At 39.9% G+C, this 72,089-nt stretch overlaps 3 protein-coding genes and 3 non-coding genes across 6 annotated transcripts in view; 5 read left to right on the top strand and 1 right to left on the bottom strand.

The window, feature by feature from the left end:
• Positions 1-9,808, top strand: part of parm1 (prostate androgen-regulated mucin-like protein 1) — a 10,899-nt gene extending 1,091 nt beyond the window's left edge. Inside the window, exons 2-4 of the mRNA XM_056402786.1 lie at positions 1,055-1,951; positions 5,381-5,459; positions 6,148-9,808. Of these exons, the coding sequence (XP_056258761.1) occupies positions 1,055-1,951; positions 5,381-5,459; positions 6,148-6,226 (1,055 nt within the window). The 3' untranslated portion in view covers positions 6,227-9,808. The remainder of the gene's footprint in view (positions 1-1,054; positions 1,952-5,380; positions 5,460-6,147) is intronic.
• A 14,060-nt stretch (positions 9,809-23,868) lies between these two features.
• On the top strand, positions 23,869-23,940 carry trnap-agg (transfer RNA proline (anticodon AGG)). Its single transcript has one exon. It is a non-coding gene; the product is annotated as a tRNA-Pro (tRNA).
• Positions 23,941-24,770: 830 nt separating this feature from the next.
• On the top strand, positions 24,771-24,842 carry trnap-ugg (transfer RNA proline (anticodon UGG)). The gene has a single exon. It is a non-coding gene; the product is annotated as a tRNA-Pro (tRNA).
• A 517-nt stretch (positions 24,843-25,359) lies between these two features.
• On the top strand, positions 25,360-25,431 carry trnap-cgg (transfer RNA proline (anticodon CGG)). The gene has a single exon. It is a non-coding gene; the product is annotated as a tRNA-Pro (tRNA).
• Positions 25,432-28,268: 2,837 nt separating this feature from the next.
• LOC130186528 (ubiquitin carboxyl-terminal hydrolase 36-like) lies at positions 28,269-30,478 on the top strand. Its single transcript, XM_056403713.1, has 3 exons — positions 28,269-28,450; positions 28,693-28,764; positions 29,403-30,478. Exons 2-3 carry the CDS (start codon positions 28,705-28,707, stop codon positions 29,940-29,942), a joined length of 600 nt encoding a protein of 199 aa, XP_056259688.1. The 5' UTR covers positions 28,269-28,450; positions 28,693-28,704; the 3' UTR covers positions 29,943-30,478.
• Positions 30,479-38,870: 8,392 nt separating this feature from the next.
• On the bottom strand, positions 38,871-46,569 carry spp1 (secreted phosphoprotein 1). The gene is made up of 8 exons (XM_056403842.1): positions 46,446-46,569; positions 42,806-42,877; positions 42,595-42,639; positions 42,418-42,474; positions 41,845-41,904; positions 41,641-41,730; positions 40,741-41,073; positions 38,871-40,133 (listed from the first exon to the last, which is right to left on the bottom strand). Exons 2-8 carry the CDS (start codon positions 42,857-42,859, stop codon positions 39,711-39,713), a joined length of 1,062 nt encoding a protein of 353 aa, XP_056259817.1. The 5' UTR covers positions 42,860-42,877; positions 46,446-46,569; the 3' UTR covers positions 38,871-39,710.
• Positions 46,570-72,089: the final 25,520 nt, after the last annotated feature.

Below are 72,089 nucleotides of genomic sequence, written 5' to 3'. Positions count from 1 at the left end.
CCACAGCATGTAATTCTGTTGTCATTGTTAAATGCGAGGCCCTTTTATTTGTTCTAAGACTGATCACAGCAATGAAGTGATGAAAACGAGTGTGATCAAAAACTGGTGAAGCTGTGTTTAAAGTTTCAGCTGCTGAAATTCCCTGACAGGATAAGGTTCTCTTTATGTTTTGTATTTTTCTTGTTATCAACAAAGACTGAAACCAACAATGTGTTAGTCCATCTCTCAGAACTATATGACTGTTTCTGGCACTTAGCCTCAAGCCCAGTTGTTCCTGTGAGATGCATATTTTTAAAAACAGAAAAGTGAGCAGGATCAAATCATTAATGGTTCTTGTCTTTTTGTGAGATTGGTTACTATATGAAAAATATTGAATAATCGCCAGTCAAAAGTACATTTAAGAATTTAAGAGAATTTGAAGCCTGCTGTAAGCAACTTTGAAGGTTGCTTGAAGTCTCCTGCAATAATAGCATTGTTTTTACATGTGCTTTTGTTACGTGCACATGACTATACTGCCTGTAGTACTTCACAAGGTCAAAACACTGTGGATACCTGAGCATTATGCATGTATCTGATTGCTAAGTATAGGCATTAATATTTATAATATCCTCCAATATTCAGGCTGCAAGTTCCACTCAGTTATGTTAGCCTGGTTTGTTTTTAGCAATGAAGACATTTTAACATTGTCTGCTTGCTTGTTTAACCCATTTGTTACTCTGCCTAATACTGTGATCACTGTTGTGTAATTACTGGTGAATTACTTTTTGCCCAGTTAAGGGTTGTTCTGCCACTGGTTGTCTGTGACTTCTGGACCTGACGTAACTGCTGCTAGCTTAGCATTGGTTGGTTTTAGCTAGGGGGCAGAGTTTTACACATTAAAAAAAGGTGCATACTCAAGATTTCATATGCAAATTTGTGTTGGTCTATTATTTTTTTCAAAAATGTACAGCTGAAAAATGATTCCACATGGTGTCCTAGACTGGGAAAAGGGTTGATCAGAGCTTTGAGAATGACTGCTGTTTACTCAAGCAACAAACTTTGTCTTGAATTCCAGGTCTACTGCTGAGCCATGCAGTAACAATGTCATCCACCATCACCAATAAGAGCACTCCCCAAATCCCCACTAGCAAAATCTTCATTAGCTCACCTAGCACCACCAGCCTGTCACCTAACACCAGCAACACCACCAGTCCATCAGCTAACACCAGCGACACCACCAGTCCATCAGCTAACACCAGCAACACCACCAGTCCATCACCTAACACCAGCGACACCACCAGTCCATCAGCTAACACCACCGGCAGCAACACCATCAGTCCATCACCTAACACCAGCAACACCACCAGTCCATCACCTAACACCAGCGACACCACCAGTCCATCACCTAACACCACCGGCAGCAACACCATCAGTCCATCACCTAACACCACCGGCAGCAACACCACCAGTCCATCACCTAACACCAGCAACACCATCAGTCCATCACCTAACACCAGCGACACCACCAGTCCATCACCTAACACCAGCGACACCACCAGTCCATCACCTAACACCACCGGCAGCAACACCACCAGTCCATCACCTAACACCAGCAACACCACCAGTCCATCACCTAGCACCACCACAAGCAACACCACCAGTCCCTTGCCTAACACCAGCAACACCATCAGTCCATCACCTAACACCAGCAACACCACCAGTCCATCACCTAACACCAGCAACACCACCAGTCCATCACCTAACACCAGCAACACCACCAGTCCATCACCTAACACCAGCAACACCACCAGTCCATCACCTAACACCAGCAAGACCACCAGTCCATCACCTAGCACTGCCACCAGCAACACTATGAGTACCACCACCAGCACCACCTCCAGAACCACCACCAGCCCAACCCAAAGCACAACACTGGAACAGGAGGGACACAAGTCTGAAGCTCTGAGCTCAGGTACATAGCACCCTATTGATTCTTTTTTTATTATTTTGTTTTAATTTTTAATATTTGCACTAGTAAAAGTGTAAACACAATATAAAATTTATTATATGGCAACTTTATGTACAAAGTAATTTATTGCTCATTAAAGCTTTATTTTACACTCAGAACACAATGAGGGATAATAGCGCTTGCTACATTCAAGTGCTTTGCGCTTAATTCTCACATCAGCATGCTAACATGCTCACAATTTCAAAGCTGATGTTCAGCTGGTATATTTACTCCGTTCACCATCTTAGTTTAGCATGTTAGGAGCAAATATTTGCTAATGGAGCTGAGGTGTCATAGTTTTTTAGTTTTGCAATCTGCTCATAAATTAAATTGAAGTTTACACCAGATGATGGCGTTAGATGGAAGGTGAGGGGATAAATTACAAGCTTCTGAGGACAAATGTCTTAATTAATATCATGACAATCTAATAATTTTTTTTTTTTTTTTTTGATGAAACCCACTGTGCAAACGCAGTGATCTCATTGAAATGAATGGACCTAGAGCTAATGTCTGAATGCAGACTTACTTTTTATCACTGAACTAAAATTTACAATCCCACACAAGCTGCTTGTCACTTATAGCCTGTGATGTGCAGCTACTCATAACCATTTATAAAAGCGGTCAGAATATACTGCCAGCAAATGTGTGTTATCTAACATAACCTTCTATTGTACCACCCATACTTCTTTTATATGTGCCCTACTTAACAAGACACGGAAGAACCAGCAACTCCAGGTATTAGAGTTTGAACTCTGTCCCTTGTGTGCCAATGCCATAAAGAGTTTCCTTCCTGTTATTAGTAACCTTTCCATGTGATAATCTGACTGAGAATTTTTATGGCAGTGGTTTATGAACTTTTCTATCTCGAGGCAAGATGTACTGTTAATACTTTTTAGAACTACGTGTGGAATTGTTGACCAAAAAGCCTCAGAAACTAAAGTCAGGAACACAATTGGGAATATTTTTCTGAAGTTAAACACTTAGCAGACTATCAGGAGGCCAGGAGCTATAATTAGACCCTGGTTGCATGTTTGAAATCCAGTAGAAAAGTGCTGCAAGTATGCTTAAAGGTCACACCTTTTTTTTTTTGTTCTCAAAGTTTTTGTCTTTGCAGCTGGAAATATGTGCTGGCCACAAAATATCACATTTTTAGGATTTTCATTCAGTATTTGGGGAACTCCCTCAACCCTTTAGAAATAATTCCATTCTTAAGAGGTTTTGCTTATTCCTTGCATACCCTTAATATTGAGCTTTCTAGCTTTTGGCCAGTAACTTGGCACTAGGGATGGCAGTGTTGATTGGTTAATCACTTTAGTCCAGACCAAATTATCTCCACACAACTTTTGTACAAAGTTGAAGTTTAGTGCTATAATCAGCACATGTTAGCATGCTAACACAGTAAAGTAAAATGGTTGACACTGTAAACATTCTATCTGCTAAACATTAGTATGCTAGCCTTGTCATTGTGTTTGAGCATGTTAGCTTGCTGACGTTAGCATTTAGTTCCAAGACCCACTGCGCTGAACAGCTTCACAGCTTCACAGCTTCACAGCTTCACAGATCAGCTAGCATGGTTTTAGACTTTTAGTCTTGTTTATACAAAGAGGGCTCCTCATATTTTAGTCACATGAGAAACTTTCCACGCAGACGGGGTTCAACAGGGACTCAAATCTGGCACCCCTGGCTACTGGACTCATTACAGACCTGTGATGAATAACTCATCAAAAATGACCCACCTGCAATGGCCCAATGGCCTTTATTTGTCAATGACAGAAGAGAGAAGACAGGAAATGAAGAACACAGAGATGCGTTGCAGCATCCCCTTTAACTGGTTTAACTCATTAAATTTAAGCTGGTCAGAGCAGGTCTTGCGTTGGTTTGTTGTTGCCTCCAAAAGACTAAAAATGTCCAACTTTCCATCCTGATGTAGGTTTGCAAGTTAAATTTTTTATTACATAACTTTTTCATTACTTTTAGCCTACTGCCTTCAATACAATTTAAGTCAGCAGTTGTTTCTGTATCATCTGGAATTTTCAGTCTCAATCTATTCAGTGTGTAGCATAAACCTTGATCTTGAGTCCAAAGATCAGACAGCTGGTTCCATGATGAGCTCTTGATTGACAATAAACAGGTCATTTGTTTAAGATAAGGTCCCACATTTTGTTAGAGCATCCAGCTGTAAAGTCCCCAGATTCTTAAAATGCCCTTCCAGCATCCTGCTAAAGTTATCTGTTGCTTAACAGTCAGCCAGCTGAGTGACCTTAACTATGAACTCAGAAGGAAGTTTTATTGTTCAAAGGGATATTTATCGATTGAATTCTTCTCTAGATAAAGGGAGTGATGTGGAGTGTGACACCTATCCCAACATTTTACTGGACCTGAGTCACACACACATAACCAAACAGCAGTGTGTTGTTCCAGTTCCACAAAGAGATTACTAATTAATGCTAAAGCACAAAGGTCAGTGTGGTCTGCAGCGGAAGAAGTTATCTTAAGGTAAATGGTACATTGTGTGGAAAGGCAGCCATCAAGTCTTACCTGAAACAGAGTTAGAGATTTACCAGGAAAATAAGATTAAAGTCGAGAAGTATAGAGGACGTATAATCAGCCTTGACACGTACTGTAAGGGTCAGACCAATCAGGGAACTATGAGGTGTGCTTAGATGATGTCATGACTTGCATCCTCATGAAATCCCTGGAGGTCATTAAGACATTTTTAGACACTGTAACACTAAAATAATGACCCAGTGAAGTTTTGTGAATGCTGTAGTCTTTTATTGATTCTGGCTCTAACTATATTTTGCCACTGCATTTTGTTGCCTGTTGTTTTACAATAGAGTTAATTTTTTTCTGTGGCTTTTGTGGTCTTTTTCAAATAATATGAAGATATGAAATAAGTTATGCTAAACGTAAGCATCTCTCTTTATTATTAATTATACTTATTTTTCAGTTGATATCATCTCATCAATATGCATCTAAATCGTAATCCAGACCCAGACAGTCAGTCAGTCAATACTGACTCTCTTCAAGAGAGAGGAGCTGAGATCTGTCCAAAAAGTCACAGGATTTGTCGCTATGTGATTTTATGAAAGAGTAAAAGTCACTAAAAGAATCTTAAAAGTCACCAAATCTATTGAGAAAGTCAGGGAAAAGTGATTCATGATCATTCCAAAGGTAAATGAGATACACAAGCCGGAGATATATAGTTTAAGTTGGTAAGCATTGTGTATAAGAATGAAATGACACAGGGAAGAATGGACTAAATGAAGTAAGAAATGTAGGAGGGAAGTGGTTGGAAACACCTTGGACTAAAACATACTTTTAACCAACCATGGATAAATGGATATTTTGAGACTCAATGTATCTTTGCTTTTTCTCTCTCTCTCTCTCTAGGAAGTGTTGCAGCCATCGTTATTCTGTTCATTGTAATTGTCATCGTAGTGTTAGGTGGGCTGTACTACTTCAAGATCCGGTGAGTGCAGAGTTCAAACAAACATACAAATGTATCAACATGCAACAACATGTTACAATATGTTACAATGTTACAATATCTGTCCCCTCAAAAAATTGGGAAAAAGACCTTCAAATCACCCAAATATACAACTCATACAAGACCATCCATAGAGTACACTGGGGCTGCCACGTCCCACTGTCCCCCTCATTGTGCCTACTAAGATACATATCTAACAATACATTGAGTAAAATACTCTCCATAGCCCTAACCATCACCAAGAAAACCACACTAACATTATGCTTACACTTGTCCTCACTCAAATCAGAGAAAAACTATTCTTTAACTGCAGATAGTTTGGGTTTTATTTATATATTTATTTATTTATTTATTTATTTATTCATTCATTCATTCATTCATTCATTTTTGTTTTTGTTTGAAATGTCTACCTGTCTACCATTAGTAAAGCTCACAGCATTGACGAATCAACCATGTCCCAGTGACTGAGGAATGAATATAACCTAATTTAATTCGATCAATGAGCAGTCCTTTAGCTACTTTATTTTTCCTTTTATTCTTTGTGAATGAGTCTACTGTCATCTAATCTTTGTTAGAGAATATATTTGATACCTGTCATATTGGTCAACTGAAGTAAATGTAGAGGACTCACCCTTTATTTCTTAACTTTTTCTCTGCTTTGTGATATCAGACGTAGATCCTACGGCCCTCTACTGGACACCGACTTCAACACTTTCGAAAACTTCAGCAACCCCATGTATGACCCCTGAATCTCCGACACTGGAGGTGACCCCACAAAGTCCTCAGTCTGATCAGTGTTCTTATATGTGTGTGTGTGTAATGATTTCAGGACAATCACATTTTATTACTGTGATATGCGGCTTGGTATCTTGATTACACTCAATTGCGAAACAAATGTGACGTTTCTCTTGATCTTTGGTCAAGTAGCCTCAATTTTAATTCACTGGTAAACATGAGAGAGCTCTGGCTGCATAGACACAGAGCATAGTCATATCAGAATAACTGAAGTGACAAAACAACCCTGTTTATCAAAGGTAACGTGATTCTCACAGGATATTTGTACATATTGGATGAAAAACATATTTTTGTACAAAGAGAGGTGGATTACTGTATCTGAACTCAAACAGGATGTTGAGTAAAACTGAAGAAGACCTGACAATGAAGCATAAAAATTTACACAGTCTGGAAACAACGATGGAAAAACTAGAACAACTAATTGAGCTGATACTGCAGCAAAGTGCAAATCATGCACAGTAGATACATCATGACTTTTTTCATCATTAATTGTTCCTGCTGAGATACTTGCTCCTGATTTAAACTATGGAATGATGATTTTCCTGTCAGAAAAGCAGATGTTCAGTTATTCAAGTTTTCAGTCATCAACTTAAATGTACCCGGTGAGACAAAACCCGAGGCTTAGAGAAAACTCATCAAATTTCCTTTTAGCTTTCACAGATCAGGAGGAGGTAGAGTTATGTTGTTGAAGGAAACTGAAAAAAAGAGCTGAAAAGGTTGGCGAGGACAGTGTCCTTGAGCAAAACAATGAATCCCCTGCTGGTTAAAGTGCTGATCAGCTCCTGACTATTTAAAGTTGCGTTGTCAGTATTGAATGTTTAATTGAATGTTGTTGAATGTTGCTTTGCAGCTCATCAAGGCTGCATTTCTGATTGTAATTTTCATTTCTTTAGTACTTAACACAGTATTGTTTGACTGTATTTAGATAGAAGAATAATGTGACAGTATTTTGACATTGTATTGTATTGTATTTTGTACATTTAAGTGATAAAACAATGATGTGAGTGACTGTGATGGTCATAAGAGAAACTTTAAGGTTGGTGCTGTATATGCGCACTGATATGAGTGATATGAGATGAATGGCACACACAAGCATTTATGTGACCTTTAGGGATGAATTTGTATGTTGGTCAGCTGGTCCACCATGAAATATGCCAACAACTAGAGGATGGATTCCCATGAAAATGCATACTGACTTTCATTGTGCCCATAGGGTTCATCCTTATGATTCTGATGAACCCCTGACTTTTCCTGTAGCACTACCATGACGTTCATGTGGCTCTGTGACTTGTCTCCACCTGGAGCAGCCATTTATGATCCCGGGAGAATCACTTGCTTGTACTTTTGTGACTGTAATAATTGTAATAACTATGGAGATCCTCCTCCACTTTTCATCTAGTGCCAAAATTTCACTTTGTCCAAAAACTTTAATAATATATGTTAATGATTAATAACGTTAGCATGCTGACACACTAAACTAAGATGGTTAACATAGTTGACATTATACAAGCTTATTGTTAGCACAATAGCACTGTCATTGTGAGCATGTTAGCTCAAGTTAGCATTTAGCTAAGCACAGCTGTTCCTAAGTACAGCCATATGGAGCTGCTAGCTCTATACTCAGTTTTCTTGTGTTTGGGCTCATGTGGGTTTGTTTGTTGGATTTTGATAACAAGAACAAAAGTCCAAAGCTCTGTTAGCGGCTTTTGTGCGGCTGCACAAAAAAATCTATAAATAAAAATCTCACATTCCAAAGTTACTTACTCAGTAGTAAATGTCATGTCAAGTACATTACTCAAATGCCAAATCCTCCACACCCACAGATGGCATATTTTGTATTTAACACATCTACATATAGAAAATAAGATATTGCAGTTCAACAATTAGGAGGGATTTACTGACCATCCCAGAACTAGCTTAGCCTTGGTAACTGCACGCAGCTCTCCAGAAGTCCCAACCTCAGCAGCACAGTGACACACCCTCCAACTCTGAACAAAACTAGTTGACTCCTGAATGTACGTACACCTGTGGCCAACGTTTACATTAATTGTTGGCCACTTAGGGACAGTGCAACCAGTTGCAAATACAACTTTGACATATTTCATTTTAAAGGGTAATTTTAACCAAGCCAAGCAACACAGAATTTGAAATTTAAAGTACCCATATTGTATAAAAGCGGGATATCCATGTCTTGTTTGATACTGTTGCACTATTAGTATAGAACCTAGACCTGCTTTATAATGAAAGCACTCAGTGCACAGAGAAACACACACAGCCGTCAGGCCTACTGTAACCCACCTGGACCCACAGTCCAACCTCAAAGAATTTGTTTTTCCTGAAATCTGCTATATTTTGTGTTTGATCACTTAGAAAACAGTCGGTCACCGTTGTTACTAGCTCCAGAGAGAAGTCTGAGAGAGGAAATGTAAAACTACATAGAGATATATTTTCTTATGGATATCAAAACACTGGAAAAATTTAAAATATGGGATCTTTAAAGACCTGGAGTTGCATTACTATTGACTACTGACCACACTGTCGCTCAATCATATCCCAGACCAGTCTGTCCACTATACACAGATACAAATCAGATATCAACCCTCCACCAAACTCCCAGTCAAGCAGCATACAAGCAGACCCCCAAATGTCAAAGTCACAAGGCGTTGACTGCTATGACTGGGAACGGTCATATAATTATTGAAGTTCAAATTGTAATTCCTTAAACTATTCATTGCTGGAAAAAGGGGATCATATTACTTTTACTTTTCACTAAGTAATGTATTACTGCACAACGCTGCTGATAGTAGGGTAGGAACCAAAAATCAGAGCTCACCATAAACGTCAGACTTTCTCCGCTGGGGACCATAGCTACGTATATACAAGTGATGAAATGAGAATCCTGCTATTAGTTTTCAAGATATTTTGCCTTGAATCAAAGTCGCAATGAAAGAGTTGGTGCAAGTTTTGTTTTTAGACTTTTGTTAAGCAAAACACCAAACATTCTCTGTTTACAGCTTCATTAATATGAGCTTTGTTGCTTTTCTCTGTTTGATATCATTGTCCATCAAATATCTCTATACCACTCTAGACATAAAGTGGTGGACTGACAGCACATGTATCAACCAGCATCACCACCCGTATATACTGCTAGCAAAGTTTAAGAACTAATACATTTTATTTATCATATCTATATATATCTATATATTTAGAGCTCCCTCCATTCTTGTCACAGCAGAATATAACATTTTATACAACAGTTAGTACTGACCAAGTAATTTGATTGGACAAGACTCATTCCATGAGTGCTGATAAAGAGTATAACTGAATTTGAATTATTTGAATTAAATGATGTCTGGTTGTCAGAAGAGGATGAAGGGAAGAAACCTGGATACTTCAGCGCACACCTGAGGTAACGTCTAGACAAAGTAGCAAGCTAATGTGTACTGCGCACAACAGGAAAATGTTTATGTGTTGCTTAGCAACAGTCCAGTACCAGTCCAGTTGTGGAACTATTTGTGTTGGCGTAGCCAAATAAATGATGAAATAAACAAACACATCATAATCTGTTGTTGCTTATTTAACTTATATGGTGCTCGTAGAACTGTTGTAAAAAAGTAATATCACAGGAGAGGGATAAAGGCCATAGGCCCCGTACCTGCGACCGAATCGCAGCTGATATTCAGTAGCCTACAACATCACTCCCTCTTGTATGATATTGCTTAAATATAACACACACATTTTACAAAACAACCATATGATAACTTTTAGAATGTAAAAGAGGTGTTAGAGGACAGACACATGAAACCAATACAATTATATGACAACACAGTATGTGTATAAAACACACATAGATACTGGGGTTCATCACGTTGTCTTCATCTCTGCTCAACAGGCTGCAGAGTGTTTATTAGTGGAAGCTTTAATAACAGTCCTGTCATCGCTTCCCCCCATCCTAACATCCTAATTCTTCCTTTTTCTCAAATGCTTTCCCATGATGCCCTCCTCTCCTGTCTACGCTCTCCATTTCTCTTCCTACTTTACCCCATTACAGCTCCCCCGTGTAATTTTTCTAACCCCCGTCTTATTTCCTCATCTGCATTCTAAAAGAACTCTAATCGATTCTAAAAATGTCAACTCCCACTTTGTGATAAAATTAATGTATTTTATTGCAATAAAACTATTTATCTTTTGTTTCATGTCTTGTTGTATTAGCTCAACATCCAAATAAGTATTCCCTAATTACAGCTGAAAATAATATACATTTGGGTAGTTTACATCAATGCATCTTAAAAAATAGTTTGAATTTACAATTTTATTTAAAATAAAAAATAATGAAATAAAAAAAGAAAAACATTTAAAACAAACAAATCAAAACAAAACATAACAAAATAAATAAACAAAAATAACAAAAAATAAAATGAAGCTTTCAAACAAGTCTATGTGACTTCCACTGAGCAGCGTAGCCTTGAAACAAAAACCCATCAGTGAGCTCATGTTTATTCACTCTCGAGTTTGATATGATGTTTGATATGATGTTTGATATGATGTTTGATATGATGTTTGATATGATGTTTGATATGATGTTTGATATGATGTTTGATATGATGTTTGATATGATGTTTGATATGATGACTGACAGAGGAGCAGAGTTAAAGAATTTTCCTCAACAAGCAAGATGGCTGCCACTGATATGGAGAGGTCTGTTAAATTTGCTATAACAACAGCATTAAAAGAACCGCTATATTTTCTCTTAAAAAAAGAACAAACAACTGAACTTAAAACATTTGTTGATAACAAACATGTGTTTGCCGTACTACTGACAGGATGTGGTAAAACTTTAATTTACAAACTGGCCCTGCTCTGGTCTATGCCACAGGATTAGTGACTATGACTGGTTTTAGGTCTATCCAGTTGCATCCAGAGACATGTTGGTATATGGCCGCTGATAATTCCCCTTGGAAATCATAACTGAACTAAGAGGTTCCATACCCTCTGGTGACGCCAGGCTCTGAACCAGCAGCTGCTGTGGCCACAAGTGATGAGATTTTCTTAGATTTCATGAGTTACTTGTTTTATTCTGATAATACTTTATTTATCATACTGACTGTTTATATGTGACATGTTAAAACATGGTGTAACAGTGGCTCTGGTAGATAACAGTCAGTAATATTACACATCAATAGCAAAAGTGTTCTAACATAAGGCACCATTAGCTACTGGTCATAACAGACATTACATTACATAACATGATATGATATGAAATCTCAATCTTCAATGTTACAAGTGACTATAACTGCAAATATGGGTTGAAGTAGAAATATAAAGTGAGATGAAATAGAAATACTGAATAAATAAGCAATAAATGCACATAGTTACTTAGCACCACTGGTACACAACCTCTCTATTTATCGTCATTACTGGGCAGCAGAAGTAATAATAGAGGGAGCAGATTCTCATGCTACACTGTTATTATCAGGCCCTAAATACTCTATGCAGTGTGTGTGTGTGTGTGTGTGTGTGTGTGTGTGTGTGTGTGTGTGTGTGTGTGTGTGTGTGTGTACATAATTACACTGAGGGAAGGGCGGGATCTTTTTCTTTTTTTTACATGAGAAACATCTGGACAGTAAAATTCCAACATGATATACTGCACAACGACTTTTACTTTTAAATTCACCATCTGACAATTAAATGATGTAACAAATACAGTCCTTAGCCTGAGCCACCGATTAAAGATTTGACAATTAAAAAAAGGTACAAACTCTGCAGTAAGAGTCAAAAAAACTGGGATAACATGAAGAGTCAGGTCAACTATGCTCTCTATTTTTTATGGATTGGATAACAGAAGAAGTAGTAGGAAAAAAAGAAGAGAAGGAGTAAGAGTAGAAAAAAACTGCACTGTCTGTGTGAAATTTGATGCATTGTCAGGTGGTTTTCCTTTAGGTCAGTCACTGCCCCCATTTCAGATATGGTGTCACACTGTTCACGTTATGAGAAACAGGAAGACGCTTTTTCCTTTCTCACTCAAAGCTCACAACAGTTTGAAACCACAGACTGATGAATGCAGTATGAAAACAGATGAGGATGTTCAGCGTTTGAGACTACGCCTTCTCCTCCTTTACAAGATTTAGACTTAGGTTCTTTTAAGGTGCTGTAGCAGCTGTAGTAATGATGGGAGCAAAGAAGGAAGTCGGGTAATGTTGTTACAAAGCAGGAGCAGGATGGATGGATCAACAAAAATCTGACTTTAACCTGGTAGATTACCGTTACCGTTTTACATTTCCTGCGGCACAACACTATTCTATAGTTTAACAAAAAATAGAGTATTTTAATCTATCTTTAGTAGGTTATGTTCACAAGGTATTATGAAAAAAATAATAGTAATAAAAAGATTTGATCCAATTGTTGGGATGAATGTCAGTGGATCACCAAAGTCAGTAGGATTCATCATCTGGGGAAAACTGTTGCCAAAACTTGAAAAGATAAATTTACAACAGAGATTTTCAAAATAAATGATAAAAACTGATATAAACCGAAAGGTTTATCAGTTGGTTCAATACAGGCAGCATTTGTGAAGGGCAATACATTTCAAATCATTTCTGACACTGTTAAAACTGCTCACCTACATACACACACACACACACACACACACACACACACACACACACACACACACACACACACACACACACACAGCAGACTGTGCCGACACAGGTCTACTAACAGAACGGAAGTCGTTGTCTGAATTGCAGTTTCATATCAGTGGAAAACAGGTCACACTTTTCACTTTCTGCCTCACAGAGACTCCTGCCCACTGAAGCTTCACTACCTCTGGTTTCCTCTCGTTTTGACATGTTTTCACTTTATGGTTAAAAGCTTTTGTAGAATTTTAAAACACTTGTATTCATAAAACTTTTTATGGCCCGGTTGATGCACCGTGGTGAAGCTTGGAAAAAGACAGAAGCTGAATGAAGTTTTGTCGTTTTATCATATGAAGCGTGAACTTTTTTTTAAAACAAGCAAACCACTGAAACCTCATTCCAAAACAATATGCGGGAGGTCTGGAGAGGCATGAAGAACATCACTGGTTTCAGACCAACTGGTAACAGAGGAGTTGAAGGCAGTGTGGACTGGGCCAACGAGCTGAATATGTCCTTCAGCATAGTGGACACAGAGACCCCTGCTCATCCCTCCATTCACTCATCTGTTATCTGTCTCCAGCCACCTCCTAGTCCACTGCCACCTCCTCCCCCACCTTAAAACCCCCATCATCTGGTGAAAGGCCTATACTTGCTCCCCCTCCGGTAACCTCCAACACAACTGGACATTTGAGAAGACAGCTGATGAGACTCCAGTCAAGCAAGGCTGCAGGCCCTGATGGTGTCAGCCCCAGGGTGCTCAAAGCCTGTGCCCCCCAAATTTGTGGAACGCGTCACCAGGTCTTCATCATGAGCCTGAGTCTTCAAAGGCTTCCTGTGCTGTGGAAGACATCCTGCCTCGTCCCTGTGCCAAAGAGCTGCGTCCCGGTGGTTCCAAGGACTACAGACCAGTGGCACTGACATCCCACAGCATGAAGACTCTGGAGAGACTTGTCCTGGAGCAGCTCTGTCCCGTGGTCAAGTCACACTTGGGCCCCCTCCAGTTTGCCTATCAGCCACATCTGGGAGTTGATGATGCCACCATCTACTTGCTTAGCCGCATCTATGCCCACCTGGACAAGCCAGCGAGCTCTGTGAGGGTTATTGTTTTATGACTTCTCCAGTGCTTTTAACACCATCCGGCCTGCCCTGCTGGGTGGGAACCTGACAGCGATGCAGGGGCAGTCAGTGTAGTCGCTGGAGGACTACAAGTACCTGGGGGTCCACATAGACAGTAAACTAGACTGGGCAAAGAACACTGAAGTCCTCTATAAAAAGGGCCAAAAACATCTCTACATTCTGAGGAGGCTGAGGTCCTTCAACATCTGCAAGAAAATGCTGAGGATGTTCCATGAGTCTGTGTTGGCCAACGCTATCCTGCTTACTGCTGTGTGCTGGGGCAGCAGGTCGAAGGGGACAGACACCAAGAGACTCAGCAAACTGATCCGGAAAAACCGGTAGCATTCTCGTGATGGATACTCTCTGGCGGTGGTGTGAGACAGGAGGATGCTATCTAAGCTACTGACCAACCTGGACAACACTTCCCACCCACCCCACGGTGTCAGGCACCGGAGCACCTTCAGCAACAGACTAATCCAGCCACGATACAACACAGAGCGCCACAGGAAGTCATTCCTGCCTGTGGCTATCAAACAGTACAACTCTTCCCTCTGAGGGTCAGTTCGACCTCATAATTTGTACTTTTCATAATTTATACACTACTAAGAAAGTGCAATTTTAATACTCATATAAGCTACTTACACATTTCTTTACATATTTCTATTTATCTTATGTACATCGATGTATATATTTATCTTTTTTTAATCTTGATCATATTTTTCTACTTCATATTCTCTATTATTTGCTAAGGAACAACTGTTGCGCAAACTAATTTCCCCCCTGGGGATCAATAAAGTATTCTGATTCTAATCCCTGTTCAATTTTCCAGATTGAACCAAATAGACCTCAGTCAGTGGTGATGTGGTGGCAACTAAAAAGACGAAACTGCAACATAAAGTACATTTGGGGATTTTTTTTAAAAATCAACTGAAACTCTTCTGGCACTGGTCACAACAACAAGTAAAACTCAATATGAGAAACACATGCACAGCACCTGCACACACTACATCTACTGCCACTGACTTCATAAATCCATAGGAGGTGGACGGAACGACAGGAACAGCTTTAGATTTATTGACCAACTCTGTTCCAGTCTTTTAGAGTTGGTACAATGTTCCTCTTTACTGAAACACTTTCCTGTGTCTGACAGACATCCTCATGGTCTTTGAGACTTTCCCCCTCTTGCCAGATTAATAGTTTTGCAATCGTTTGTGACAGATGTGGCAGGTTTTTCAGAAAGTGACTCATTCATACCCTCTCTTCACTAAAGCTATTGGTTGTAGATATAAATAGCTTCTGCCAAGAAATTATACATGTACCATGATGTTCTTGGTATTCTGTCTCAATGATAACCTGTAACTATATAACCTCATACTCAATGCGTCACATCATGTATGTTTTTGGATGCCTAAACTAGCAAAACTTGGGGAAAAGGTCTGTGGGTGTGTAAGGAACCCAACAATACTGGGGGTGATAATAAATCTGAGCTCTTAGAGCATGATGAGACATCGGCAGGCAAATATTCATCCAGTCACACTCATACACTCCAATATCCTTAGTTGGCATGTAGGAGATAGGAATGTTATCACATATAATAATACTCATGATATGCTCATAATACATATCGTGTATAGAAAAGAAGAAAAATCACTTGTGCCTGTATAACTTCAACAATGACAACTATGTGACAGTTGATGACTGAGCATATGAGACATATGGAGGTTTCATCTCTTGGCAACAGCTGATCTGTGTTGGTGTCAGCTGAGGCCTGTCACGACCAGACTAAAACGCAGGACGCAGATGCAGGGTTTTCAGGTTCTTCAATAAAAAGTCTTTGAGGGATACAGGTTCTGAACTTCGAGACAGAGTAAACAAAGCAGGTTATGACATTTTTCTTCTGATGCACTTCTTACAAAATGGAAGATGTGTGGCTGCAAAACTACCAAAATAATAATCGCTCCACTAAAAAGGAGGAAACCCAAAAGACTATATAAAACGTTAACAGTAACAGAAAATCACTCCCGCTACGGAGGAAAAAGAAGTAGCAAAATGAGGTAGAGACAACAGAAAACTCCTGAAAACTGGAGGCACTAATCTATGAAGATATGAAACTTACAACTCAAAATCTCATTCTAGGAGGAATAAGAACAAAATCAATGAAAGGACTATGGTCAAGACTGTGGAAAGGCTGGGGTGAACGCACGTAGACAAGGACGAAGACGAACACACTGGCAACAAGACAAAGGGAGACGCAGACTATTTGAACACATGGAGGTAACGGGGAACAGGTGGACACAATCGGGAATCAGGGAAGACAATCAGACCGGTGACACGTGAGGAAGGGCAAGTGACCTGAAACGAGAGGAGAGTTACTTAATAAAACAGGAAATGACAAGACAAAACATGGAGACGGGACAAAAACGGCTAAGTTTATTTGAATTTGTTAAAACTAATCTATGTAATAAGCAGGTTGCTCTCCTGAGATACTTTAAGTGCACCTGGATGAGCAAGGTTTTGAAAACATAACACCTCGCCAAACCTCTCAGTTTAGTAACAATAACACCTTGGCTGTGTTATTGTGATGTGATAAGGTTTAGGAAGGGAGCGGAGGAGACTGAGCAAAATATAATCATTCTTTGTATTGAAACCATGTGGCCTTAGCAACAGTCCCAAAGATGCACCCCCAAAATCAGTATATAAGGAGAGGTTTTTCAATGAAGAGTTTTTCCACATCTTGCAAATGCATTTCCGCTTCACAAGTATGACCCCCTTTCAGTTTCAGACAATTCAGTTAATGAGTGTGATTTATGTTATGTGTTTGCAAAGGAATATTTATGACCACCAACATCCTGGCTACCATGTTGTAAGGGTGTGCACAGAAATAGTTGCTCCCATTTGAAACAGTCAATGATGAGTTGAATGTGTGTGAATAACTTTATGTTCGATGAGTTGAATATTAGTATTTCCACTCATAAAAGCGTTACTATACTTGGTTCAGAAATTTAGATGTTGGCAAGAGGTTCTGTTAATCTGTCCATCCTCTGAACATGCAGTTACTGTAAAGTTAGTTAAGGTTGCACCAGAGTTTTATTACCACTAGAGGTCACTTATCATCAGGGTTTGTAACACACAAGATTAGGAGACATTTGAAGTATTTTACACATCCTCCAACTAAATGGAGATGTTTGCTGCATTTCCCAAACAACATATGACCCTCATTATGTACTCTGTTTATCTTTCAGTTTACTTTCTTTAGCAATACTTGAACAATACGTGAACAATCCAGACATTTAACTTTCTCATTAAGGCAAAAAACAACAACAAATAGATGCATGTTTAAACCCAGTGATAAACAATTACTGTAAAAGATTAAAAAATAAAAAAAAACAGCTTTTCTTCTAAATAAAAAGTTATGGTATCACCAAAAAAAGTGAAGATTGTTACCAGGTTTTGTGTGTAATGGATTTAAAATTAGTCTTTAAAACAGTCAATTGTTTTTTTTTAACAAACACTAAGATTACACTGGAGACATTGTGATTCAGAATGTTGACTCTTTCTAGAGGGTAAGACTCCTAAACATGATTCTATGTTTAAATTGTAGTGGAGAAGATTAACTTTTTTTTAAGTTTAGATTTTTGATTGAAGAGTTTACAGTTTTTCTCTGTCACTTTGGTTCGTTTCTCAGATCAGAATTGAAATTCTCAAAACTACTTGTTCAATCTTCACATCATTGTGTCACTTGTGCAAATCAAAAAAGCAGTTTCTCATTTCTTTGAACAAGTTGCAAATGCTTTGGTTCATCATGCAAATGATTATGTAGAATTCTCTGCTGTTTCCTAGATTATCAATTGCTTATGTCATATTGATCAAAATGTATTATAATGGGTCTCTGTGAATAGTCTCACCCCCCACAACATTTAGGCATTAGTTCATCGCATAAGTCTTTACATGCAAAATGGTTGAACAAGTTGTCATAATATGTCAAACATATGTCTATACATTTCCATTAGACTTTTTTTTCTAAATCTGTCCTGAATTGGTAAATTGCTCCCAGGTGAATCTTGACTTTCTCTAACGAGGGCAAATGTGTGAAGCATTAGATCAACGAATGATCAACCAGTTTTCTGAGATAGCTCAAAGGTGCATCTCATGAACCATCAACTGGCAAGTATATATATATATATATATATATATATATATATATATATATATATATATATATATATATAGCCGGAGCACAACACAATGTTACAATGTCTGACAATGGAAGAACAAGGAATTGGACGGGGTCAACAGCCAGAGAGAAGAAGAAGAGGAAGAGGAGTGAGGCTGCGTGGAGGAGGAGTTGGGAGGCAAAACAGAGGAAGAGGCAGACGAGGCCTTTCTGTATCACAATGACATGGTCTGTCAACAAATTACAGTACAAGCAGTAAAAGCGTAAATGTGAATCTTGTCCAGTCTCTTGCAATCAATACACTAAGGTGTAACTTACAATTTACAATAATTATCATCAAAACTTTAGCCATAGTTTACATCAGAACATCCCTCCAGAGACACTGTTATATTGACAACACGACTAAGCAATTTGACTGTCTTATCCGTACACAATAACACAAGGACTTGTCATCTGATGGCAGTGACATGTTCATTGACACAGATATTTACTTTTGAGAGATGAACTAAGGATTTTGAGCAAGAGACTGGCTTTTGCAGGTAATCCATGGTGTTTTGCTATTTGTATGAATTGTTTTGAGAAATTCACTAACTGTTTTGCAAATGTCGAGGATGATTCGAGAAATGTACCAAAGCGACTGAGAAAAACTGTAAATCCATATACTGAAGAGTTAAAACAGTTTCATCACCACACTGAGCCCTTGTCTCTGGTATCATGATATTAGAGAGGGTTAACATCATCCTCTTATCACCAGAAAATTGATCGTCATGCAGAACTGCATATGATCTTGTGGTAAGTTCTTATTGTTGAAATATATTAAAAAATATTAAAATTAATCAAACTCAGCAGAACATCAGGCACAAACACATTCCGACCACTAATTAGACTTAATGAAAACATTCCATTAAGCCACATTTCTGCACTGATCATATTTCATATCATTTTTTGTTTTTTTTAATTGAAAGTCCTGGCAACAATGATTGCTGGCAGATGATTCAAAAACAATTGATCCAAAAGAAAGAAAAAAAAATGGCATTCAGTTCAAAATCAGCAGTGATTTTAAAGACACAGGTGATTGTGATCAACATAATGAGACTCAAACTGCCCTCAGGCTGAATCAATCAGAGCAGAGTAGAGCTGGGCAACACTGCCTGCTCCTCCCACATGGCTGATGGGACATGCCTCTATAAAGAGAGCGCAGCTTCCAACATAAGCCAACGTTAAATCTCATATAGACAGACAAAGAATAGAATTCATCAAAAAGCAAGTCAAATGAACCAAAGTGCCTGTGCTGCTTTGAAATAGTTATTTGATATGTGCCTGACAAAGATCCTTGCAGATCAAAATGTTTCATTAATATTATTTCCGGAAGCTATTAGCACATTTTTCTTACTTTTGTCTCTAGGTGAATCTTTTTGACCAGCTCTTGTGAAAGTGCTTTTGGATGTGCACAAGTAACACCCTATTTGTTTCAGATCAAACTATCACACCTCACATAGACATCTATATTGATCTGTTGTATAAAGAGTCTTCACCATCTTAATTTGCAGAACTTCTTAAAAAAAACAAAAAAATGTGGCCAACAGCGGAACCCACAAACCACACAGCTCCTTTCACTCCATGTCTCTGTAAACTTCTTCTCCTTCTAATTATCAGCTCCACAGTATGTTTTGTCTTAGCTCTGAGTTATGCTCAGTGTGGCTCATTTTTAAAACTTAATATAAGTCTTTATCTTTCAGAAAATGTCCAAGTCACATTAGACTGAAAACAAAGATTGGCCAACACTGCAGACAAGTCTAATGTATCTGATATTTTCAATGATGTCTCATTGTGTGTGTGCCCTGAGAATCACCAACATGCACAATACCAGGATCCTGGATCTGGTTTGACTAATAATAATAATAATAATAATAATAATAATAATAATAATAATAATAATAATAATAATATTTTATTTGTAGGTGCCTTTCAAGGCACTCAAGGACACCTTACAATGTACAGTAAAAGATAATGTGTTCAGCACCAATGAGGAGAACCTCTGTTTTATCACTGTTGAGTTTGAGAAAGTTGGAGGACAACGAGGATTTAATTTCCAGCAGACAGTCAGAGAGGGAAAAGGGTGGAATTTGGCTTGGTAAACATGTAGAGCTGGGTGTCATCAGCATAACAGTGAAACTGAATACTGAATTTCCTGAAAATGTGTCCAAGAGGTAGAAGATAGTTGATGAACAGAAGGGGGCCTAAGACAGAGCCTTGGGGAACACCAGTAGTAAAAGGGCAGGACTGTGATCTGAAATTCTTTAACTGAACAAACTGAGTGCGACCAGATATTTAAACCAGCCATGACGGGTGCAAGTGATGCCAATAGATGATAACCTGTCTAGAAGAATATTAAAGGAAATTGTATCAAAGATCAAGGAGTACAAGTATGGTTAATAGTCCAGAATCAGCTGCCATCAGCAGGTCGTTGTGATTTTGACCATAGCTGTCTCTGAGCTGTTAAGTGGGCTAAATTCGGACTGAAATTGTTTGTACATATGGTTATTGGTAAGGTGAGAGTGAACCTGAGCAATGACAGTTTTCTCTTGTATTAGAGAGGAAGGGCAGGTTTGAGACAGGGCGGTAGTTGTTCAAAGTGTTGCGGTCTGCATCAGGTTTCTTCAGGGTTGGAGTTATTGCAGCTGATTTGAGTGATTATGGCACAAGAGTTAGCAGTTATCACAGAGGAGAGGGAGGGAAGACAGGCTTTTACTGGGTAAGGATTTAACTTGCAGGTAGAAGGCTTAGCGTTTTGAATAAAACCAGAGATTTCAATAACAGTTGGGAGTTTGAAATTAGCTGAAGTAGAAAGAGGGGGGTCATACAATGCTGGATAAGGTAACCTGTGAACCATATATCCAGGTGAAATCAATTGTTGGTGGATGTTTTCGATTTTGGCAAGTCCATGAAAGTGTCACATTGGGCAACACAGTATATTTAAGGTGGGAGAGTATCAGGCGGCCGGAGGATGTTCTTTACAATGGAAAAAAAGTGCTCTTGTGTTCCCTTTGCCAGAATTAATTAAGTCTGCACAATAAGCGGTGGTGGCTCAGAGGGGTAGAATCAGAGTTGAAAAAGTTCCACAGATGTGTATTGGAGCATCGATGTCACTGGATGGAATACAAGAAAGAGAGTACTCCAAGCGGACGTAATCCATAGAATGTTAATCTGCATGTAAGAGGCAGAAACAACAAGCTGAGAGAGGCAGGAAGGCCAGCAACCAGGTATGACACAGGGAGCTTCACAGTCCGCAAAACCACCAGATTATTAGTTATCATTAAAAGCAACAAACGGGAAACTCTGGCAAGTGTATGGAGAGTTAACTATTGTCCATTTGACTAAAAGAACAGCAGAGAGACAATTTCCAGAGAGGCTAAACTAAATGGAATGCAGCCATCATTAACATTATTAATCACTCATGTGCTTTTCCTGTTGTGACATGTTACAGTCTCTGCCATGACAAGGGTCTAATGAACCCTGCCCATTTCTTTTACGAAGCCTATGGAAAAACAGTGTAACTACGCAGATGAGTCTCGACTGTGACTCACTCTTTTGAATTACGTAATATTATATGACATTACATTTTTTGCAGCCATAACACATTCTGATCAGCCACTATGTCTATTAGTGACCAGCTGATCCCAGTGCTTTGTGGGGAAATTTATCTGATCAGAGCCACTACGTAACTGGTTTGTCCATCATTTTCTTCCTGCTCTGGCAGTAACGTTTTACATTCCCACTTCTGGTGTGGACAGACGTTAAAAGGCAAATTAACAGTGGAAGCACTGTCTAGTTTCTGAAACACACAGTCAGTGTTAGCATTCTTGTGCATATTTGTCCAGGATCAGTATTACCTTGATGTCCTCATGTAATTCATAATAAAAAAAAAGCATTTTCCGTAAAGATATTATTTGATCTTTTGTTTGCTTGTTTCTTTTTGTCATTTTTTTCTTACAATTAAATTATTCAACAAGTCATCCTGTCATTCTTCAGAGTAATAAAACAAATTTACAATTCTATTATACCAATTCCTTATATATATTGTGTGATTTTCTAATGCATACAATGAATTTGAATGTTATCCGTCATTCTAAAACATTTAAATCTTCTGACTGGCAGGATACTGTTCAGTCAACCTTGTCTTGCAAAAATTATATTTAGCAACAGCAAATATGTTATGAAAGACGTGATGACATCTGGATTGTGTTTGAACCTATCTTGCAAAATATTTCCATTGAATGTATCTGCAAAATATAATTATTGCAAATGTTTTCACTAGAATATCAACTCATGGTAAGCAAAGCATGGTTAGCATATATATATATATATATATATATATATATATATACACACACACACACACACACACCACACACACACACACACACACACACACACACACACACACACACACACACACACACATATATACATTAAAGCACTTGTTGAAGGTTCAGGGAAGGTGCTGGTTTTGGCAAAATCTTGATAAAGACATTAGTGATTTAAAGCACAAGATAGGATATTAATTCTTTAATGCTTTAATACTCCAAATAATGACTTTCCCAAACTTTAACCTAAGTAGTAGTAGTAGCCTGAACCTGACCAACCACACACAGGATGGATCACATGAACCCTGGTCTCCAAAGTCCTGTACTTTATTTACATACTGACTCATCCAAAACAACTTATTACATCACATTTCCTGAGCTACAAAAGATGACAATGAACATAATCCAAGCAGCAATTATGATTCCTCCAGTTTCACACAAAATACTTAATCACATCAACTTGATGACTTTTCCATTTATATCCAACAATTAACAACAGGGATCCCGATACTGTTGCAACACTGTCTGCCAGTGCCATGACTGAACTCACTGTGACTCAGTATTTTTCATTCACACAATCATTACAGTATTACTAATAGGAATACCCCCTCCCACTGCCTTTCATAGTTGTGTTGGTTCATGTAACCTACATGACGTATGCTGGTCATGGTTGTTGATGCTTTAGAAGAGAGAAAAGTATTTCTCAAAGTACATTGACATAAATGTTATATATACTTATATATATACTGTATGTATAATAAATACATTTCTCTCAAACTAAAGTAGGAGTGTAAAGTAGTGTTAAATGGAAAAAGCTAAGTAGCATACAATTTGAAAGTAAACACTGTAAATGGTGAGTGAGATCTGTCTTGTGATAAATTGCCCACAACCAGTGGCTAGTTGGTCTAGGGGTATGATTCTTGCTTTGGGTGTGACAGAGGTTCAAATCCCTGACGAGCCCACTGGTTACAATAGTGTACTGATGGACACTGCTAGGCCCACAAGGAGGATTAACTCTTCGGTCTCCTCTCTTCCTAAGACAATATGATGTGGCCCAGTCTCTTTATTAAGGATCGTGTTTGTGTTTAGTTATGTAGATATCAAAATATTTAAATAAAACAATTACAAGATGATTGGAGTGGAATTTTTTTAAATACTAACAACTCATACATACAATAGATTTAGCTACTGTAGTAAAGTCCAAGCACCAGCTATATTATTGTGTGGCAGTATCACCCTTGATGCTCTAACAGGTGTTAATGGAAATAAACACTTCTTGACTTAAACACCTGTAAAGCGGTGGCTCGTTGGTCTAGGGGTATGATTCTCGCTTAGGGTGCGAGAGGTCCCGGGTTCAAATCCCGGACGAGCCCATTAGTACATTAACACCCACTAGAAAGCCGCTATAATGCTTGTACATCATGTCTCCTATGAAGACAAGGTTTAATGTCTGACTTCTGAAGGGTGTTATAAATCTCACTGCTCATTTATTCTTTCATTAAGGTCTGATTGTGTATCTCGTTAGTCCTCACATAGTTATTTAAATATTTAAATGAAGCAATCTCAGATGTTCAAAAATCTGTCTTTAGTGAAAATGCTAACAACTCAGACATCTGAAGATGAACCATAACTAGACGATGGCTGCAGTCGAAAAGTCTTTTTTGCTAGGAAAGTTCCTAACTGAGTGAAATAATCCGGAATTATCTGAGCAGCAGCCATGAAAAGAGTTGGTCCAATTCTCTAAATGATAAGGAAAGGAGCTTCACCGTTTCCTATCTTATCTCCTTTAGCATAGGAAACACTGTTCCTGTCCCACAATTCCTTGCTGCAGAAACATTTAAAGCGATGCACCAATGTAGTTTCACCTCGGCTGACCTACATAAATTTAGAAACAACAGATCACCTATTTTATGTTTGTGACATGATCCAAATCTTATGGAAATCCTTGTCTGATCCACTGACGCCCAGAACCATGAATATAGATTTCTTCTTTTTAAATCCAGCTAGGAGTTCTCATGAAGAACAAGCATGCTGCGGGCCATTTAAAATTGGTCAGTGAGACTTTGGACATGCCTGTTCTATAAAATGGATCCTCTCAAGTAAAGTACAAGTACCAAGTTTATTACTAGATTGCAGTGTCACCCTTGATGCTGTAACAAGTATTAATGGAAATGAAAATTGAGATAAAAGTTCATGTTTCACTGGCTCGTTGGTCTAGGGGTATGATTCTCGCTTTGGGTGCGAGAGGTCCCGGGTTCAAATCCCGGACGAGCCCAATCGTATAGAAAGAAGGTCATTAGCACCATGTCAGAGGAAACATCTGGAAATATTTCAAAGCAAAACCACTACTTGATACTTTTATTTGGATGTTACAAACTAGCATATACAGAAGGGTGACAAACTAAAAAGGAAATCGATGTAAACTCTCTTAGTAAGGTATTGGGCCCCCATGTGCCACCCGAAAAGCTTCAATCTGCCTCGCTGATGATTCTACAAATCTACAGCACCAGATGTCTCGTTCATTTTTAGTTTTTTTTTTTTTAATACTGGAGAGTTTTATCTCTTTGGGCCTCAAACTGTTATTTAAATACAACAATCTGAGAAGTTTAGAGGGGAAATGTCTCTTTAGTGAAACTTCTAACAACTTCATAGACATCTGAAACATGACAAGGAGCCACAACAAGACTCTGCTATTTTGGGTTTGTTCTATGAAATGGACTATGTTGCAGTGGCACCCTTGATATAAAAAGGGTTTGTGAGATCTTGTTTGTTATAATTTTTTTTCTACCAGTGGCTCGTTGGTCTAGGGGTATGATTCTCGCTTCGGGTGCGAGAGGTCCCGGGTTCAAATCCCGGACGAGCCCGTTGATGCACATAATAGTCTGAAGGGCCACAAAAGCACATGCGATGTCTAGGAATGTACACTACAAGCTCTTTGGTCATAGATTCTCCATAGACAATGGGGTTTTATGTCTGTTGCTCTGACATGTACAGGGCTTTATGAGTCTCTTCTCACCGTCCATTAAGGTCTAATTGTTTATCTCTTTTGCCCTTTCATAGTTATTTAAAGACCCCCCCCCCGATGAAAAGGAAATGTGACAGAAACTCACTGTGAATTCCCTGGACAATGACCAGCTCTATTCACACATGGCCTTAACTGGACATTACACGGACTTTGAACCAGGAAGCTGGCAGGTAAAATGCCTGTTTAATGTCTGGTCCAACTGATTTGGACAGCTTATTACTATGAGATGTTGGGGGGGATTAGTAATTTTGGGGAGGGCCTAAGGCTCAACCCCTCCTCCCAGCCAACATGATATTATTTCTCTATAGATTTTCTTGCTATCACCAGAGAATGAGTCATAACAACATAAGATATAGTTTTAGTTTTGTCATTTTAACAGCACTAGTTTCTGGTCATGAACTTTATCACAGTGAGAAATATAACGCAAAACAACAAAAGCATGAAGCAGCTCTGTGACGTGAAAATGAACCGCAGTGGTGACACATCCTTCTGGAAATGTTGTAAGGCTGTTCTTGAGCAAGACATGTGGGAGATTCTCCGAGGCCATTTTATTTTTATTTACATACACTTATGAACTGACTAAGAAGTTCTAAAATAAAAGGCTTAAAATAAAGGTTCATGAGAACAGGAAGATCTTAAATTATCACAGGGGAAAATAAGAGTGACAAAGGCAAAGTGGGGTCTTTTACTGTTAACTCCTACAACCTTGATTCACTTCCTAAACCACAAAGTATCCTGTTATAATGTACATGACCATACATGAGGCGAGACTGTGGTTGGATGATGGTAATAATTGACCAGAGTTGAAATTTCCCCATGAATGGCTCTGGATAAGGTATAATGGATGTGGCTTAAACTGTTTTCCAAGTTAATTCTTACTCACACAAATTTCCTTAGTTTCACATTTTTTGCAGTAGGTTTATGTTTCGTACTGCAGACGTGTGGTGTGTGTGCTGTGACAATGATGGATATACTTTGTTGCATGTGTGCATTTTACCAGCAATTATGACAGTTATAGCCATCGAATGGATGTAAATCCCCCTGTAGGAAACGAGCCCTAAACCTGAACAAGCCATGACCATTATTATAGTAACCATGGGGACAAAGGTAGGTATGCTGCTCTCGGTACAGTCCGCATTATTGTAACCATGACAACCAAGGTTTGGTGCGCCTGTCACTGTAGGTGTGTTATTTCGGGAGACACTCCGGTCGTCTCAGAGGGTTGAAAAAAATGACCTATGTGGTTGTTCAGGTTGGAAGACATGTTGGACGTAAATGTACTGGTGTCCTGTACTGTGCTACTGCTGTAATTATACAAGAGGCTTCTTCATGATATTATGTGTTAATCACCACATCACAATGTTATACTATGTTCAGATAATTATGTTATAGGTATAGGTATATCACCTGTTGACTGCACAATGCACATGACTCACGTACACTGTTTCTATTTCTCAATGCATTTTGGTAACTTTAAAAATTTGATACCAGCCAAAAATCAGCCCAAGTGATTAGGATTCATCCTCAGGGAACCATGACTGTCTATAAAGTTTTGTGCCAGTCCATCTTATACATGGTAAAAACTTGCAGATGGAACTAGATGAAAAGTTGGATGATAAGCAAAGTGTTTTGTTATTATCATTATTGATATATAAATAAGGTCTTGACCTGACCTTGTAAAGTGCCTTGCTATAATGTAAGTTATGATTTGGCGCTAACTGAGTTGAATCTGGGCACCTCTTGGAGATCTGTGCTGAATCTCATGGCAGTCTGTCCAACAGTTGTCAAGACATAATGACATGGCTAAAAAACGTCCAGAGGCCAAGGTGAGCTGAGCCTGACGTGATTGTGTGGTTTTGGTGCCGAGAAGAGAGAGGAAGAGAAGGGGGGAGAAGTTTCAGAGTGATGAAGTAACACACTAGTGTCACAAGCACACACAAGCACACACACGCAGACACACGCAGACACACATGCAGACACACGCACATACACACGCAGACACACGCACACACACACGCAGACACACGGCTGTCCGATCAAAGTGTGGTTCCACTCTAACTCTACTGTAAGATTCCACTGACGGCGGCACACTCCTGTAGTCTGTCTGTATCTCTCCATCACGTCATTCAGGCTTTCATCACCAATTGTCATTTCTCAATATCAGATAATCCTGCAAAATCCCAGATAATACCTAAAACCCTCATTTGAAAATATTTCCTTTCTACAATGACTGCAGATGAGAACTATGTATGGTTAATGTTTGAGAAATGTCTATCCACCATGCCTTACACCACAGCCTCAGCCAAAGCACATTGAGCTGCATTATGAAAGGTGCTTTACAAATAAAGTTTGTTCAGTTTGCCACAGGTGTTCTCCAGTTCCAGTTCTAGAAACATTTCATTGATAATTAAACTAAACAGGATGCATCTAACCAGAAGCTGCCAAAGCAAAGTGTCTGATTAATTTTGTACATTACTGTGCAGTATCGAATTGGAGTGTACTTCTGGTTTTCTGCATCCCATGTATGAGTTTTAAAATATAACAGTACAATATATGCCAAATATGTGCCAAAGAAGAATAAAAACATAACTCAAGAAACAAAACAACAACAACTTTTGCCTCTGATTTAACACCTCCTCTGCTCCTCCCACTGCAGCCTCAGGCCATCCAGTGTTACTCAACCCTCACCTCCTCCATCACAGCCCTGCCCAGCCCAGCCTCCCGGCCCAAGCAGCATATATGAACCAGTCCTGGATCCTGCCCTGAGGTCAGACACAAGCAGTGATCACAGCTGCACACAATCCCATTGCTCTATCCCCGATTTTAAACAGTTACAAAGGAGGTCCTACAAAAAACTCGTAAGTCTGAACATTTATTTTTGTTCTAATTTATATCTTTAGATTTTTTCTAGATTTTTATGAGTTTATGTGAAACTGAATATGTGAATATTTATCTCTTTTTAAAACATGGTGGATTTTATATCAGTTACGTTATCTGCTGTAAAGTTGATTCAAATTTTGCAGCAGAAACCTGCCTCTGACAGTGTGTCTGGTTGTGTGTAAATGGCTTTGTTTTCATTTGTGCATTCCCGCCTTTGCAGACAGGAGGCGAGATGAAGCTTCTGACAGCCGCCCTCACCATCATTTGTCTTACAACAGCCTCAGCTAGGCCGGTAAGCCAACCTTAGCACTGCATGTTAAAACTTCCCTTCCTTACTTCCCCTTCCTCTATTGCCGGCTGTGTGTCAGTTCTCATGTTGTTGTAACATGCATTTCCACAATGTCAAATTTGATTTGTGCAGATAATGAAAATAGTAATTTCTGTTCCAATAGCAGTTAATCAGATGGATATGGACATTGTTAGCTGCTGTTTAGTCCCATCTGTGTTTTGAGCACTTCCTACGTCACACCACTGCTGAGAGTAATAGCTAATAGACTTCTCTAGTGTAATGCAGGATAAACACAGCACTGAGTGAGCAGCAGCCAGTGACTCAACAGATGTTGAAATAAAAATGAATGTCTGGTGGGAACCATTGCAAGCGTTAGCGACGTGAGCTTAACAAGCTTCTGAGTGAATTACAAACTTAACAGCATTATAGGTTTACCCAAATGTTGAATGATGCAGATGAACAGATATGATGATGCTGACAGTCCATAACCAAGGTCAGGTACATATGTTGAAAAAGGTGAGAAACGTATTGTGTAATACTGTTTGCAGGGTAGGGCCATGACGTGCTCCAGTCAGTGGCGCACCATGGTAATGGACATTATCTGAGAGTAGAGACTATTTTATTTTATATGTCCTCCACAGAACCGTTGGGGCATGCATCATCGTGATGCCAACATCGCTCTCAGTGGCATCAAACAGAAATGGCCGGATTTGAACAGGTTTCGGCAGTCCAGTGAATCCAGCTACTCTTCCTCTGACTCCTCTGACTCCTCAGAGTCATCTGAATCTAGTGAATCTTCAGAGAGTCGATCTTCTGAGGAATCATCAGAGGAAGTCACCGTTCAGACCACCCCACCTGCGACAACTGTTGCCATGACAACTGCTGCCGTGACCACCCCTGCCATTACAAATGTCACTATGGAAGAGAGGAATACGCTCACCCCTGAACCAGACCCGGTGGTCACAGACAAGCCGATTGTTACAGAGACCACGCCTGCCATTACAAATGTCACTATGGAAGGGAGGAATACGCTCACCCCTGAACCAGACCCGGTGGTCACAGACAAGCCGATTGTTACAGAGACCACGCCTATTACCGCGTCAACCAGCGATGTGCCTCACTGTGTTACCGAGGAGATTCTAACACCACCTCCTGTCACAGACAACCGAGGAGACAACTAACAAACTGCCATTCCTGTTAACCAACTGCAATTTTACATCTTACTGTAATTGTTAAATATCAGTGGGCTGAATAGGGCTTTATCATCTTGGGAAGCAAAGGTTAACATCTATGTAAAGATACTCAGTAAGGCTGGATTGAATCCAGGAAATAGGGTGGTAAACTTTTGTAAAAGATAATCTCATAGCTAAATCACAAGTTTTGACATCTGATTATTTTGGAAGTTTAAATTTCTTGAAATCTATTTTTGCTTAAATATAGTACATTACTAAATACTGTGTTTTACAATAAACATTGTTCAGTTTTTAAGAAAACATTATTGTAATTGAAATGCACATTCAGATTCATGATGAGATTATATTGATTGCTTTTTGTTGTTTGTTTTGTTGTTTTAACCATCAAATGGTGATGCTGCACTTAGATATGGAAGCAGTAACACAGATAAATTATTGGCTCAGTCATGTTTCCTGTAAATTTATCCCAGTGTGCCAAAACCGTTAATGTTAGCATTTAATAAAGTTTAAAGTATTGATTTTGATTGTTTTAGTATTTTGTAAAGATTTTCTTAAGTGCAGCACCTGTGGCACAGGTTTATCAAAACAAGTGAACATCTCAAATATCTTAATAACCAGAACGGGAGAAAAGCCTTTAGACTTTGAGGCTTAAAATCCTACAAAAATGTGCGGATTCATCACAGTTCACATTCTGCAGGCTGAATGTTTCACTGGCATTTTACAAGACAAAAGAGATGAAGTATCCAGAGTATCCCAGAGAAGTGTGTTTATAGACTGTGGAGGGTGTGTCCTGTTTATCGTGTCAGCTCTTGTCTATTGTGTGTACATGCTTCATTATTGCTGCAGTGGTTTTTTTATTTATGTGTTATGAATTTATGTTTTCGAAAATTGAATATGGCCTAGAGGGCTGGAGACAATATCTTAATGTTGTTTGTTGCTGTTTTAACTTGTGTTGCACTTCATTTGTTGAACAGGAATGTGCATGATTGTATCTGTTGTATGACAGTTGTGATTTTTGCAATAAAGAAAAATAAAGTAAAAAACTTACAATGGAATTGTGATGTTTGGAAAATAGTTTACTCCTATAAGTAGATCAGATTATTGATTAGAGTTTAAAGGTTTTACAAAAGGTAAATCATCAGAGAAATATCAAACAAATATAAATATAAATGTATGTGGTTTTTAAACTTGTGATGATAATGTCTGCATATGAGGTGACTCTACTGAGGGGTAGAGGATGTCCTCACAAAAGTTTTTCTGCTAACACGTTAGCAGTGGTGGAAAGTAAATTTACTTAATTACTTTACTTACATAAAGGTTCTTCTACTTTACTTGAGTATTTCCACTTTATGCTTATTTATACTTTTATTCCACTTGGGACAAATTTTCCAGTAAAATCCAAAGGATGTGAAGTTACAGCTCGCTTCCCAGTGCCTCGCCTTAATCGTTGTCTTAAACTCCCCTAGAACAACCCTAGCTAACATTAAGTTAGAAATGGAGTCTGCTAATGTCAACAAAAGACTGGCTACCAGCACTACAAAGACTCCAACACAAACACCACCTCAGCACAAAAAAAAAAAGATTTCATCCAGTATAGCCCATATGGCCAAACAGGCCCATGACCAACATTGGGGGAAAACTAAGATCAACATCAGCTGATTATGATATTAAGTTTTAGAAATCTTATTTAAAAAAACATAACATCAATCAAACTGTTTGCAAAGCCAGACCTATCTCCACCCTTCGCTTTAGTGCAGCACTGGATAGTCAAATATAGTCTCAAATATATAATAATTGTCAGATCCCAGTGAGCTGCGCTGCTGTGGACCATCAAAAAATCCATAAAGGTTTTACCATTCCTGTCAGTCTCCTTACCAGCCCTTTCTGTGTGCCTGTCATTCGGGGTGTACATGATGTGCATAAGTGTTCTTAAGATATTTCCCCTCTAAACAGGGTAAAATTTTCCAATATTTTACAACATAATTACTCCAATATTCCAACAAACAAACACTGATTTGTGTATTACAACATGTTTTTTCTTTCTTCAATCTTCTATCTTTCCTGTCTCATAAATCATTTCACAACCCCTTAGATTTATCTGGTGACCCTTAGGAGTGTCATAAGCACTATGTTTGGAACCACTGGATGAAACTAGTTAAAGTAGCACAAACTAACTCCTGCAAGGCCTGAGGAAGGTGAGGAGTCCAATCATGAAATGTGTGTGATCACAGTAGAACTTCTTCTGTGGATAAATACTGTTTGTAATTCAGACTTTTGACCTTTATTTCCTAAAGGTTATTTCTAACTTAAGTCTTTGAGTTTTCAAAGCAAGCAGGTCAAGTGGTATTTCAATGACTCAGCTCCATCTATTGGGCAAAGTCATTAATTACATTATATTGAAGCCACATTTGGGTTTAAGGTTGGGGAGAAAGGCAATGATGATGTTGTTGCAGATGAACAACATGCTCTGGAACCTTTGATTAATAAGTCAATCTGGTTGGCAGATTCATACATAACAATGTCAAGCAAGTTAATTTTTCATGTGCAGCCTGAACTTCCAAGAAACCAGGAAATAAAGTCACTTGCGATTTCCCTGCCTCTCTCCTTCTGTTCTCCTGGCATGTGAGTTGTTAAGTTAAGTTTCTGCCAATGGCCATTACTGTATTTTTCCAAACAGGCTCGTCTGGGGTTTTAACCTGGCACCTCTCGCACGCAAAGTGAGAATCATACCCCTAGACCACAGTCTACTCACATTTTTAAGAATTATATCTCACAAACCCTGTTTCTTTACAGTGCTTAGGTCCATTGGAATAAATAGTCATTATAGCATCAAGGGTGGCACAGCAACATATAGTAATAAAGTTGGTACTTGTACTTTACTTAAGAAATTGATTTTATAGAACAAACCCTTCACAAAATGGCTTCTTGTCTAATTTCAAATGTCTATGAGTTTTCACCAAAGGGACATTTCCTCCTCTATACTTCTAAACTTCTCAGATTGTTGCATTTAAGTAACAGTTTGAGCCCCAAAGAGATAAAACTCTCCAGCATTGAAACAAAAAATAAAGAATAGACAAGATGTACGGTGCTCCATGCCTCCAGTAGAGTTCAAGAGACTTTAGCATCAACTCCTAGTAATATTGAAACTGTTCTGGCCGATTGTGGGGTCCAAGACCGTACTAATATATAGTAGTTCATTTTGGTTTTTCCTTTAATTTGCCACCCCTCCCTAAGCTTGCAGTATCCAAAAAACACAAGCAATGCGCTCTTCTTGTAGGTCTGCTTTGGTGTATTTAAAGGAAATTTTTCTCACATGTTGCTAATGACCATTTCTGTATCAACCCAAGCAAGGGGCTCGTCAAGGACATTTCTTCTGATTTTGATATGTTGCTAATGACAATTCCTGCATTATTCCAAAAGGCTCGTCCAGGAGTTAAACCCTGGATCTTTCTCAACTGAAAATGAGAAATGAAGTTAAACTTGAGGCGGCATCGCACAACAGAGTAGTCACGTGGTGCGTCATTCTCTACAGGATGCACTGCAGGGAAAATAAACATTTAATCATGAAGGCTCATTATGTATTTGTAGCCAACTTAGTCATTTTGATAGTAGGCTAATATAGCTACTATAGATACATACAGCATGTGTTGCCTTCATTATAAGGCTTATATAAGGCTTTTAATTTTTTGCGGCTCCAGACATATTTGTTTTTTGTTTTTTTGGTCCAATATGGCTCCTCAACATTTTGGGTTGCCGACCCCTGTCCTAGACCAAAAAGCCACTGGGAATTGGGCAATTTAGGACAAGAAAGATCTCACAGATGCTGTTTATTTAAAGTGCTTATCTATATTGCCATTAATACTCATTTAAGCATTAAGTATGACATGGCAACGTAGTAATAAAGTTAGTACTTGTACTTTACTGAAGAAAAACCATTTTGTAGAACAAAATAGCAAAGTCTTGTTATGGTTTCTTGTCATGTTTTAGATCTCTATGAGTTGTTTGAAATTTCACTAAAGAGACATTTACCCTCTAAACTTCTCAGATTGTTGCATTTAGATAACCTTTTGAGCCCCAAAGAGATAAAATTCTCCAGCATTAGAATAAAAAATGAAGAAAAGACAGGAAGTACGGTGGTCCATTCCTCCAGTAGAGTTCCAGAGAGTTAATCATCACAAAGCTGTTTTAGCAGCACAATACCTTATAAAGGGAGTTTATGTTAGTTTTTCATTCAAAATTCTCATTTTTTGAAATTTTGTCTAGTGGATTTGTGATTAAGTTTCAGGCATTTTTCTTTCAATTTGTTAGAGCTTTCAGACGGCTTTCAACACAGTGTTCATCACATTTCACATGAGTCATAGGAGATTTCCAACAAAGTAAAATGAGTACTCATGAATCATTACTTCTGAATTATGGCTAATTGGCAGTCCTTAATGAGATTGATAAGCAGCCTCACAGTTCTGTTGTAAAACTCATTACACGTGATATCAGTTGGCTTAAATTAAAATAAACCATTTGCTGTTCTTCTGTTGGCCTACAGCTTTTATTATTAATAACTAACATTTTGATACAGGTATTGATTAATTTTGTATGACTCAATCTCTAACCTATACTTAGGACCTTACCTGTCCCTGGCTGTGAGCACCTGTCTGGCTGAACAGATGAGCTGGCTGCATGAGATTCTGTTCATACAGTGGCTCCTGGTGGATCATGGGAGCAACATGAACATTCAGTCCAAAGCTGTGTGGAGCTGCCACCTGGGGGATGCACCCGACATATGCTCTGTCCACTGGCAGAGGGAAACTCTTACTTTGCAATGAACAATACAGAATAATTAGTTTCACCTCAGCAATATTTAAATACAGCTTACATGTTAATGAATTAGTATTAATAATCCAGTAATGTAATATAAAACTTTAAAAGAAGCGAGACCTTTTTTGCAGAAATTTTGCAGATAAAACTTGTAAAACATACTTGTAATATTTTTACATTGTGGCTTTTCTATTTCTACTTAAGTAAAGGATCTGATGCTTCTTCATGTGTTCATTAGTGTAACTGTATTAACCATCAGCCAATATCCCAATAAACAGAGTTTCTTCACTTTCCTCAACAATTCTTTAATTTGGTGAATACTGTTATGCTGACAACTAACAGTTCATAGAGGTGTGTGTTTAGAGAGTCTAGTGTATCTATGTTCTGACCACTTAAAACAACTAAAAACGTAAAAACTAAAAACTAAAACTCGTGTCTCTGCATTTGAAAACAACACATTCAGACACAGGTAAATCCTCTCATTTCAGTACTTATCTGCTGTGTTCATTGACAGTTCGGTTATCTGACAATTGGCTTTTCTTGTCTGAAATGTGGACTTTAACAGTTTCCGGTTGTCTCTGTGGCTGTTAGTTGTCGACTCTGTGTTTTCTACAGTTGAAAAGAACCAGCAGAATCTCTCATTGTGTGTCATGTTCCATAGAATGTCACTGTCACAGATTGATTTAAATATTCTATTTAAATATTCTATTCCCTGTGTCGATCATTCAGGATCATTTTACAGCCTCATCCACAACTAATACAGTTTACTGACAACCATTACAAACATTATCTTCTCTGCCCATTCAAATACTCCTTATTTCACTCAGCCCATACAAATGAATATATTGAATTTCCATATGTGTAAAATATGTCATAAAAAATAAAAACATAAATGTAAAAAGTATATATATAAAACCTATTCAAAATTGGAAAAATTTCATATATTGACATATATGTCTAGTTTTCCTTTCATTTTGATTATAACTGATGTAGTTTCACTATAAATTCCAACAACTGTGTGAATCTACAGAGGCATGGTCCTATATCTGCCAGGAGGGGGAACTCTACACATCTGGTAACTTGTTCTTACTCACAGCTGATCCCACAGCCTGTCCACATAGAAAACAAATCTACCAGAGCTCACAGCACAATCAATTTGGGAGTTATTTTGAGATGAGTTATTTCTTTCCCCGCTACACCAGATCTTATGGTTTCCCCCTTTAAGAGAATACACACTGTGGGCAAGAATGTCCACATAGTTTTCTGTATTTTAGTTCTGAGCAACAATAACAGAATAGCAGCACGTGCAAAGATGTCACTGTGTAAATTGGTACCATGATGTCCTGATATAAAATACTGCTTTATCCCTTGGATCTTAATATGTAATGATATACTGTATGTATGCTGTGGTGTGCGATATAAGAAAGAGAAATATCACCCTTACAAGCAAATTGAGAAAGTTCAATTCAATTTTATTTTTATAGCACAAAATCACAACATACATTATCTCAAGCCACTCTACAGGGTAAGGTCAAGACCTTTCAGTAATATAGAGGGAAACCCAGCAGTTCCCACAATGAGCAGCAGTTGCTGACAGTGGAGATCAAAAACTCCCTCTTAACAGGAAGAAACCTCCAACACAACCAGACTCAGGGTGGACGGCCGTCTGCCTGCACTGGTTGGGCTGCGAGGAGAAAGGGGGGTGCGGTGGCAGTGGGTGGTGGAACAAGGACCACAAACAGCTGCATATACTGTTGATAAGTGACCCAAATTCTACAAAAATTCTACAAAAAATGGGTCATAATAAAAAGTATATTACTCTCTCTGATCAGGAAACATGGGCAGACCCTCGGTGATGTTCAGTCAGTGACAACAGCTCAGTCTCAGTAACCAGATCACTTTAAATTAAAGACTGTTGATGCCATCCCCTGCAGGATTATGACAACGTTCAACAACCAGAAACCAGCTCAGAAGCACTAGTTCTAAAAGTCTTTAAGGGGCTCCTGGTACAAAGCTGTTTACAAATCTTTAGCCAGCAATAGTACTGTAGTCCAATCTAAGATCCAAGAGTACAGTCTCAGTCCGACACTGAAAAAAGCTTTCACCTCCTCCCGCCTTCTCACCTTTTATATCTTACCCAACAAACTACCAGCCATAAAAGAAAAATAATTACAACCTTAAATAGTTTTACAAACACGCCTCGAATACTATGTGGCTTGGTTTAAGAAGTGCAGATGATAATCTACATTGCTGTGCAAAGCCAAACTCTAGCGGCTTTTCGCACATTTATGTTGCAATTGCTCTTTTCTCTTCACAGTATCTGTCTTTATTTCTCATGGGGGGATAACAAATCAAGGCATGCTCTGTCTGCACGACTGAACATAAATCACTTACATTACTGCGATGTTGATAGAGGCGGGGGGGGGGGGGGGCACAGAGGAGAGAGCGGGAACAAAAACAACAAGAAATACACAGCACACAAAATACACACTTTTACCTGTCTCATTTTTCCACCTGAGGGGCTTCAGATCTGCAGTTTGGAAGCACTAAAGATATGAAACCTTTAATTAGTCTGAAATCCCTCTGTGGAAGGGAGGGAGGACAGAACAGATGAGGAGATAAGTCTTGACAAAAACCATGTGCTTCATATTCCTGGTTGTCTTAATACTAACCCTCTTAATCACACACATCACTCGGCAGTAAAACCAAGCAGCCCCGGGGCTTTAAGAATTAAGCCAACACTGCAGTTCCTCTAATGACCACTAGAGTCTCGCTCCAACAGTGATTCAATCCTCATAGACTCCCATGTTAAAATGTTCAACTTTACAGCAGAAATAAACAAGTTTACAGCCTTTTACAAAGATAGTTTTATATAAGTCACAGTTTAAATTTTATTTAGGCTTAAAGTTCAGCAGAATTGAGGATGTGGCCACTTTGAGTGACAGTCCCTCGGCTGTCTGCTGGTCATCACTTCAATTAATCTGAATGTAACCTCTTGGCCATGGTTGTGGTGTTGGTGCCTTTTGGAGGATTTTTCATGTAAAAATTGGACCAACAATATCTTCTTGTTTTGCAGTTACACAACAAACAAAACCTGAGGAGGTCTGTGCTCCTGTTTTTGAGGTGACTGAAATTAGCAGCATCATAAATAACATGGTACTGGTATCATTTTATTATGTTAGCACTAATTAGCAGGTATCGGTGCACTCACCATACAAGGCTTGTTAGCTTGCTGGTTAACTTGGACAGCAAATTAATTAGCCATTTGCTAGCCTATTAATTAGAATTTGCTTGTCACAATCTTTAAACTGACATTTACTGAAGTCTCAGATCCGCACACGTTCCCATTGGGAATCAAACTTTGCCAAGATGGCGACGGTGGAGCAGCCCACTGTGAGCTTCAAACCGGCTCTTCAGAAACCTATGGGTGACGAGGCTACTTTCATCTTTATTTACAGTCTATAGTAAAAACATTTAGTGTGGTTACTGTAAATGTTTTGCAAAATAGGCTGTCCAGCTGAAATAAGCCAATGGAAGGCAAAACATTCAGCTGTGTGAGGTATGTGGTCATTTAGACACAACACATATGAATCACAATTGCATTTAGTATAACCAATCTGTTATATGTATCAAATTAACAATTTTGCCACCAAATGCTGCACATGCATGTTGTACAGGTGTGAGATTTGAAGATATCAATCTGTTTGTGTGTTAAGTACATAGGAGGTGAAAGAATAAAGGCTGAAGCAGGGAGAAATAGCAAGCTAGCATGTTCCAAAACAAAAAATTTGGTTTTGTTACAACAGGAGTCTTATCGTTGCAGATGTGTTACCAGTCAACCAGTAGAGATGCTGCACAGGGGGCATATAGCAGAATGATAAACTGTTCTTTGTCAAGAAAAAAGTTAGGCTACATCACCACACTTAAAACCACAAACTAAGTGACACTGATTTTCTCATCTTATTTTGGAGAATGTATGTATTTCCATTAAAATAATATGACTGTGTCTCTACTTTACTCCAGTTCACTGATCTATCACTGCTTCACGGCTCTCTTGTTTTGCTCATTCCTCTACATCTAAAACAAGCAGACACAAACCTGATCTCTTTTTATGAAAAAGAACTTTATTCATATTTTAGAAATGGCACAATATGATACATTACAGTAAACAACATGAGACAAACAACATGTAGTGTAGGTAGGAGCTGTGCAAATGAACTGGGCTGTGTTGATTGTATCTGTGTTCTGCATCTATACCTGATTGAACCCAGTACCGGATGGTGAGTTCCTCTATCTACACCAGCAGATGTGATACGAGCGAGCAACAAAGCTTAGCCACACAGGCAGCACATGTATGACTTCAAGTCAACTTTAGATTTTATTATGCTTGAAATGATTACAAATATTTAAATAAACTGTACTTTCTCTCGTTTCATAAGCAAAAAACAACATAGGTGTGCATATTGCAGTTATTAATTCATGATTAAATGCAGGGTTGTGCTGGTGTAGATATCAGGACCCAACTTTGTTTCTTTGTTCTTTTCCAGTTTTGACCTTTCACCCTGCAGTAACAGCAGGGAGAGGGGGTGGGACAAAGGTCACGAGGTCAGTCAACCTCCTGTTGCAGGTAGCAGTCGTCAGCTTCAACATCCTTTAAAGTTGCGTCAACCACTTTTCCCCTGCGGGGTCAAACATCGGGTTTATCAATGTGACTAGACCACAGGTTGTAAAGACTTAGTTTATTTAAATATAACTGCTCAGAAAAATAATTTCTGCTTCACAAATGGTGCAAAAGAAATATTGGCTGAACACATTAAAATCGATAATAATTAAGCCTCGTCTGTCCCTGTTTGACCCCGCAGTGGAAAGTAGCTTGGGAGGGGGCTTTTTGCACCTGGATGCAGCATGCGCTCTTAACGTGAATGTGACATGGATGGGTGGGGCTTATTTGGCAGTAATGACCACCGGCATGTCAGTGGTGGTGTCAGGTCCCGCCCCCTGCTCATCTGAATCACTCTCTTTGCTGTCACTCTCATCTGAGTCACTGTCGGCGGCTCCAGGCGTGGCCGTGGCCTCCTCGCTGCTCTGACTCTCCTCGTCCTCAGACTCCTGGCTGGTGCTGGCGCTGTCGCTCGCAGTGCTGGCGCTGTCGTCTTCCTCCTCTTCCTGTGGGGCACTGGAGCTTTCGCTCTCGCTGGTGGTGGCGTCACTGGCACTGGCTTCGCTGGTGCTAGCGGTCGCCTCCTCTGGAAGAGATGCCTGGCGGGGGCTGAGGGCCTGGTCCTGAGAGGTGGCATCCAGACCCTGGCTCTCCACCTCGGGGGTGCTGGTGTCCTCCTCCAGGATGTCTGAGTGGACCTGAAGGGCCTGGAGGTGAAGCAGAGGAGGGATGAGAGGATGCTGTTACATTCATCCGTACAATAGATATATAACCTTGTCAATAGAAAACATTAGTGGAAGAAATTTGTCCGTAGTTGTTTAATATATCTTGTGTATCTCTATTGAAGTTTTTGTAAAATGCAGTGAGAAAAAAAGGACAGTTAAGCAAAAAAATACAGTTGCAGTTGAAACTGTTGAATCTTTGGAGGTTTTGAAAATTGCATGGTAGAAACGTCAGTTAAAGTTGTTAAAGTTAAAGTTTAAGACAAAATCCCATGAGGTATTTGGAATTTTATTAAATTTTAGCTACATTTTCAAACACCAGGTCTGGGCCGCCATGTTGTAAATAGTATCCAAGAGTGTTTACAGAGGGATAATGTTAGTTTAGTATGAGGTAGGAGGTGGCCAGATCTCAACACCCTACTGCACTTCAGGAGTAAAATATATATATCAATACAGACATTGGCAACTCCAGGTACACAAAAAAGAAAGACACAGGCTGTGAATTCCGTGTTCTGAGGGCTGTAGCCTAATGCCACATTAGATTTCATTCGGACTCTACTGTCATTCTCAGAAAGCTCTAACTAACCGGTACCTTGTACACCTTCAGTGACTTCTCCACCTCGTTGCCATCGGTCATGTCGTAGGCCATCTTCTTTCCTGTACCGACAAACTCGTAGGACTTGTAGGGAGCAGGAACCTTGTGGTAGGATTTGTCCTCCACGTAGATGATGGATTTGTAGTCACCGGGGTAGCCTCCGTAGTTGTCGCCACGGGCAGTGTCGGTGACGATGGTTGGCTCGATGGGAGACACGGTGGTTTCAATCACGGGCTCCTCTGTGATGATCACAGGGCTGGGAGTCGTGGGAGCAGGGGTGGAGGACTCGCCTGACTCTGAGCTGTCGCTGGAATCATCCTCATCAGTGTCCTGGAGTCACAGAGGTGAGAGGAGAGTAAAAATGGGATTGGGTGTTTGGAGCCTTCCTGCAGGTAGCAGGATATTAGAAGACCAGAACATTAGAAGGTTCTGAATTTGTGCCAGTACAGTTTGGTAAAGCTGGCAATGAACATGGAAAATAGCTCTGGTTTAACAACTTGGGACCAACTAAGGTTATAAAATGACACAAAACAAAAACCACCACAGACCAGAAACCTCTAACATCTGTCGGGGGCCACATCTGGTCCCAGAAAAAGTGAGCAGGCCATATACATACAAACCATTATACAGACATGTAAATGAAGTGCTTCCACTCATACACATGCAACCCACATTCAGGCAAGGAAAGCAGTGCCGCTCACGACTAAAAATCATCAACAAAGAAGCAGAAAAATCGAATCTAAAGAGCTTTGTTTGTATCAGAAATTAGATGATCATCCTACAATATTATTTCATAATTATGTTACATTAGAATGTAACTATCTTTGCATTGAGTTTCAGCATCCACCCCTGTGCTGTAAATGTAGCCCAACTTGTTACTGGTAAGTTTTTACTCACAGCTTCCTCTGCTTCATCATCATCGTCATCGCTGTCGTCACTGTTGACAGAGGCTGTATCTGAAGAGGAGGTTGTGTCCGCGGCAGCCAGCTGCCAAAAACAATTAATACACAGGGTCAGGAACTTCACCAGAAGTGTAGTCAACATAAACAGTTCTAGTTCTTATTGATTTGATTTTAATCGTTGATTGGGCGTCTTTCTCACCTCGTCCTCGTCTGAACTCTCTTTGCTCTCGTCTGAGCCGGCAGCTGCTGCCACGACGTTCTGCAACGTCAGAGAAATGCAATGAAAGAGTTAGCGTGCTTCCTCGACGGCCTGCCCTTTCATTTCCAGGATTTCAAAAAGTGGATGAGGGGCATCAGATGTTAGCCTTCCCCCACACCACAGGTCTTTGGTCTCTGAACTCTAATCGACTAAGGTGATGAGGGAGTCCACAGAGGAGTGACATACTGACAGGGAATCATGGATTAACCCACCTTGGGTCCCAGGTGCTAATGTAGGCTGTTAAAAATGTAAAGTCCAGTCTGAGATAACGCTTAGGTGTTTTAGTTGTGCATATTCTTCATTTAGGATAAATACAGAATTGGTAATGCAGCCTTGAGTGAATGGATTGCAAAAGGAAGTGGCTGACCAGAGACATTTGAAAAAGACAGCGAGGAGGAAATAAGAGAAAAGACAGAAGAAGAAATGAAAGAGAAGAGAAAAGCAGAGAGAAAGAACAGATTGAACCAGAGAAAATGAGGTGAAAAAAAGAATGAAAGTGAAGAAAGATTTTACCTGAGCAGGTGCTGCATCAGCCTGTGTCTCGACGGCTGGAGCTGCTGGTTGTCTCACCTGTGGACAACATCAGTCAGCAAGGATGTCTCTCTCTCACTGTCTCTCTCTCTCTCTCTCTCTCTCTCTCTCTCTCTCTCTCCCTCTCCCCGCCCTCCCCTCCTCTCTCCAGATACTCACCACTTCTTCAGAGCTGTCTGAACTGCTGTCAGACACTTTTCTTGCCTAAAAAGCAAACAAAGATAAAGAACAAAATGGAAACTAGGTAATTCAAGTAAATAAACCAAACATGAGGGTCAAAACCAATTCAAAATAATGTCATAAATGTATGTTATTAAAAAGAAAAGATGCTGTTCAGCAAAAGTTTTCTCTGTCAGAGAAAATGACTCACCGGCCGGCAGAGGACTGTGGCGAAGAGCAGAATGAAAACAACGGCCACTTTCATCGTGTCACAGTTTGGTTTCTGGACGGGAAGGAGAAAGGAAAGAATAAAACATCTCAGTATAAAACAATAAAACAATAACAAATTATCATGATATACCGCAATCGTCCAGGACCAAAATACTCGTGCGGAGGCCATAACTTCACAGGAAAACACAATGACATGTCAAACTGAAAATGAGCTGTGAGTAAATCCTCTCGCCCAGATTCCTCCCTAAAAATGGAGGCCGCGTTGTTACATGACTAGTAGTGGCACTTCCTGAGGCCTTGGTATGTCACAGGAAGTCATTAAGTCCTTAATTACAGCGTTAAACGAGGAGCAATGCGTCCTTGAAAACTCAGTTTCAATACAGTGAAACATTTTCTCTGTGATCAGTGCAAGAAAATCACATCATCCTGCAGCGTGGTTTGTTTAACTATGAGACATGGCGGATGTTTCTGGCGGATTCTGGTCCAACAGATGTAAGAAAATGACAGGTATGATTTAGAAAGATGAAATTAGTCTGCGGGTGTTTGGCCTAAAAGATTTGAGGGAGAAAAGCATCATCATTTATAGTTGCTACAGTTTGAGTCTAGTTTGCACTTCCATCAATCATTCTACAAAACTATACAGTGACAATCCAGGTTTAAAATGTAAAAGCTTGGGACATACTTATCCTTAAATGAGAAATTCAATTGAACTCAATGCCTCGTTTCCGGAATTTTATACAAAGTAAATTACAACAACAGAGACTAGCATAAAGAAAATGGCACATAATGGATAAATCTGGTGATATATGTAATTTTCTATTTGTCAGAAAAATCCAATGAAAAGACTAAAAGCCAACAAAATCTGTCTGTCAAGGGTTCAGTAATTTCCTAAAAATTAATACAACTCAGAAAGGAGTAAATTGTGTATTTGTTGGGGACTATTTTCAATAGCGGATTAATACACATTTCATGTTCATGGTGCTGATCGTACTTTTCTTGCTGGTGTCAGTTTTTTCATTGGATTTATTGACAAACAATAACAGTAACTTTAAAGTAAGGAGTAAATTTTTACCTCAACCTAAATGAAATATCAGAAAATATCAGTATTATAAATCAGTCGGTTCACTGCAGATATTAAACCTTGTTAACTGCAGCTTTAAAGAACATCATTTTTTCTCCTTCCCTTACTCTGGCTCTGCTTTTGGTGTATGCTGTGGGAGGAGCAGTCTGAGTGTCTGCTTCTATCTTTAATGATGGACTCTTCCTATACTGTGTAATTCACAGGTTATAACTGGAAAGCCACAGTACAGCAGAAACATGACAGACGCCCTCTTGACTGTATGTGTGCGTGTATTTCTGTACATCTATCTTTGTGAGTTTGGGTTTTATACCATGAGCGTGAGGAGGTTTGTGCAAAGTGTCCGGCCCTCAGTATGGCTGCCTAAAGATTATGATTTGGTTTAAGAGTTAAGAATAGAGGGTTTAGGCTAGGGAATGTAGGCTAGGTCCTCACAAGCATAGTAGCCGGAACTGTCACAGTGTACGCGTGTGTGTTCTTGTATGTCTATCTTTTTGAGGACCAAGTTTCCAGAGTAAGAAAATAGGCTGATCCTCTGGTCTTCTAAGGAACAGTTTGATGGGAAATACGCTTTTTTTGCTTTGTTGTTTGATTTATATGAGAAAATTGATACCACTCATATTTGTAGGCTAAAAATGAAGCTAATCCTAAAAGGTGATTAGCTTAGCTTGAAGACTAGAAGCAGCGGAAAACAGTTAGACTGGTTTTGTTCAAAGTCAATAAAATCTATTGTCATCATCAGACTTTCCTGTAATCTTTGCATGTTTATTCAAATTAAACCTGAGAAGGGAACAACAACTGCTAGCACCTCATAGACACAAGCAACCTGGGAAGAAACTCAGATACTTTATTCTCTGTTCTCAGTTTGTGCTCAGGAGATTTAGCGTGCCGAAAGTGAGTACGAGTACTTCTAATCGTTACAAGCAAGAGATCTCAAATGTCTCTCTCTCTCTCCCTCTCTCTCTCTCCCTCCCACGCTCGCTATTCTTTGCAGACTGAACAGCTTTCAAATATATTCAATAATAATTTTTTTGTCATTTATTCCCGTCCATATCCGAATAGAGAATCAGTCACAGGAAGGAGGTGAGAACAAAACATTTGTCTTCATCTGTCAACTCTAAAACTCTGATGGAGTTAGTTTTTTCTTTAGAAAACTAAACGCCTACAAGAAGAACCTGAACCTCTTTAAAAACTCTTCCGTTATAAACCACTGTTGATTGAGCTGGTAGTTAATCAGTGTGTGTCTGTGTGTTTATTCAGTGTGGTCAGTCAGGGCTGGTCCTGGTCATGTGTGAGGCTAGTTTTCTGCTGCCCACAGCTTCCTCTTCCTGCCCTGCTGTCACTGTGACACTAATCAGCCAATCGAACACAACCGCCCTGGTTTCACCTCCGACCAATCACAGACGGACTTCCACGAACAGTAAAATCTTAAAAAAGAACTCATAATTAACTGCAATAAACTGCAGAATTTTTATAGCGGATAACCAAACCCTTCTGTGGGTTTAATGTGAGTTTGCTTGACAATGACTTTTAATTTCATGTAATATGGTTCCATTTGTATTGTATCCTCCAAAGAAATGACCCTTTACATGAAGTATACTGTAAAATTATGTAATTCTTGTCATTGAGCCCTAAATCTGCTTTTGCTTTGAACCTGTTTCCAGTTTTGATCAACTTGTTATAAGTATCTGGTAACCACCCTATATAAAGCAGATTACAGTGCTAGAATGACATCTACTGTTTAAAGGCGTTTAAAACAAACTGATTTATACTGGATTTGATTTTTTTTTTAACTTGTTTTTAGGAAAGTAAAACATTTTGGACACACCAACTAAAGTGTTTTTTAAGAAAGGTTAAAAAGACAAAAAGAAAATTAATATTTTTGTTAAGAGATGTTCTTGCAGTGTAGCTCTGGATTACATTTGTAAAACTTACTTTTTGATTACCTACATTCACAATGTTACTATAAGAAATCCATAAAGAACATACTTTATATGGCCAAAAGTATAAGATAGCTGGCATATTCACCATGTAAACTAGTTGGATGTGTGATTATAGAACCACGGGCACAGCCTCCACCCTTCTGGGAAGACTTCCCACAAGATGTTGGAACCAGGCTGCAGGGATTTGTTCTCATTCAGCCACAAGAGCATGAGTGAGGTCCAACACTGATGTTGGGTAAAAAGGCCTGACTCACAGTCAGTGGTCCGGTTCATCCCTAAGGTGTTGAGCTCAGAGCTCCACACTGTCAAGTTGTCTAAAATATGACTGTATGCTGTACCATTGAGATTTCCCTTCACTGGAACCAAGGGCCCCAAACAATGAAAAACAGCCCCGGACCGTTTTTCATATGCTTTAAAGAACCTGCATTTCAAATTTATGAACACTCTACTCTTCAAGCTAAAACAGCGTATTTCCTTAACTTTTACAAATATTAACCTGAACGCCCATCACTCATCCTGACACTGGTGCTGCAGAAAGACTCCAACCTAACACAGTAGAGAGTAAATATAACATTCAGTTTGATAAACATCATTCTGACCTTGTTTTGCAGTTGGAGGAAGCTTCGGGAGTTCAGTGGCTGCAGAAACAGATAGAGGTGGTTTGTCTTTAGTTTATCTCCTGGGTTTCCCTGGATGTTGTGTGCTGCTCTGCGATGGTGTTGCTGAAGCCAAGGCAAGGATTATAAACCCTCCAGCTTCTGGCAGCAGCCAATCAGCACAGAGCTTCTGATGTCATGAGGTTAACCGCTGGTCCACCTCTCCTCTCTCTCTCCCACTCTTCCTGTGGTTGGTGCTGTGGTGGTGTGGGGGCAAAGACACACACGCGGGCTGACACACACACGGGCACACACACACACACACACACACGGATGCACACACACACAATGCAAGGACAGATACATTGGGAAAGACATGCAGACACTTACAGCCCAGACAGAGGCATGCTAATGTACTTTTTCTCTTTCACACACACACACACACACACACACACACACACACACACACACACACACACACTCATTCTTGCTATGTATGAAGTTAATTTAAGGACATGTAGTGACAGGCTCTGGGAAAAACAGCAGCATATAGTGACGGGTGGTATGGCAGTGATTCAGCTTCCTCACAGACAGAGGAAAATCATCTGACTGAGGTCTCTCCGGATAATTGAGAATTTGTCTGCGACACCAGACTGATTTGTCTTAAACTGTTGAACAAGGGGAGGGAAGATTTTTTTTTCTGTGTGTATGTATAACTTTATATGTTAGAACCACACCAAATAAAAAAGAGAATATAGCAGAGCCACGGAAATAAAAGAAAAACGTATCTAAGATTATGTAATCAAAAAGTTTACATGCAATTAAGCACAGTAATAAAACTATACATATAGAAACAAATAGGATGATTATATAACTATGCTTACAAGCATCAATTGTCACTGTCTGTGAGCACCAGGCTAAAATCAATAGGGGAGAGGTCAAAGGTCATCGACCAGGAGTCAGATGGTGGCTGAAGAAAGATCAAGTAGGACATCCAAGACCAAAGACCATCTTTGAACAGACAGTGGGCACCATTTCCCCCTTCATATATGATCTTTAGGTCATGTGATGACACCTGGGCCGAATGAGCATATCACATCCACTGATGAAGACCATGAGATGTAGTTGAAAGCTCAACAAAAAGTGAGTAAGTAGACCTAGGTAAGTGGGGGGAGGGGGTGTACATCTTCATGCATCTTTCAGAATCATAGTGGATCATTACGATAGGGAGTCTCATTAGTGTTACAGGTGCCTGGTCAGAAACCAGGATGTGTATTGGACAAATTTAAATTTTGATCTGATGATGGCACTGGGTGAAAAGCCAGGGGGATCACCAAAGTCATTAGAGTTCATTGTCCAGTGACAACGACCATCTGCGCCAATTTACAATCCTTGGAAAGGTATTCAGACATTTCCCTCAAAACTGAACATGTCCACCTCATTGCGGCGCTAAATTGAAAGTCAGGTAATCATCAAAGTCATGTGGATTCATCCTCTGGAGACCATGTATATCTGGTGCCACATTCAGGCCATTATAGTTGAAATTTGCCAAAAGCCCCAGGTTTTCTCCATATCATTAGAGTCTACATAATTTGATTAATCACATACAGTATATGACTAATTTGTTCAGAAATTTACACCATGAAGAACAATATCTACTTGCAGAGGTGCCTTGTGTCAAGACTTTAATTGTTTTAGTCAACACAATGTGTTGTGTTTCATTTAAATTGCTTCTATTTTATTCCATGTGTCAAGTTTATTATTCCATCACAGAAGTTATGTAAGACTGAAACCAACAACAACATTCAGTTCAAATATCATAATGAGTTACAACATAATTATATCTATAATTTTCTTTAATAATCAATTGTTCAGTGTATAAAATAAGGCAACATATTAACATATTCAAATTGCTTTTATGTATGAACAAAAAAGATCAAAATCCCAAAGGTGTTGGAGCACTATCATAGAAAACAGCAAAACTGGCAAATATTCACATTTGGGTAGGTGGTACGTCATTGCTTTAAAAAATGAGAAACGATAAATCATTTATCAAAGTTGCTGACAATAATTCTCTGTCAATAGATTAATCAATTAATAAACTAATAATTTCAGCTCTGCAGCACTGGTTAGATTCGCTAGTTCGACGCCATGAGAAATGATGAAACTGCCATGAATAGTGGGGGTCATTAGGGGCCCAACAACAAGTCCTTATAGTTCTTGAGATATTTCAGTCTGGACCAAAGTGGTGGAGACCGACAGTGCAATGCCGTAGGGGGTTTCAGTCAACTCATCCATCAGTCAGCCATGAGCGAGTCAGTCACTACCAGGGCATTTATGAGGTAGTAATTACTTAAACTTCTAGATGGAACAAAGTTGTCTGAATTTATTTTCATGTAGATCAAAAAGAAGTCCGTGTCAGGTGGGATCCAGACAGACATTCTCTGAATTCTAATGTGATTTATTTTTCACTCACAGTTGAGACGAATCATTAAACCTGATTGACTCATGTGGTGAAGTTTCTGCTCGATTCAACCTGCAATTATAGTAAAATGTCTGAGTGTGTCTGTGTTGATGTCTGACACACTGACATATTGGCTGGGTTCTTATACGCTGTCGACGTAAACACAACATTTCATGCAGAGGCAGTCAAATGCGCTGACTCGTAAAACTAGACACCTGTATACACATACAGTGGAAACCGCTTGTAACGATCACAGTTACAGCATCACATAAACCACAGAATCATTCCTTTTCATACACGACCATATATGGAAAAAATGAATGTGTTGTAGCAAGCTGTCATATATAGTCTCTCTTCTAAGACTATATTTGCATATGGCATTAAAATGTGCCTTGTATCCAGATTGTATCTAGATATGACTTTATCCTGATTACATTTACACCTGGCATTAATATGTTTCGCTATTGACCACATTGAGCTCCAATTGAGATACGATAGCTACACCACAGGTCCAAAAAAACAACGAAGACAGTAGTCAGACAATCTGGATGCAGGGGTGCACACAAGACTGGTGGGAGAGGGTAGTGATGGGGACCCATTACGAAGTGCTTCCCATGTAAGTGTTGTATGTGGATTGCCAACACCACTTCACTCACACTTGTGTTCAGTGTGGTCACAGTTGGTCACTCTGCGCCTCTGGAGGTGGTTTGGCCGAGGGGATCGCACTTTCTTTACCCTTGTACTTTCATGTGGTCAAGCACTATTTGATTAGGATCCCATCAAACCAGAACCCTTGGACAGCATGGACAGTGTGATTGTTGACCTAACTAACTGGTATTAGGACTGATCCAATAAATGGTTGATGCTGGTAATATTGGAGGACGGCCTCTTATTTTTCCTCCAGCTATGTCAGGTGACAATATATGTTGTGTTGTAAAATGGGACAAATACTTACAAAATGCAGGTGCAAGGTGGTCACTCAACACGATGAGACATGTTCCCTCGGGATATTAATGGACAAAATATCACGGCAGAGCACCTCCCATTCGCTGGGAAACATAGGGTGGATGGGAACAACACATTACTTACTGTACTGGCAACACTTCTAATGGACCTTAATCAGTAATTCAGAAGAGCTGTAAATGAAGAAAATTCATAAGATGCAAGTAGGGTTCAGAATACTGGCTACAAACCCGTTGATACGCATGCACAGATAAAAGTTTTAATGATTCATAAATAGTTATTTAATGCGTTAAACACACTGTTGTTGAACACACACAAATACAAAAAAGACACACTTGTTTCGCTTTGACTGTCAACACCATTAGTCAATGGGTTCAGAAACACACACACACTGACAGTCTGATTACAGTAACAGCCTGTCATGACTCTTATAGTACAGACATGTTGAGCTCTGACAGCTTGATGAGGTCTGAGGCCCCGAGGGTCACAAACGTACAATTACACAACCGCTCAAATCAAAGCTTTCTTCTTCTACCGACACACTGAGGTATGTCGCACATGAAACGCAGCAGGAGCGTCCTGCTCAGTCTTGTAAGACCCCCGAGAACTGTTTGATAATTGAAGGTTATAGATATTATTTGTTTAAGTTTTTAAAACTGTCTGTGTCAAAGAGTTGATGTGTGTCTCTCCTCCTCATTAACTTTTTAACTTTTATTCTGTCGATTTTGTTTGTTTTTCAAATAATATGGTTGCATATTTTTTTGGTCACAGATAATCTATAATTACTTACGCAAACCCTGAGCCCTGAACTTTAAATAACTACAGATGTGGTGTTGATTTACAAAAGGATGCTGTGTGTTCGTGTGTGTGTGTGTGTGTGTGTGTGTGTGTGCATTTGTGTGTGTGTGTGTGTGTGAACCTGAGTGTTTTGGAATTTGTTTGAAAAGGATTAAAAGAGTATGAAGCCAGAAAGCAGCATGAGACGGCACACAGACATGTCTGGGATGAATATGTCAGGACATGCTGGATCACAGAAATGTTATGGTTATGTGTGTGTCTGAGATCATCGGCGGTCTTGTGTTTCTGTTTCTGTCTTTGTTGTGTGTTGATGTTTTGCTGTCAGTGTTGTAATTGTGTAACTAAATGGCATTAGCTTAGTTGCTGGCTAGTTTTAGTTAGCTAGTTAGTTAGTTTTAGTTAACATTTTATGTACTCTATAAAACAAAGTTGTTGATTGAGGAAAAAATGATGAATAATGTTAATATAAATAACTTCCATTCCCTTCCATTGGTTTTGGTTACACTTTATATTTTTTGTTTATCTATCCATCTAATTGTTATTGGTTGGTGAAGTTTGATAATCTCATGTGTTTCCAAGATAGCTCTACCCATCTTCAATCTTACCAGAGGTCTAATCAACCAAAACGAGCCCATAGGTCGTTTGTGCAGCAGGTTATTATGACCCTTAGCTCCAGAGATAAGCCTGAGAGACGAGATGTAAAACTACATTGAGATGGTGTTTTGGTGTTATTATATATAACCTAAGAGCTATTTAAACCTTTAAGTTACAAATCTACGAACTAACCACTGACAGCCTGGCTCACATTCTTTTTTCATTACTAAGCAACATTTTTCAAGTCTTCATGGTGGTACGACGTGTAGCCCTGCTACAGCCTCTAGCTAGTAGTGGTGTAATGTGTGTAGAAGTAATTAAGGAGAAAGCTGTGAAACCAAACAGCCTGAAGAAGAAGAAAATGCCAACTAAGACAAACCACTGCAGCAAAAAAAGAAAAAAAAAAAATTTAACAGTAAAAACATCAAACGTGATGAGTGGAGGATGGAAGGATGGACTGGTCTGGGGCACTGAGTCTCCTGTAACTTACAGTTTCCAGCATCGGCAACAAAAACAAATATGAGTGGTGTGAACGGGTGGTGCGGAACGTTTATTTGGAAAAACACAAAAGTGTTGTTTCATAGTTCAATAAAATTGTCTCAAAAAGGACCAAAGTGTGAATAAAAACAGATCATGTGGGCTAATATTTAAACTTTTTACTTCAAGGTCTTTTATCCATGTGTGTGTGTATTTGTACCTTTTACTCTCTGCTTGTGTGAGGCGAGTGTGTGTTCTGTAGATATCTCAGTGTGTCATGTTCATTATCTGTATTTGTCTTTTTCTGTCTGTGTTTTCTTTCTGTTGTTGCGTGCATGCGTGCGTGTGTGTGTGTGTGTGTGTGTGTGTGTGTGTGTGTATGTGCGTGCCTCTTTGCATGAATGTGTATACAAATTAAATATTTATGCTGACAATCTGCCACGCTCCACCAATAAAGACTGAGAGAAACAAGAAACAAATCACAAAGACGGAATAGAAAAGGACATTCAAGGTCAATAAAATGAAATATCTGACAACAGAGACTTAAAGTGATGGTTCAGGTTGTTTGACACGGGCTGGTGTGAGGTACTTATCTGCAGTCAGTGTATCACCGGGACAGAAGCTGAGCGATGAGCTGCTGTGGACGGGGTCAGCAAAAAAAACATGTGTAGCCATTTAAAAACATGCCAGCAGAAAAGCCAATATCAGTTGAAGTGTACGCTTTATTTACTCTAGCTCATTGTCGAAGCAGCCCTTTCCTTTGTATCTACATTTTTTCAACCGTTCCTACACACAAGCGCACCTACACTTAGCTGTGTCTGACTCCAACAGCTGATCTGTAGAGTAATGCAGTGCACACCGTACATCCGCTTTTGCGTAGTAATACAGTGGTGGCTAAGACACGTTTCTTTGCTGACCCAGTTCACAGCAGCTCGTCACTCAGCTTCTGTGTCAGTGCTCCTGCTGCTTCTCTAAACTGGCAGCGCGCTGATCTGAATCTACTGCAGGTAAATACACTGACTGTAGATCAGTACCTCACACAAGCATACATCACATAACTGTCACATAACTGTCACTTTAACTCGGACCTTACTCTCTTACTCTAATGTGTATTGAATACAAACCTTACAGTGATGACAGCGCCTCTCTGTGTTGCAATGACAGATGGAGTTCAGTCAGTCTGTGTGGTGAAAGACAGTAATGCATCCTCGGTTGCCAAAGGGAAACAACGTTCGATTAACATCTGATTTAGAGGGTAAGATAGTGTTCTGAAGTGACGTTAAATCAGTCACTCTCTGGCTTTAAAATAAAGAAATGACAGAGAGTTAGCAACATGATTTAAATGAAAATGACCGGTTGAACATCACACTAAATGACAACACTTTTTCCATGAGGGAAATGAGAATAGACTGCAGAGCAACATGGCATAACGGATAATGTGTCATAATTGCATCCTGGGTTTCTTGTTTCAATATACAGAGCCTTGTTTGTCTCAACACTGAAGCTGTGTTCCTGCTAAACTAGTGTTAATGCTGCATTCTGTTAACTCAGCATCTTATACAGCAACTTTGGAGCTGTTATAGCATGTAGCATAATAGGGACAGGTGTTTCTATCAATGAGGGTCAGCTAGATATCAGAAAAAAACTCTCTGTATAATACTGGTGAAAAGTAAATAGGGTTGGAACCTGTGGTTGACAGCATATGCACATAGTGTGATATGTCTTCCTCAGGGGACAGAGACAGTCAGTACAGGACGTGATCGCACTGTGTCAGCAAGAAGAGTCCAATCTACAATTACACAGAGAGATATGAACCCCTCATTACATTTGAGAGCTCAGTTATGCACAAACCAGAGGCAGTGGTCTACAGAGAAGTGGAAAACAGTGATATGGTCAGATGAGTCATCCTTCACCATGTTCTCCACAAGTGGGCGAGTACATGTGTGGCATCCACCAAAAGAACAGTTAAGACCTGAATGCTTGAACCCTACGGGGGGGGGGGGGGGTCCGGTGGCTTTGTTACGCTGTGGGCATTTTGTTGGCATGGTCTGAGTCCACTTGTCCCCTTAGAGGGAGGGAGGGGTCACTGCAATTCAATTCAAAGTTGTTCTGAGTAATCGCATTAATTCCATCCACAGGGTGCGAGGGGTCAGTAGTCAGAGTATGAAAATGATGTGAATCACATGCTCTGACCTTCACAGTCACCAGATTCCAACCCAGCTGAACACCTATGGGAGGAGCACAAACACACTCACACACACACACACACACACACACACACATATTATGGAGCTGATGTAATTGGTCACTTTCAACAGTAGTTGTTGGTTCTTGCAAAATGCATATGAGTGCAAAATGTCAGTGCGGAAATATTCCTTTCAATGGCAACCATGGGATATTTGTGTGTTCATACGATTTGCTGCGTTAATGTTTATTAGAACATGAGTCCATCGACTTCTGTTACTGTAAAAATATATATGAGAATGTTAATGGATGTTGGGAAAGATGAGATGAGGTCTGGCTACTGGTGGAGACGGAACAACTCGCTGTGAAGTGTTTCACACATACACTCAAAGACATATACATATGCACTGCATCCACACACACACACACGCACACACACACTCCAGGCTATAAATGTGGTGGAACACTGGCTGGCAGACAGTGGAACAAGACATAAATGAGGAAAGTGAAAAAGCAGCAATGATAAGGACTTTCCCAGACTGTGTGTGTGTGTGTGTGTGTTTCCATGTAGTGTAAGTGTATATGCATGTGTTTTTCTATTATTACGAGGACCAAACTTCATAAGAACAGACAGAGGAGGAAAATCCTTCAAACTCACTTCATTTTGCTTCATCTCATCTATTCTGTAAATTCCTCACGAAGCAGATTAACCCTAAATCCCTAACAACTCCATATTATGGAATTTAATGAAGATAAACAAAAAAGATAGACAAAATAACTCAAACTCAAGGTCCACTTACTAACTTTATCAGGAGTTTTCGACTGTATCTTTTTAGTGCTTTCCTACTGGTACTTTTGCAAAGTTTGATACAAATTGAGTTTACATTTGTAGAACTTCAACAGCATGACCAAAGTCACCGCTTTGTGACAAACTGTTACAAATGTAAAGGCAGCATATACGGCCTTAGATACTGTTACAAACTCACTATAATACCGTGTGACACAGCTGAGCTTTAAGCAGTCGGCCTGTCAGCCCGTGCTCAGCTGCTGCTTACACCAGCTTTGGTAAAGACACGCTGCACTTCACACACAAAAAGACCTTTGGGAAGCGTTTTCATTTGTGGATTAGTGTCAGAGAGTAAACTCAGCGCTTGTTCGCCTGTGGATTTACACCTGTTTCCTGCTGCCTGTAGACTTTGGAAAGACTCGCTGCTTTAATTCGATTCAGTTGCACAAGTTGTAGTTCCTGTTAGTGTTAATAACTAATAAATAACTCATTTTGATTTTAATACTTTCCTCATTATCAGGTCATCAGGACAATGGTCGGTTGAGTTTTGCTGATTTAATTCTGTAGATTTGACTGAAGAAATAATGTCTGTAGCATCAACACAATTATCTTGGTATTGTTTTCCTTTACTTTTGTGGCCTGAAAGATGCACAATTACAATGACCTTGTGGTAGAAGTTTTACTGTCAGTTGTTTTGTATAGTAACTATAGTATAGTAAAGTAAAGTATAGTAACTCCACTGGTTGTCATTTTCTAACAAAAACAACAGCTGGAGTTACGGAGCACAGTGGGAGGTAGTTGCTGCTGCTGTGTTAATGACCTTACAGCGAAAAGACAAATCCACAGGAGGACGATATGACTGTGGAGGTTCACGGCATTGTGTTCACAGATGGTAAGAGGTTGCTTTCTCTCAAGTTTTGCTCACTGATGTGTTCAGTGTCAGTGTGAGTGAGCGCTGCTGCTTTGTCACGTCACAGGTGTGGCATATCAAGTCACTGATTACACAGCATGATCACTGCACAGGTGTGTCCTGGGCTGATCACAATAAAAGGCCACTTTAAAAAAATGTGAAGTTTTATTTTGAAGTGTAGATTTGACATGACCAGAGTTGTGCGTTTTTATGGGGTCGAGGATCAGAAAAGTCAGTGTCTATTGTGATCACCGTTTGCCTCATGCAGTGCGACACATCTCCTTTGTACAGAGTCGATGAGGTTGTTGATTGTTGGGCTGCTCCTCTTCCTGTTGTGTTACGTGTTGTCGTACACTCAGCATCGCAGGCCGTGCAAGAACAGGGATGTTTTTAAGCTTCCAGGAATTGTTTACCTAATGCTGCAACGTGAAGCCATGGCAACAGACGAGTGACGCGACAACGGGCCTCAGGATCTCGTCATGGTATATCTGCGTGCGTGCATGCGTGTGTGTGTTTGTAGAAAACATCTTCAAATCTTTTATTTCAACTCAACACAATCCTTCTGAATTTTTGGGTTTCAAGCAGAAGGTGTCAGAAAAAGTGTTGCATTTATATTCTTGTTCAGTATATTTACACTATCATTATCAGCACTATTTTATTATTCTATTTACTGTCTGTCTTTTACAGGAGAGGAGCAAAATATATGCCACCCACAACACCCATGTCCCTCTTGTACAGACCTATTTAGATCAATCAAAATACATGTGGTTTGACTGGAGTCTGTCTGTGCCATCTGTTGAGGCACTGATGGCCCTTCTAAGGAGGGAGAAGAGCTATGGCTGGGGTCAGTATATAGAGGTCCTCCTGGAGGTCTGCTGGTTGGCATATGGACTGTCTTGCACTGTCGTCTCTCAGGTCTTTGATGAGCCACAGTCGGCGGCGTTTGACATTGTGCATCGGATGTGTGGCGCTATCTTGTCTCTCCGGGAACAAAGTGGTCCACTTCCTCACGCTGCCACAGTGTGCTGAAGTTGGTCATGGCTTCTAGCCCAGCTGTCAGACACTGTGTGGGAGCCACTGATGGATGCCACGTCCGCATCTAGGCTCCCAATGGTCAACATGCACAAGATTTCCTGAACAGGAAACTCTCCCACTCCATCCAGCTTCAGGGAGTCTTTGACAGCACTGACAGATTTAAACAGCCTGATGGCGGTTTGGTACTGACCATGCGGCAACTGGGGAGACTCCCCAAGCGCCTCTTGCTTGGCATCAAACCACAGCCAAGTAGCTGCTGTTGCCTCGCCGCTGTCCATGCCTGTGCTGGTGGGGGGATTCTCCAACTCCTATTAACAGCATGTTACTGAACAGGAAGGTGGGGCAGAACACACAGAGAGCAATAATGGACTAAACTGTTACCAGCCATTCACCTTTGTGGCTATTCATGATTTCTTTCACCTCAAATGTTAAAAAGTTAATCAAAATTAAATAACTAATTACTAATTACATTGCATTTCCATTTGTATGGCAGGGGCTGCCAATGTAAACCTGTTTTAAAGGTACAACATTATACCCACAAACAATAGCCCACCACATAAGATTTGGATTTGGATTTGGTTTTAAGGTTGTCCCACTTTTTGGAGGAAGTGCATGGCAATCACATGCTCCTCCGGCTCAATGTCTTTAATCATTCACTTAAAGCAGACAGAGTTCACTGCATTTATAAGTGTTTTAGCATCTGTGACTGAAGTTAAAATAAATGAATGATATCCCTAAGGGCTGGCAATATAACAAAACCCAAAAAATGAAGGTATATAACTAGTGAGACATGAACTCCACTTTGATCATTTTTACAACAGCAGCGTAACGTTCATACTTTAACTGTGGGTTTAACATATTGTTGAAAATGAATAAGCAACAGTGACTTACATGATGATCTGCGTCTCTTGGTGATCGTTTGTTTTCATGAACGGCTCAATGGTGCTTCGCTTTAAAAGGACAGTTCAGGTTATTTGACATGAAGCTGTGTGAGGTAGTTATGCATAGCCAGTGTGTTACCTGCAGTAGATTCACATCAGTGCACTGCCGGTTAGGAGAGGCAGCAGGGAACATGGCACACTAGCACAGCAATGTGCCGGTGTGCGCTCCCAGCCACCTCATAACTGACAGCGCCCTGATCCAAATGTACTGCAGGTAATACACCGACTATGCAGACTACCTCACACAACCCCACGTCAAATAACCGGTACTATTCCTTTAAAGGAATTATGGGACGGCATTATCTCCTTTTCTTTCATAAAGGAAGGTCCGGTGTTTCCTATGCTAAAGGAGATAAGATAGGAAATGTTGAAGCTCCTTTCCTTAGCATGTAGAGAATTCAACCAATTCTCATGGCTGCAACTCTGATACTTCCAGGTCGACTTTTCGACCAGAGCCTTGTGAATCCTATGCACTGCACCTTCTCACAGTATGAGTACTCCAACATTAGCATCGTGGGCATCGACCGTCTCCGTCTGTCAATCACCCGCACTTTGCACATCAGAAAAAAGACGAGATGACAGAGAAACACATATGCACTGAAATAAAGAGAGAAACTAAAACAGAAAGAAAAGAAGCATATAATAAACAAACATAACCTCACTCCTTCAGTTTCACAAAAATAAAAAAATTTTAAAAAATAAAATAAACTGTCCCAGATCTTTACAGTCACATAACAAGGAGTGCATGAAACCTAATTTGTTTATGTTTGACTGAAATGATGGTGAAACCGGCCACAGTTTGGATCTTTTCTGTCTGAATTTTGCATCTTCCATAAACAAGTCTGGATGAGCCACAGTTGTTGAGGCGGGAAATAAATACATTGTGAAACTGACAAGGCTCTGGCTTTATGTGGTTGAGGTTGCCTATTCACTGCGTATTACAGCCAACTGTTGGACCTCTGCAACACAAACACTGGGCTCAGTAAGAATAATACCGTTAATCTGGTGGAAAGCTCTTAAATGAAAACAGTCGCCTCCAAAATGAGGACCAAACCTGGCAAACCCTAGAAATAATTCATCTAGAATGTTATTGCTGATTTTAAAGCAGACATGGTTTACATGTTCCAAATGAAATATTAAATAGCCAATAAGAAAAATAAGAGGAAGAGAAGGACAAACAGTAAACAGTAAAACATCACAACAACAGAAAAATAAAATTGTTCTTTCAGCAGTTTTTATCACTTCCTGATTTCTTGCAGACCACATGTTCACAAATCATGCACACACACACGCACACACACATACACAAACACACAGACAGACTCGCACAGCAGCAGTATTCATAGTTTCCACCCCCAGTTTTCAGGGTGACTGGGCGGCTGTTCACTTTCTGTATCTGGTTTCATAACAATCACATTTCTAGGATCATGTGTGTAAGTCACAGGAGGTCATGTGTGTCGTTTGAGAACAGAGTATCTAAAAATTTGAATTATATTGTCAACAAAAAAAATTGGGCCTCGAGCAAAGAACGTTTTCATATTGTTACCATAAACCTGTCTTGTCCATCATTAGCATAATTAGGAAGTCAGTGCCAGTAGTTATATTACAGACACAATTACAAAACATAATACAGCTGCCAATGGTGACATCAGACCAGCGCTGGACACATTCAGAGAGAATAATTTAACATTAAGGTAGATGATAACATTGCATATCTGAAACAAAGTGGTCTGTGGCTAATATGAGAGACGGTTATGTCACAAGGATATAAAATGAATGAATATTATGACAGCCTTCAGTAGGTGATGTTACACTGTCAAGTGTTATAACAGAGAATGATACTGGGGAGTGACAGACTGTTATGAGACAGGTAGGCAAAACAATTGTGCTTTTTATGACTAAAGCAAGTTTCAGCAGATAATCTACATACCCCAAGGTTTTATTTCAGACGTGGAGGCAATTTGTGTCCGACCTCTGATGACCTTGAGTGGTCATTGACCTCAGCATTGCAATTTTCCCAGTTTTGGTTCCCTTTCTCTTTTATAATCATGTACAGTATATCTTTAGCAAAATTGTATAAATATCGGTATTTTTTCTGCTGTGGCCATGTATCATTATTTTGCTTAGAGCACCAATTTTGCAGGGGGACTGCAGACCCCACCATTTCCAGGTGTTAAGGTAGCTATAGCTTCATCTTCTGCTGTGTGTTCTGTGAAATCACATGACTGGCTGGCAAATTAGCAAACATTCTAATCAAAAGCTAGCATGTTAGTTCGGTCCAGACCACACTCATTACTCCAGGCGGCTCTGTCCTGTCCCAGAGGTCACATCTGGAATGCCTCCACGCCTGAAAATAAACATCTTGGTTTATAGAAGCAATGGAGAAAGTTTCATGCTTTAGTCATAAAATGCACAATATCCTTCCATATACAAGCTTATCTGTCATACTGAGTACTATGTGTTGTGTTGCTGTCTGCAGTGGAAATCATTGTTTGTTGTGTTTGAGTATTTTGTTTATTTATATGCATGTTCAACGTTTATTTGCATGTTTGTGTTTAGTTGCTTTCTTTAGTTATTATTTTGAGTGCAGCATTTTCTTAGTTTGAGTGTATTGACATGCATGTTTAAGTTAATTGAGACAGGTGAACACAATGGAGACAGTGATTGCAGACATGGACTGACATCTGCTTCAGCCAATCAACGGCTACAGGCTGGCCACACCGGCCAATGGTGACTCAGGGGAGGGTTTCTCTCCATTCATATAGACAGAGCAGCAGGTTGGACTTGAAGCTTTTTTTTTTTTTTGGACTGAGCCCACACACCTTGCAAGTAGTGGAGGATCCCCATGCAGGACAGACACAGTACTGTATTGGAGGCTTTTGGATGCGAGTGGCAGAGGCAGGAGTTTCTGCTTAAAGCTAGTAAATTGCTGGCCACGTTCTTTTGTTCCAGGACCAGTGGACGTTACCTGAAGGTGTCGAGTCAGCAGAGGAGGCCTTGGCGAGGGGTGAAAGCAGGCCGAACGACTGAGACCAGCAGTGCACTGGAGGCCTTTGAACGCAGTTGGCAGAGGCAGGAGCTTCTGCCCAAAGCTGTGAGTTCCCTATAACCAGTTCACTGTCTGTTGGTGAGGTTGCTCGTGTTGACATAACCCTGTCTATGAAGTGCAGACTGCTGGCTATTTTTCTTGGTTCCAGGAGTGGAGAAGAGGGACCCTTGGTGGTGTGGGCTCGACCGATGTCAACTGGATAGAGGGCGCTAGAGCAAGGACTGGGAGTACGACAGTGAGCCCTCTTGGACTGATTATTTTAAGACTGTTAACTTGCCTTTTCTTTTAAAGACCTTTCCCCAATTTAGAGACATTTGCTACCATAAGTTTTATCCTTGTACAATAAATATTTATTGTTGCAGCCTCTGTATTGTGGTTCATCAAGTACTGCTCACCCTCGTATCAAAGAACACAAGTTACCTTATTGGTGGTTTGTTTCTTATAAAATTCTAACAACTTTATTAAACCACCACCTTTCTACATATCTACTGCACTATGAGAGATGCAGCAGACAGAACTTCCCAACAGCTAATGAACTTTATAAGTTGCTGAAATATGCCAAAGAAATCATAAATAAAATTTAAAAAATCATTTAATTGCCAGTGATGATGATTATGACGATGATGACATGTTGCCACCGAGGTGAGATATATTTGTCCATGTTCCCGGAACAGCTGACATGAAGGAAGAAGCTGTGTGACTGAATACTGGAGCGTGCAGTACGCTTGGCTGTTCTTATGCTGATCACACTGATGTCTCTCGTGTGCTGCACAGTTGATTTGAGATCTGATTCTTCGATGGCTAAAACTGTGAGTCTCTGTCCCAGAGAACTGTGGTGCAGTTGAGAACGTGATGTTGAGAGCAAACTGCAGGAACAACCTCTAACACCAAGGTTAACATTATGGGTTGCCTCGCTTTTTTTGTGACTCTGTTGTTCCCAAAATCCCAAACCTGGCACATCCACAGGTCACCCTGCCCCGTCCAATAAAGAATCGGCTTCTACATCACGTGACCTCTGTTTACAAGCACTGGTTTTGTTGTAGATGGGCACTGTGACCTAAACAGACTAAATATGACAACAGCAATAAAGTCAACTTTGGTTCAGACCAAAGAAAATAAACTTCAGTGGAATCAAGTTTTGCTTAAATGGCAGTGGTTGTGCAGATGCTGGTTTGGTGAGAGATGCTGTGTTGTCTTTCAGTTTGCCAGCAGTGGTGCAAGCTGATTGTCATGTGGGGAAAACGTGCTGCTGTGTCACAGGTTTTTAACCAGTGGGGAATGGAAACAAGCGTTTGGTTGCGATCACAGCTGCAAAAAGCAGAATTATATGAGCATGAGATATCACAGCTTTGACCACAGTTACAGACATGTGAGACAGTATGCTTCCAAGTCTGTTTTTACACTGATTATACTGCTGAAAAAATGTCTGATCTGAGCAAGAATAGAAGCTAATGATCACAATCTTGTATCAAAATATCTAAATGAAGGAAAACCATTACTTGTACAGTGTGTGGTTTTAGTATTATCTAAGCCTTACATGTTGTAAAGTGAATCCTAGTCATTCATCACCATAAAAAATTATCAAATATCTAGTGTTAGTGCGTCAAACACAGTTTATTCCTCATATAGATTTAGCCATAGTTTCATTTTCAGCCACTGTAACTGCTGCATAATCACTTTCGACCATTTCCGTCCCAGTGTGTAGTTTCTGGCTGATTGGTGAAGTTCCCAAATCTCTAATTCAGTTCAATTATTTAGTCTCACTTTGTTTTTTGTTTTTTTTTTCCTCTGGTGGGTGATCACAGTGTTGGGCTGACTGGCAGGCCACATATACGTTTCATTCTCTGGGTGGCATGAATGTCTGAACCAAATTTCATGGTAATACATCTTAAGGTGGCTGAGATGTTTTAGACCAAAATGAATGGACCACCTGACACACTGACACTGCCATCCCACATCACCAGCTCGGCCAACAACACGGACCATGTGGAGGAAAGGTTCGTCAGATACGAGGCTACAGTATTAAGTGATCTAGCAGGGACTTATCCACTTTGTGACACAGTTTAAAAGATGGGAGCAGCTTGCCAGAGACTGAGAGAGTGAAGTAAAACTGAAATGTCTTGATGGAGAAACCTAATGCTAAAGATTTAGATGATATTACATAATTTCTACTCTATTACAGTCCATTTATTGCATTATGACACAATTCTTCCGAGGGAGTTCAGACTGAGTTTTCCCAGTTCTCTTTCGAGATGCACATTTATTTTCAGTTTTGTTTGTTTGTGCCTCTGTTGAGTAACATTTATTCCTCATGTTGATTTAGCCATAGTTTCATTTCCAGCGACTGTAACTGCTGCATAATCACCTCCGACCTTCTCTGTTCCAGTGTGTAGTTTTACTTCTCTTTTAGATTCACTCTGACATTACAGCAGGTCGTCACTAATTACAGATGCTGTTTTTCTCTGCAGTAGTCTGGCACTGACACCAGGCCACTGAGTTTACTGCCAATCCCGACTGCTCAGTCCGTATATAGACCGGTACGGCTCTGTCTACTCTGCATGAAGCAATCTCCACTGCTTTCCACTGGCGCTGGCTGAGCGTTGTACAGTGAAGCTCATAGTAGAGAGGGTTAGTCCCACACAAGATGCAGCACACTCGGGTCAACAGTCTTGAAATAAAACTACAGGAGCATGAGGCCTGTCGGCGGCTCCGCCAGTTTAAGTAAATATTAACGCAAGAGTCGGCCCTGCACTGGTAAATAAAGTATTATAAGTATTAATACCGCAGAATATCTGCTAATGAAGTTGTAGATAATTGGCTTTTTTAGCATAAAAAACAAAAGAAAGACTCTAACCCTAACCAAGTGGAGTTACAAAGACAATCTGCAGGAGCGCTGCAGGGATGATGTATTTTTATAGGTCAATGCAGAAGTTAGCTTCACCCTGGTTCTCCCGACAAAAAGCCAATAGGATTTTTACATTGGCTTTTGGATGAACAACAGTTTATGATACTGACACGTTTTGTTCAATAATCTTCTCAACACCACTTCATGATGTTTGAAGCCTAAATACAATCGCCAGAAGTGAAAAGCTAATGTGAGGCTATAAACCAACTACACCACGGTCACATGACTCCAACGTCACCGCCACTAAACTTCAGCTTGTAGTTTGATTTAGCTCTTGTCACAGCCCCTCTGTGACTGCAGGAGTGTCCCAGTGTCTCCTCCCCTGGGTCTGTGTGTGTGTGTGTGTGTGTGTGTGTGTGTGTGTGTGTGTGTGTGTGTGTGTCTGTGTGTCTGTGTGTGCTTCTCAGCAGGGGCGTGGCGCAGCGCTGGCTACCTGGCTCACCTGTTTGTCATCACTCATCGAGCTCTAGCGCTCGTCGCCAGATTGTTCCGCTCTCTACGGGGTGACACTCCAGGCCACTAAAACGTTGCAGTGTAAATTGTGGTCGCTTACTTCTCATTGTCTTGGATTATTCCTCACCAGTGTCTCTCTCTGCCTTCAGTTAATGCCTGCTCCCGCTGAACCTGCTGCTCCCACTCGGACCACTCACCTGCTCCACACCAGCCATCCACCTCCACACTCCTCCTGCTACAAGCCGGATCCTTCCACCCAACAACATGCTCCCAACTCTCTCCCTCACTGATCACCATTAAAGAACTTTTGTTTAAACACTACTGATTGTTCTGTTCTGTGTCTTACAGAGTTAGTAACAGTTTGTATAAACACGGCGAGGCTGTAAAGGTGGACTGGTGAGTAGATCGGTTTTCATGTTTGGCGTGGCGACTTCTACCGTCCCAGACAACCTCTGTAGTCTCTTAGCAATCCGGCTTTTTTTAACAGACGTAGAAGCTTAAAGAAACCACAACGGGGTATTTACTGACTTATTTTATGTTGTAGAAAGACTGTCCTCTGTCTCCAAGCGCTTGCTGTTTGTGGGAACTGTTGGGTTTTGGTCCATAACAAAGTACGGTCTTGACCTCCCTGCAAAGGACCTTGAGATGATGCATAGTATGATGCATTGCCTCCCTTGAACCTGGGATGCACCATGTTTGTTCACAAGCCTATCCAACTACTGTTATTATTATTGGTCATTCTATTTATAGTCTAAAAAAGAGACAGTTACTGCCCTCTTCCTTCTCAGACTCAAACTTGGTCACATCAGCCTCTTCGGTCATACTGTTTCAAAGCCGTCACTGAAGGACTCTAATTCTCTCTTATCTAGAATTTACTCTTCACTACTCATATTAGCTTTTCACCTTACACTTTACACCATTTCTCGCAGATGCATCTTGCTCATGAGAGCGATGCTCTGACATCTGAAGTCCTTACAGCACTGTGCTTTATGGTCACTTGTAATGACGGACCTCTAAATGTAGAAACCTACTCTGCTTTTATTTCAGCTGCCTGGAGAGAGCTTCGGCTAAATGCAGAACACTTCTCCTTCTCTTCTGGTGAATCTCACTTTTGAAGAGAGTCAACCCCAGCAGAAGGTGCACATTTGAGGTACATCTTTTCTGTGTTTTTACACTGGGATCTGCGTCAGTGTCATGCACAGAGACAGAGCAGAGCACTGTCCGAATTACAGGTCTGAAATATACGTCAAGCTTCCTGTCTGAGTGAGCAGCTCTGGGTGGTTCCCTAACAACCTTTTCTCAGACATTCCTCCTCTAATTATGCCCACGGAGAAAGTGTGTGTGTGTGTGTGTGTGTGTGTGTGTGTGTGTGTCAGATGGAGGGGTTGAAGGGGGTGGGGGATTGTAAAACACAATAAAGTCTGCCCACATGTAAAGCTCTATATTCCCCTTGATGACTGATGTGTTGCTCTCTCATGTCTACAATCATTACCATCAGCGCAGAAAATCTCTGCTCAGGCCTCTGTTTGCTTTGGCCTGTGTTTTCAGACAAGATATTATGTCTTGTTGATGTTGAAGTCTGAGGATGTAAGTCATACTATTCTGGATTTAGTTTGGGTGGAGCTGGATTTAGGTTCACTTCAACTCTTCGCAGATACAGAGATGTTGTGAAATGACCCTTATTGACTAAATGCAACACTCTCCAAGGTGCATGAGATGTTGCTTCTGTAGAGGAGTGACAGATGACTTTATCCCCAAAAGGTCTCAATTTAGAATTTGATTTGATACTATTTTTTGTAAACTAGATTCTGTAGTTTTGTATGTTTTTGTTATGTATTTGATGTTATTTATTGTTTGTTTTTTATTCTTATTTCACATTTTCATGTTATCTATTCGTTCTTTTATTTTATTCTTTTATTATTTATTCTATTCTTGTGCCCGAAGAAGAGCTGATTGATAAAATCAGCAAAAAGAGAAACGGTAAAAAAGAAAACACTGTGCAGATTTTTACTACAAATGTCTAAGAAAGTCACTGCCAATCACATTTAAATAAAATGACTGTGTATGTGACTCATCCAGTCAATTCAGCTTTACTGTTTGTCTCTGATTTCACATTTTAACACACAACAAAAAACATGTAACGCAATTTTTTTTTTAAAGTTTATCCAGTGTAAACATAAAAAGTTGGATATTTATGCAGCTTGCGTATGTTTTTAAAGGTATTATTTCTCCCAGCACAAATAGACAGTAGCGTTGATCACAAACACTTACATTGTTTCAGTTCTAATACTCTCAAGCAAGGATCAAGACCATGTGTGGTTTCTTGGGCCTCTGGCTTATAGACTTATGTCACCCATTAGCAAGCATAGCTGTTATTTTTAACATATATTAGTCATTTTTAGAGATTGTTCCTCACTTATTAGCAGGCACCACAGCTATTAATTTTTTTTTTTAGAAATCTAAGTCATTCCTGCTTCCTGACAGTTTGTGGTTTCATTTGCTGCAGGCTTACAGGATTAGATCAAAACGGGACGAGACCCAGCTAATCCTGCTCTTTCAGACGGGTATTAAATCAGAGTTATTGTTAAAACAACAACAAGCATTTAACCGGCCAACACTGGGGAGGTCAGGGTGAGAGCACTGATACCACATCAGACTTTCTGTACGAGTGTGTCATTAAAAATGTTATGAGGGTCTGTGTTTGTGTGCACACTTTAACTTGTGAGTGTGAATGATGGTTATGTAGAGAGGAAGCAGAGAGGCAGGGTCACAGCTTTAGGGTGGACAAAAATATCCTGAACACCTGCACAGTTTGAAAATGCATTTCAACGCAGCAGCCCCACAAAACAAGCTTTTTAATGAAGCTGTGTCCCGACTGGTCCATTTCTCAGCAGACATGCCTAACCGGCTCCAACTGAGAAGAAGATTTAAACACTATATGATTCCACCGCCCAAGATTCATTGCGTAATATGACCTCTGCCAATGCTTAGGTTTATGATGTTTGTCCAAGTCCTGGTTGACCAAAGAAGTCAGATGTGGCGAGTGTCTTGGAGAGAACAGTGATGGACAAGCTCATTAGTAGCTTTACTCTGTGAAGCTGAGAAGACGGTGAACCAACGTTGGCCCGTCCCACGTTGGCAGTCTAGTATGTCAACAATTCACCAAGTCACAATGGGAACGGGAAAACAAGCCAGGATGAGGAAACTTGAAACATACAGTTATTCCACACTGCGATGATGATGTGATGGGAAGAAATGGACCACCAACAAGGAACGAGGAATTGATCCCAGACTGCTGCTGGGTGGGCCAGTGTTTTTGTTTTGCACCACTTGGACACCTCGGACACTGAATGACTTAGACTTGGGAGAATATCCAGCACCCACTTTATAGCTGAGTGTCGTTTTGTTGAGAGAAACCTGTGATTTGTTGAGGACAGCAGCACTAATGATGCCTTCAAACAGTGAGCGGTCACGGCCGCATCTGCCACACAGACATATTTTTCTCTTTATTTTGATTAAAGGACTGCATCCAATTGGACCAACCCTTAGCAGCTCTAAATGATGCCACAACTAGTTTTCCTTCAACATATAACTGTTACATACGTAATATATAATAGGCTACTTAGGATCTTAGCCACGCTAGTCTCATGGATCAGAGGGATGATGATGTCGGTCTTAGGGTCGGTGTACCACTATGGTCCAGACTTTAATATCTGAAAAGGTATTGGCTGAATCTATTTAACTTTGTGACCCCTGACCTTTTCTTTAACACCAACTGCAGCTTTTGGCTTTTAGTGAAATTCCTTGACAACTATGGGATGGACTGCCGTAAAATTACGGCCGTCCCATCAGGATGGTGTGTGCTCTTCCCCGCTGTGTGTGTGTGAGAGCAATGCTCAGGGGCTGGTGGGTGGAAAATTAGCGTTGGGTTGAGACGGACTCTTACCGTTCAGTAGACCTGCAGTGGTGGGCGTGCTTGAAAACACACTGACTGGTCGTATCGCCAGGAAAGCTTCTGACCGATAAGCAGCTCGTGCATCAACAGGCTTCAGACCAGTGTTTTCTGGTCATGTGGCTGCTGCCGTGGAGGGTGTTAGTCTGTGTTTTGGGGTATTCTGCTCACCAATAATATTTAACAAGCCACATGGTAAAACCAACCGTAAATTGAAGCTGTGACATTGTTTTCTTGCACTAGAACAGGGAAAAACACTGTGGTGTCATTAAAACAAAAAATATGTTGGTTAATATGTTATGGCACTCCTGTTATGTAACTGTGCTTTTTAGGATTGTTCATGAATCTTGGTTCCATTTCATTCCTTAGAAATATTCATTTTCTCGAAAAGAAGATGCTAGGTTTGTGTTTTATCATTACATCGCTGAGATTTAGGTCTATATGGCAATCTATCTAAATCAGTCTAGTTAAAGCGCCTGTGTAGCCTGTACTATATTTGTGCGAGGGTGTGGCTATAGAAGGGCTGCATGGGGTATTTTTGTCTGTGAAGAAGGACCGCTGTGGACATGTTGTGGTCAAACTCTCCAGTCGCAGCAGACAGTTCCTCACTAGAGAGGAGAGGGAAAGACCGAGACAAAGAAAAGAGAAAGACAAGAATAGAGAAGAGTTGAAATAGATAGAGGAGAGGACAGAAGGAAAACACACAGTTTTATTTCTTAATGTGCCTTTTAATAAAATTTTACGTACTATATTGATGGTTATAATTCTTGTGGAACATTTTGATGCTATAAAATACTTTGATGTCCACTCACTCTGGATGTATAATGAGACCGTGGTCATTAGCATTACATACACACTTCAAAGGAATACGCCACAAATGTAAACAGCTAACTGCTGCTAACAGCTAACTGCTGTTTACAATTGTGGCAAATTGGAGTTCAGTATTTAGTCTTATTCTGGAAATCCAAGAGCATAATCAACTTGTCTCCATAAGCACTGATTTGGTGGTTTGCTTCTGTGAGCCTTCACCAGGCCTTCTCTGGTAAACGTGTTGAACGTGCATCTCAGTGACCTGGTAAAAAGGAGTCTGCAGCTTGTTTTGGACTGTAAACGATACAGTTTAGTCCCTTATAATAACACGCCAGCCTCATGTCATACACAGCCTCACTGTGGTATGTGATACAGTATCATTGTGGCGCACAGTACGTTAGCCACAGGTTCCTGTCTATTGTTCTCCAAACCTGCAGTGTAAACGATGGTGGTAGCTACTGTTGGAAAACCCCTTCTTTGTGGTTCCACCAGGTCGGTGTGTTACGGAAAATCAGGCAGAAAGACAATAAACCTGCAGTGAGTTGACTGTACAGCAGCATCTCTGTATTATGAAGTAAAACTACTGTCGGGATGGATGAAGATTTAAAGATGCTGCATTTACAGTTTTTGTCTGCTGCATTTCTGCCATTAGATTTCACTCTCTTTCACTTTGAGAAATATTAGGACAGTGGTAATAACACTGCTTTTGAATATGTATTTATGCACATTTGTCCAGGATATATTACATTAAATAGAATCATGATATTGATATATTTGTTCAATTTTTACCCACACTGCCATCTTGGCTCTAGGAAAGGCAAAGTCAGCTGTAGTGAACTAGCTCAACATTCCTAAATGTATTGGCACAGATATTCATGCTCCCCAAATGATGAATCCTATAAAACATTTGTAATTTTAAGTAAAATGTTTTGCAAATAAATTTGAGATTTTTATTCGTGCAGCATCACCCCAATGTAAAGTCTATGTGCCGAGCAGGAATGCACGGGCGGAAGCACTAATGCACGTGCAGTCAGACACACATCGCGGAAGCAAACGCAGAAGCGCTTTGTCGAGTCATTTTCATTCGAGTGAGCGAGCAACATCTTTGAATCTGGTTCTTACAATACATCCAAGTCATGAACATGTTAGCATGCTAATGTTAGCATTTAGCTCAAAGTACAGTTCATCTAAGTTTTTATTTCTACTCAAGAGGCAACATCTGAGGCTGAAAAATGAAGCCAACACAGAACTGCTAAAAACTTCAGTTCCTCTAATGGCTACAGCAGTGAGTCAATCCCCATAGACTGCCATGTTAAAATGTCCAACTTTAAAGCAGAGATTAACTTGTTTGCAGCCTGGTACAAAAACAGTTTTGGTCTCTATAGCTAATTTCCCCCTTCATGACAACTGTTTATATAACTCACCTGTTTACATTTTATAAACATTTAAAGTTATGCATAATTAATGGCGTGCTGCTTTGAGTGACAGGTGGGTGAGTGTATTCTTGCCACAAACTGGCACCGAAGTCTCGGCTTCACACACACCCCACCTCCTCTTTGCCCATTTTTGGATTATCCGGGAGTTTGGCGGAGTCAAACAGCGGAGCAACCCGCTCTCAGCTTCAAAGCCTCTCTTCAGAAACCTGTGAGTCACGTCCATTTTTAAGTACAGTCTATGGTTCTACTCTGTCAGCCCACCTCTTTGTTCTGTGTCTTGTGGTGCTGGAACTCTTAATACAGAGACAAAGTGCAATCATACTGTGTCAACACCATTTGGCCCGGACTGGAACAGACTGGATCCTATACTTGGAATCAGTCACTAAGCTCATATCATAGTTGTAACTCTCAATTTTAATGTGTGTCCTCACCTTCAGGCTGATTGGTGACACTAAATTACCATAATGTTTGTCTGTGTGTATGTGTGAGCCATGACACTGCACAGGATAAACAGGTATAGATGACAGATGGAAGATTCTCTGAGACAGAGACACAAATAGTAGGTTTATTTTATATATGACAGAGGACATACAGCAATACGTCAATCATTATTCCACTGGAAAATACGAAAAAAATCCAGTGTTCTGCTATAATGTACTCAGTGGACACACAGCCATGAATGACCGGACTAAACCAGAAAAATAAAACACTTCATAGTTCCAAAACTTATGTGTTTTCCCTAATTTAAAACTTATATATAGAGTTTTGCCTCATGAACTCATTCCTCATAAACATTTGGTTCTGACTTTTCATTCCAAAGTGACCCCAAATGTCTTTAATATTTACAGCAGATTTCCTACCAGCCCCTGACCCCGCTAATTCATTAATTTCAAATAAACTGGGTTTATATATAATATCTGCAATAAATCTGACCAATATGAGGTAGTAAATGTGGATTTTCACTGTGGCAAATGTGATGCTGAGTATCATAACAGCTCAAGCATCGCAGCTGATACAGTGACATCAGTGTCCCGAAATCACAAGTGTCGTATTTTGCTCTGTGGGATCAGCGGCGTTCTAAGGTTTCCCTCTGTGTTTTAATAGTCAACGATGGACAGTTTTTATTGTGTAGCAGGTAGTAACTACACACTGACCTGTAGGCTACTGAAGCGCTGCTGAAACAGTGCTAGTAACCTAAACATCTGGAAAACCTTTCAACCAATTAGTCCAGTTTTTTTTTATTTGGTGTGGACCTGTGCCAACAGTCACCTCTAGTCTGGCTCACCGGATGTAGGCTGTAGGTATAAACCTGCCATCGGGCCCCTTTCCTCTACTGTCTGTTACCATTTTCAAAATCCCCTTTGCTACAGGAAACAACAGCCTCCATGCTAGTGACCTACACACTAATAATGGCAGGTCTTGATGAAGTTTTGGGTCGTGCATTCACACAGTCGACATACCGAATGTCCTTGCTGTTTTTTGAGGCATCTTCCTTGCAGGGAATTAGCTGTTTTAATGACAGTGCTCACCTCTGCATTGTGATTGGTTTAAAGAAATGCAAACAAGGAAACAAGTTTTTTTCCCTATAGCAGAATGATAGTGGGTGCACTCAGACCATTGTCCACACAACGTTAACAAAATTTCATATAATTTATCTGCTATGTTTGAAGGAACTGTTGAATTACAGAGTAACAAAACAACAGTGAGTTCAGTGAGTGCTATATAAGCTTAGAGTCGTGAGAGACAGATGTGACACATTTTACAGGAATTTGTCATGTGATCATTGTTAAAATAAAAAATACTGAGCAGACACTTTAAAGTTCAAATTATTTGATCCCTGAGCAGTTGAGCGATGAGGTGTAAACATCCAAGCCTTGTTCCGAAAGGTG

The sequence above is a fragment of the Seriola aureovittata genome, chromosome 18 (assembly GCF_021018895.1).
Source record: "Seriola aureovittata isolate HTS-2021-v1 ecotype China chromosome 18, ASM2101889v1, whole genome shotgun sequence".
Classification (NCBI taxonomy): Eukaryota; Metazoa; Chordata; class Actinopteri; order Carangiformes; family Carangidae; genus Seriola; species Seriola aureovittata.
This window is presented reverse-complemented; position numbering and strand designations above follow the sequence as displayed.

Coding starts and splice junctions, on each gene's coding strand:
- spp1 (XM_056403842.1), bottom strand. CDS start 42,859: ATGAAAGTGGCCGTTGTTTTCATTCTGCTCTTCGCCACAGTCCTCTGC. Junction 42,475..42,594: donor CAGACAGCTCTGAAGAAGTG/GTGAGTATCTGG, acceptor TGTTGTCCACAG/GTGAGACAACCAGCAGCTCC. Junction 40,134..40,740: donor AGTCACTGAAGGTGTACAAG/GTACCGGTTAGT, acceptor CTTCACCTCCAG/GCCCTTCAGGTCCACTCAGA.
- LOC130186528 (XM_056403713.1), top strand. CDS start 28,705: ATGAAGCTTCTGACAGCCGCCCTCACCATCATTTGTCTTACAACAGCC. Junction 28,765..29,402: donor CAACAGCCTCAGCTAGGCCG/GTAAGCCAACCT, acceptor TGTCCTCCACAG/AACCGTTGGGGCATGCATCA.